Here is a 72,089-nt window from a genome sequence, read left to right on the forward strand (position 1 = left end):
TTTGCCTGACCTGGTCCAACAATCTTGAGACCAGGACCTATTGATTTAAAATTTGTCATCTGTTCTTTCCATCTTTTTTTTTCTTTTTTTTTTGGGGGGGGGGGGCCACTACCAGTGATTGAACTCAGGGCCACTCAACCACTAAGCCACATCCCCATCCCTATTTTGTATTTTATTTAGAGACAGGGTCTCACTGAGTTGATTAATGAACTCAGGATCCTCCTGTCTCAGCCTCCTGAGCTGCAGGGATTATATGCATGCACCACCATGCCCAGCCACATATTTTAAGGGGAAAGAAATCACCAACTTTATAAACTTACCTGGTCAGTGGTATCTTAGAAGATTATAGCAGTGGGATTGCTTGGTAAAATTATTCTCTTTGTAGAAGGAACCTTAGAAATTCTCTTCCTTGGTGGTGTTTTTTTCTTTTTTTACTGTTTGAGGACCTGAGGTTTGTGGCTACATCTTCCACTTTTTACTATGGGGAGGACCCAATTATTTCAGAGGCTAACTTGTAGTACCAACTTTACACTTCTGCTTATGGGAGATAATAGACTTCTAGTGTTCAAGTCACTTTTAGTTAGGTACACAATTATTTGTAGCCAAGCCTTTATCTTCCTGCTCCAATCTGAACTGGTTGCCCTCTAGAATGTTGTTAAGCTGTAATCTTAGGGATTTCCTGCAGTCTCGTTGTAAGATTTCCTTCATCTCTCTAATTTTGGGCCCCTATTTCCTGAATCTTTTGGCCTTTTTAAATTTTTATTTACTCCCTTAATGCTGAAGGAAATCCTTTTGCGGCTTTCTGAGAAAGGGTGACTGAGAGCTAGATTTTTAATTTGTAGTGTCAGAATATGTCATTGTTTTATAGTTGATTGGAGGGGACAAGCACTCAAACACTTAGCAGTTAGAAAAGAGCCAAGAGTCGAAGTTTGCAGTGTAGGTGCTCCCTTAATCTATTTTTAGTTCTCTGCCTTACTCTAGCTCTCTTTTCTCAGGCTCAGTCTTTCTAAATAGATTTATTTGTTTTTCTTCCCATCACAAACACTTAAGTACTACACTGTATTGGCTGTTACTCTTTTCCCTTAGTGACCAGGAATTCCTTATGTGTTCCTTGTTTGTGAGGCCAATCATTTTTTAATATTTTCTCTTGGAACAGGGAGCAGAATAATTTTATTTGTTCTTAATACTTAATTAATCTTATGAATTTATTGTACTTTAAAAATTAAACATTCCTTTAAATATTCACATACTATATGGAATTAGCAAAATAAATTTCCCTGAGCATTTAAGTATTGCAAACCTAAGGATTTCTAAACATTTAATTAAAATTGCAAATCCAATTTATAAAATTCTCTTGGTTTTTAAATTATTATTTTATATGTATGTATATAATTTTTTTAGTTGTGAGTGTACACAATACTTTTATCTATGTGGTGGCGAGGGTCAAACCCAGGGCCTCGCACATGCTACGTGCTGGGTGAGCGCTTAACCACTAAGCCACAACCCCAGCCCCCAGCCCTAGTCCTTTTTGTTTTGAGTTGGGGTCTCAATTGTTGAGGCTGACCTTGAATTTGTGATCCTCCTGCTTCAGCCCCTGGAGTAGCTGGGATGACCCATGTGCACCAATGCATGACTTTTCTGGATGTTTTTGAAAGTATTCATGCTCTCAAGCTATAACTGTTCTAGATCCATTTGATTTTTTTCCCATCACAAACCATGGTATCCTAGGAAGCCTGTTTCCATTATTTTGCGGGGAGGTTGTTAGGGATTGAACCCAGGGCCTCATGCATACTAGGCAAGCACTGAGCATCTCCGGTCCTTCATTTTGAGACAAGGTCCAAGTTGCCAGGTAGGCATCATTGTTGCAATCCTGCGGCCTCTTCCTCCTGAGTCTCTGGAATTACAGGTGTGTAATGTTTCATTTTTTAAAGTATGAGGGTTGAATCCAGGGATACTTTGCCACTGAGCTACATCCCCAGCCCTTTTATATTTTTTGAGACAGGATCTCACTAAATTGCTGAGGCTGGCCTAGAATTTGCAGTGCTACTGAGTCACTGGGATTACAGGTACGCACCACAATTGGCATCTTACCTCCCAACATTGATAGTTCCCAGCATTTAACCAAGTTTGAAAATGATCATACTGAATTTGTTGCTGTAAGAACTAGGAAGATACCTAAATCATAGGCCCCAAACTAAAGGTTTTTGGATGCTCCAAACTCTTGAGCCTAGCAGGGGCTATCTCAGTTAAAGTAGAAATGTTTCATTTCCTCAAGAATTTTCCTGAGTCAGCAGGATCTGACTCTAAGGGGGCATTTCCCATCGGTTATTCCTGTTTTATCCAGATTTATTTCCATGATTGGGGCTAAATATTGGATCATTGTTTGCTTCCCCTCTCTCTACATAATTCTGGACATTTTTATTTGAAAAGCCCCTCCTTTGTACATATAGATCCTTGGCAGAAAGGCAATTAAATCCTGCTTGTTTTCACAATAAGGCCATTCCATGCTGCTTTTCTCTTCAGGTCAATCTCTCTTGACATTTTGTGAGTGGTTTCACAGGGAATGTCCATGAACTGTCTTGCATCAGGTTTCTTCAAGGGATCTAAATAAATACCTGTTTTCTTAGGCAAACTGACATCTTTAATAATTTAAAAAAAAAAATTTAGTTGTAGATAGACATAATACCTTTATTTTTTTACATGGTGCTGAGGATTGAACCCAGTGCCTCACGTGCGAGGCTGTGCTCTACTATCTTGACTAAATACTGTTGTTGATATTCCTGCCCCTCTAGAACCTACCCCAAATTTCTGTTATCACAGAAGGTAGAACATGCTTTTCATGGATAGATATTCTTTTTTTTTTTTTAGATATTTTTTTTTTAGTTTTCGGTGGACACATCTTTATTTTTATGTGGTGCTGAGGATCGAACCCAGTACCCTGCACATGCCAGGAAAACACACTACCACTTGAGCCACATCCCCAGCCCAGATATTGTCTTTTTCTATTGGATATTTGGGAGGTGGAGGTTGGATTAAAGTCCCTTTCATCTTTTGTCATGAGCCTGGCCTAAAAATGGGTTTATTAATCATTTTCTACTTTGAAAGAAGTAGAATGGAAAGGATTAAGACTATGATCTACACAATTCCATTAACTATGACCACGGGTGTTTGCACTTAAGGGTAAGAAAAAAAAGAAATTTCCACATCTCTCTGGCTGCAGCCTTTTTGAATTCTCTTGAAACAATTACCTAGAAGATAAATTCTTCCTACAAATCCTAATATTAAGGCATTTCTTCATTTTTTAAAATTTTTGTTGACCTTTATTGTATTCATTTATTTATATGCAGTGCTAAGAATCAAACCCAGTGCCTCACATACGCAAGGCAAGTGCTCCACCACTGAGCCACAACCCCAGCACCCCCCCTTCCTTTTCTAAAAACCTCACTTGACCTCTTATTTGTTAAATAACAGGTCATTTAGTCTCCTCAAATCTGTGACTTAGTCAACTAAGAATACCTTGCTCTGGTAACTAGGTGGAAGATTTCGACTTAAGATTTCTCATCTGTGATCAACTTTTCCTTTTTAAACGGGACTCTACTTCTGCCCAACTTACATCCTTAAGGACAGCAGAGCACTTGCCTATTGTGTACTAGGCCCTGGGTTCAATCCCCTACAAGACAGTAAGAACATATGCCTCAATGCCTAGTTTAGAGGAGCAGCCCAGTGCCAAGCTTAGTAAAATCCTTTCCCACACGTAGAGGTATACATTCTGCAGCTTCAAGATAGGTTCTGGCTCAGTGTACTTGATGTCTATTTCAAGTTATTAAAAAATAATGAAGTGCTTTGGGATGTAGCTCAATATTGTGCTTGCTTAGCATATCCAAATTCTCCATGCTGGAATGGCACACCCCTTACAAAAGTAAGACTTAGTAGGCTTTGTTCATTTGTGGGCACCCAGCAAGAACTCCTAACTCCCACAAGAAACAACAGACTGCCTATTATGACCAGGTCTCAATACACCCAACATTTCCCCCATTAGGTTTCCTGCCTTCTTTTAAAATTCTTCCAATTACCAATGTAATGATGCAATTCAGTGTGCAAAAAAAGAGCTACATGAAAATACTATTGGTGAAGTGTTTTACACATGCAAGCTGTCCCTCCTCTCCAACTTAATGTAAAAGCTAACACAAATATTAACTTTAAACAAATTTTTATTACACAAAGGTTGTCACATAATTGGATATTTCTCTACTTTGTACACAATTATTCTCCACAGAAAGGCTGCTTCTGAACTTCTCATCTGGTGATAGCAAGCACTAAAATCCTGATTTTAGCAGAATAGTAGTAGAAATGCCTCAATGATTTAAGTTGAAAGCAGTACATTGGTACATGGCTCTTGCACCCAGTATCAGGAATGTACAAATGTCTTTATTCAAAAATACAAAATAAATTATTTGTAGGCATGGACAATGACAGCAGTAAACCATTATATACTGTCAACTGAAACCAGTAACTGATGGTTATAGTGATTTTCTTAAACATCAACCAGCCTTTTCTTCAGTCATTCTCTTCAACTGACTTCTCTGAAGTTATTGGTGAGGAACCCTGCCTTGAGCTTCCTGTCACAGTTCATTAATAATGGTAAAGCACTATTCTGAGAATTAGAACATGCCACCTCCCATACCACCTCCCATTCCACCCATTCCACCCATTGCAGGGTCCTTTTCTTCTTTAGGAATTTCTGTGACTACGACTTCTGCTGTGGTTAACAGAGAAGCAACTCCAGCAGCATCCAATAAGGCAGTTCTTACAACCTAGAAAAAGTGTAATGAAATGTTATTTTTCTCTTAGAAAAATGAGTTATGATAATTAAATTTGTCTCATATTGTGTTGTTAAAAGAATTTTAAAAGATACCTTCATTTTACTTATTTTTTTAATGTGGTACAGAGGATTGAACCCAGTGCTTCACATGTGATAGGCAAGCGCTCCCCCACTGAGCTAAAACTTCAGCCCCTTCTAAAAGAATTTTTAAAAAATATTCTACTAGGGCTGGAGCTGTAGCTCAGTGGTAGAGTGCTTGCCTCACACACGAGGCCCCGGGTTCAATCCTCAGCACCACACAAAGATAAACAAAAATAAAGATATTGTGTCCATCTACAACTAAAAATATTTAACTACTTACCTTTGTTGGATCAATGATTCCTTTTTCTACCATATTCACAAAATCTCCAAGCATAGCATCATAGCCAACTTCTGAGGAACTCTGCAGAATTTTCTCCACTATTAAAGAGCCTTCAACACCTGCATTCTTAGCAATAGTCATTGCAGGAATTTTGAGTGTTCTTTTAATGATTTCTATACCTGCAAAAAAGCAATTTTTAGCAAATTTACTTTCTTTCATTACTATCACTATATTATTCTACTTCAGTTATTCAGAAAACCAAAATCAGGCTTCAAGTAAACTCATTTGAAAGTTTTGTTTCTTTACCAATTTTCTGATCTTCATTAGCTGGAGTTAGTGAGTCCAAGGCTGGAATGCACCGAAGCAGAGCACAGCCCCCACCCAGAACAATGCCTTCTTCAACAGCAGCTCTTGTAGCATTGAGGGCATCTGTAACTCTGTCTTTCTTTTCATTCACTTCGACATCACTTGTCCCACCAACCTAAATGTTAAAAGAATTCCAAGTAGTATGGTCTCTCCCATTCAAGATGTAGACGCCAGATCATTTTTAAAAAGCACCCAGGGCCAGCCATGGTGGTATATACCTATAACCCCAGCTAACTGGAAGGCCCAGGCTAGAGGATCCCAAGTTCAAGGCCAGCCTCTGCAACTGAGATCCTTTCTCACAAAAGAAATGTTTGGGGCAAGAAATCAGAATTTCCACGACCAAGTTAATCCCATAAATATTTATTAAAAAAAAAAAAAAAAAAAAAAAGGCTCAAGAAGCCAAGACACTTTACCCCCTATAATAAATCTTACCTTGAGCACAGCTACTCCATCTGAAAGTTTTGCCAGTCGTTCATTCAGTTTTTCCTTTTCATATTCACTATTTGTCGTTTCTAATTGCTCTGTAATTTCTTGAATACGCTTTTCAATTTGAGCTTTATCACCTTTTCCTTTCAAAAGCATGGCATCATCTTTGGTGACAATGACCTCTCCAACTTTTCCTAAATCATGAGGCTGAACATCTTCAATATTTAGGGTCAAACCCTCCTCACCAAACACCTACAAAAAACATTACAAAGTGAATGCCTATAAGTTACAGTGTCTTCCTTTGTACCAAGTTTATTAATGCAAGTATTTTGACAGGAGAAACATCTTGAAATACCACATAGTTTTTCAAAGCTACTACTAGGTCAGAACAAGATTTGAATAGTCTTTCATTGCATTTCCAACTTCTCACTTGATCATCACAACTGTCATTAGTATTATTTGAGAAAGAAAACACCACCCAGTCTAAATTCCTCAAGTTCTATATCCATTCTATCATATTCCTTCAAAACTGAAAACAGATATAGTCAGTAAACCCATTCTTATGCCAGACTAATTGCAACGAAAGAAAGGGAACCCAATCTAACTCCCACTTTCCAAACATCCAACAGAAACAGATAGTAGACATTTACTCATACATTTCAGACCTGGAAGTATAAATAACATTCAGTAAGTGAACATCACATTTAACTTACTGCACCACCAGTAGCAATAGCCATATCTTTAAGTTGGTTCTTTCTGTTGTCACCAAAACCTGGAGCTTTAACTGCCACAACCTGAAGACCAACTTTCAGCCTGTTAAGAACAATTAACGATAAGATTTAAATAGAATAAAAATACCCAGCTTAGTTCCCCTTAAGTTGCAGTACTATTACTTAGGACTGCTGCCACTGGTTTTTCTTTCTAATATTATAACAAAAGTTAGTTAGTATGAACAAGCAATGTTCTGAATGGATTCCTTTAAAATAAATGTTATATAAAGCTGATGGTGGCATTAAATTTACCTGAAATTTTATCAGGTAAATGAATACTTGGAATACAAAATCAAAGAAATGTCCATCTGAAAGCAGATTGTAGAACAGAAGGAATATTTAGATTTGACTCAGAGCTGGTCTATAGTACTGAGACAGACAGAAATCAGAACAGTAAGCTGTGATGATATGCCATGCCAAGTGAATCAGATATCAACTTCACAGCTATCAGTAAATGATTCAATAAAAACTCTGTAGGCTTTAGGGGAAGTGGATGTAGCTTCATGGTATATAGTACTTGCCTAGCACATGTGAGGCCCTGGGTTCAACACTCAGCACCACAAAAATCAAAACAACTACCAAACAAAACAAAACACCAAGGTAGGTAGGCTTCAAGTTTCACTATCTACAAGGTTTTTCTTGACTTCCCTACTCCCCACACTCTGGAAACCTAAGCTAAGGAAGATACTCCACATTAAGCAAGCTCACATAAAACTTTTCGATCAACTCAAGGTATTTTGTATCTGAAATACACTTGCTAATTAATTTGTACATTTTCACTATAACAAAACTAGGAAAGTATTGGGTTGGATATACCTCAATTCTAAGATTAAAAAATCTTAATGCTTGAGATTATGTTTATAGCATGAACATTACTTGTATTAAATTTTAAAGTGATATTTAAATACAGATTAGTGAAGAACTCACTTTGATCGCTAATTTCTTTCAGATCGTTTATTAATGTTTACACATGACATGAAGTGCCTAACATTGTTTTATTACCCTAGCTACAAACAAGTTAATCAAGCCAGGCATGGTAGCACACTCCTGTAAACCTAAAGATCCAGGAGGCTGAGGCAGGAGGATGGAAAGCTCAAGGCCAGCCTTAGCAACTTAACAAAGCCCTAAGCAACGTAAGACTTTTTTTTAAGAAAAGGGCTGGGGATGTAGCTTGGTGGTTCTGCACCCCTGGGTTCAACCTCCTGTACTGAAAAACATAAGTGAATCAAATGTGGAGACACAAAATTAATATCTCAAACAGAAATATAAATTAATTTTTCCCCTAGAAATATAAACCACATACACTGCCTATTACCTATTCAAAACAAGTGTACTTAGAGCTTCTCCATCAACATCTTCAGCAATTATGACCAATGGTTTACGGTGAGCATTGGCAATTTCAAGAGCAGGTACAATGGACTGGACGCTAGAAATTTTCTTTTCACTCAACAGAACATAAGCATCCTGGAATTCACATTTCTGACCTGCAAAAACAATGTATGTTTTACATCAACATTTCACTACTGAGAATAATTCGACTACAACTTATTTAATGAAAAGTTAAAACAATGCTTCAATACCATTATTAAAAAAGTGGTGAAAAGGTCCATATTTTTTCCTTCTTCGCTTACTATAATATTAACTTTTAAAATATCACAAATCTGGGCTGGGGTTGTGTCTTAGAGGATTTAGCACTTGCCTAGCATGTGTGAGGTACTGGGTTTGATCCTTAGTACCACGTAAAATAAAATAAAGATATTGTGTCCACCTATAACTAACAAATGTTAAGAAAAAATATTACAAATGCTTTCTAGTGGTGTGCTACCAACTAATTAACACCTATACTAGTGAGGTGTATTTTTAAAGTTTTGCTCTTACCTTTTGATGTATTAATAAAGTACGGAGAGATATAACCTCTATCAAACTTCATGCCTTCAATAATTTCTAATTCATCCTCAAGTGTTTTTCCATCCTATCAAAAGTCAAAGAATTAGATATAGGACTTCACAAAACTTGGAATTACAGACCAAATTAATAACAATACAACCCACTGGTCATAACTCATTTAGAAAGAAGTATGCAAATGCCTAGAGCATTCAACCCCAATTCTGCAACAATTTCCCAAAATATATATTTGAATAATTCTTCCAGGGGAAACAGTATTACCTAACTCAGAACAGATTCATTGCAGGAAACCAAAGCTATTAGTTCACACAAAACCCAGTAAGTACTAAACTCCGTAGAGATGAGAACACATTAAGTAAAGTTTCAATTACCAGACACCTCATTCAAGCTATAGTTAAAAATACACAGTTGCCAAGCAGATGCAGTGGCACATGTTAATGGTTCCTGCTACTTGGGAAAAAGGAAGAGTTTAGGGCCCATCTGGGCGATAAAGCAAGACCCTGTCTCAAAACAAAAAACCAAACACTTACCTTTACTGTAATCACACCCTTTCTTCCAACCTTTTTCATTGCATCAGAAATAATGTTGCCAATTTCTTTGTCTCCATTTGCAGAAATGGTAGCAACCTGAAATAATTGTTACTCCTCAAAATTAAATGGTAATGCTATTGTCCTCAATCAATACCCTTGGAGTTTCCTAGTAGCTTCCAAACTGATACTTCTATCCAGAAGAAAGGGGAATTCACTACATAATTTTTTCTTTTCCATACTGGATATTGAACCCGAGACCTCACACGTAACAATATATAAGCAACACCCCAGGCCTTTAAAACTTGGTTTTTTGTTTGTTTGTTTTTAATTTTGACACCAAGTCTTGTTGCTCAGGCTGGTGTGGAACTTTGGAAACCCCTGCCTCAGATCCCCAGTAGCTGGGATTATAGGTGTGTATGTGGTAGATTTAATCAAATATTGATTCTCTGGTTCAGTGCTTTTTAAATTTATTACTTTGAAGACGGAATAAATACACTATCTTTTAAAAAAATATTTATTTCTTAATTGTAGTTGGACACAATACCTTTATTTTTCTTTATTTTTTTTTAGTTGCTGATACTTTTTATTTATTTATATGCGGTGCTGAGAATCGAACCCAATGCCTCACACATGCCAGGCAAGTGTGCTACCTACTGAGTCACAATCCCAGCCCTTCCACAATACTTTTATTTTACTTAATTTTATGTGGTGCTGAGGCTCGAACCCAAAGTGCATGCTAGGCAAACACTGTACTGCTGGGCCACAACCCCAGCCCAAATACATTATCTTAAACAAAAACAGCAAGAAAAAACTGATCTCATTTTTTGTTGGCAAATGAGGTGATATCATAAATTGACATCAAGGGTAGGAGTATAGCTCCATAATAAGAGTGCTTGCCTGTCACATGAAAGACCCTAGATTCAATCCCTAGCATTGCAAGTAAAAGCATAACTGACAAGAATCAAGAACATGTTCATGTGTGTATGAATCCATTTTACAGCCACACAGAATAACCCATAAAGATCTAAATGACAGGGCTAGGGATGTGAATTGGTGGTCTTGCCTAGCATGTGCAAAGGCCCTGGTTTTATCTCAAGCACAAATTATGGCAAGAGAATTTTAAAAACATTTTAGAAGTGCAGGGCATGGTGGCATTAGCAGGCAAACCCAGCAACTGGGGATGCTAAAGAAAGAGGATAACCCAGCCTGGGCAACTCAGGAAGACCTGCCTCAAAACAGAAAATAAAAAGGATTGGAGGATGTAGCTCAGTGTTAAAGCACCCCTGGATTCAATCCCAAGTATGAAAAAAACCAAAACAATAACATACCAACCCATACATATCACTAAAAGCAAACCCTTATCATAACATTACAAAATGTCCTTACCTGAGCAATTTCTTCAGGAGTTGTCACAGGTTTAGACTGCTTCTTGAGTTCAGCAATTACAGCATCAACAGCTAACATCACACCTAGTTCAAAAACATATATTGGTTTCATTACTTCCATGTACAGTAGAAATACTGAGGTGACTATTTACTGGTACTACACACTGAACCAAGGGTTCTTATGCATGCCAGGCAAGCACTCTACCACTGAGCTACACTCCCAGCTCATGACTAATATTTTAATCCCTTAATTAAGCCTGTATACAGCTTTTGTACCAGTGCTTTCCCTAATCACATGGAGTTGGATAATACGCAATGAAGCAGTAACTTAAGATTTACCTAGTAAACCGAGTCTCACAATACCAAAATTATTTTGAAAACCGGACCAAGAAAAGGTCCATGGGTATAATTTCAAGTCTTTCTAATTAAAGTATGTTGCCTGTCTCTAAGGTTTACTCAACACCTCTCACTCCATTGTATGACAGAAAAGAAGTCTTACTTCCAAAAAGTAGTATTTTTAGAAATAGTGAAATAAAGACATTCGTACCTCTCCTGATTTCCACAGGATTAGCACCCTTGCTAATCTTCTCGAAGCCTTCTTTGGCAATAGAGCGTGCCAGTACAGTAGCAGTGGTGGTGCCATCCCCGGCCTCTTCATTTGTATTATTGGCAACATCTTGAACAAGTTTAGCTCCAATATTTTTGTATTTATCCTTTAAATCAATTGACTTTGCAACAGTCACACCATCTTTTGTTACTTTGGGACTTCCCCAACTCTGTTCAATAATTACTGTTCTTCCCTATAATTGCAGAGGGAAAAAAATATGACAAGATCACTTTGGGCAACTATTTAAAATCCTCAATACAAATTGTGTCATTCGTATCAGTCCCACAATATGAACCTCAAGGGCAAGTTCATCCACATTCTTGGTTTACAGACAAAATGACCTCTCCACTTCTCTGCCAAGAGCATTAACTTTGAATGAGGTATTATGGGAGGTAAAAATCCTAGGGACTAAAAGATGTCATAAAATGAACAAGAACACAAGACAAACTATAAAATTCCAGAACATTATTAAAATATTTCACACTTAAGTTTTGGCTAATGCCTGTTTGCTTTAAATTCAACAAAATAATAACCATCATTAAACAGTCTGCTCTTCCAGGTTTACTAAACATTAAACACAGCACGTATAGGACTGGAAGTGTTGGGATCTCAACCAAGCTACTACTTTCTATTCCTGAATGTGAAATGGAATATTTTATAACTGAGCAGATAAAAGAAGCATCACTTGGCTGCATACCACCTTCAAAGGCTTCCTCAAAATATTGCCACTCAGTATTCAATGATATAGAATTTTATATGTGCTTTGGAACAAGTGATGGCATAAACACACTATTATCTATGGGCAATAGTTTTCCAAGTGCAGATGAAAAAAGTTGTGGAGATGGATGGCAGAGATGGTTGCACAATGAAAATGTAATCAATGCTCCTAAAGTATACACATAAAAAGAAAAAAGGGTAAAATTTTAGCTAGGGTGGCACATGCCTGTAATCCCAGCTACTCAGGAGGCTGCACCAGGAAGATCAGGAAGTTGGAGGCCACCTTAGAGAACCTGCCTCAAAATAAAACAAAAATGGATGGGGATGTAATTGCAGGGGTAAAACAACTGCCCAGCATTCAGGAGGCCCTGATCCACAATAAAGTATAAATTTTTTTTAAGCATATTTTACTACAATATAAACACACACTCATTTGAGATATGGTAAGACATAAGCCATACTCTTTCATCCCTCTATACTTAACATTAACTACTGGGAAAAGATCCAAAATTTCAAGTAGGCAAATTGTACCTCTAAGTTTTAAGAATCCACCTTGAGCTATGAGTTACTTCCCGATTACATCACACACTGTACAAAATAAATGGTCGATCTGGCTGAAGCAGTTTAAGTTTTAAGACCACTAGATCTAGATAGACAACTAGATAGACAAAACAAAAAACCGTCCCCAGAAAATACAATAGCTTCAAATTCTTTTAAGTACTGTTCCATAGTTCAGTGAGACTACCTACATTAACAAAACGTTATCCCTTACTTAATAATATTGTAATTAAAATAATAAAGAATACTGATACCTTTGGCCCCATTGTAACAGCTACAGCGTCGGCTAAAAGGTCTACACCTTGAAGCATTAAGGCTCGGGCATCTGCACCAAATTTTACATCTTTGGCATAAGCCCGAGTGAGATGAGGAGCCAGTGCCCTAGACACTGGTCTCATCTGGCGAAGGACTGTGGGTAGTCGAAGCATTTCTGGGGAAGAAAAGGAGATGATCAATAATAGCACTACTCTCGGGTCTCAGCAGAGACATGTCCACCTGTGTTTAAAAAAAAAATAAAATACATGCAACGTTTGATGTGGGCTGACCTCTGATAACCACCACTATGTCAGAGCCATGGAACGCAGGGGCAGCTTCAGAACAGTTACTAACCCTAGCTTAGAAAAGACGCCCCCAGGCCTGACCTACAGCACTAGCACAAAGCATATCCAATTCCTTTCCCGTGGCCACCTACCCCAGTCGCTCCAAACGAGTTAATATTTTACAGCTAAAATGGCCTTGAAAGAAGAACCACTCCAAAAATGTCCCTGCGAAACCCAGGCAGTGGGAGTAGAGAGGAAGGTTACAAATCCGAGTGAGCACGTAAGTATAGGTATACTTGGCGATGCAAAACGCCGCTCAGCAAAAATTGTCTCCAAGTATCCACCCGAGGTTACTGTATCAGAACAAATTACCAAGGCCGCGATGAGGAGGGCACCCGCCCGGCCCACTCCGCAGCCCCACGTGTCTTCCCTTCAGGACGCCCCCAGCAAGGTCAAAAAAGGAGGTACAGTATTTCTGCTACCAGCGGGGCAAAAACCAGTTCCTTCACGGAAGCTACCACTCGCCTTGGCGCCCCGCAATCGGCCTGGAGCGGGTTGCACATGAGCGCCCAAGTAGCTACTACCCCCAGATTCTATCCCGCAGGCATGTCCGCCCTCCTTCCCACGCCTGGACTGGGGCCGCGAACCGTCCGCACGTGATAGGAACCCTCATGGCCGCGCGAGGCCTGGCTCCGCCGGCTAGGCCCGCAGAGCCGTGGAGAAGTACCGGCTGTAGCCCGCCGGCACTCTCAGGGACGTCTGCGTTGGAGGAAGGCCTACTCCGGGGTCGCCAGTCCTAGAACGAAGCGGCGCAAGGCGGCCGCGTACCTGCGGGGCGTCGGCAGGGAGTGCACGCGGCAAGGCAGACCGTCTGCGGCGAGTGAGGGACAGAGTGCAAGGCGCACACGGCAATGAGCCCGAATCCCCTCCCTCCGCCACCCCTTACCCCCCCCACCCGCCCTGCGGCACCGCGCGTGCAGGCGGCTCCCGCCCCCTCCGAGTCGGCGGGCCCGGCCATCAGCATAACTTGCTCGCGAGCCCCGCCCCTCCTACCCGCGCAGGGTCAGGCTAGCGGGCCCAGTCCTCTTGCCCGCTTAGGCTAGTTCCCGGGCCACTCTCAGTTCCAGAACTTTCCGGAAAGCTCCGCGCTCTCTTAGAGTCAAGGGTCAAATCGCGTCATTTCCGGGAGGGGAAACAGGGGTAGATCTTTCACCTGGGCTGGCTGCCTAGAAAAGCCTAGAAAGAGCGCCTCTTTTCTTCCGCCTCCCAGCCCTCGCGTCAGTGGCCTGCGCTGAGTCCTTGGGACGAATCACGGCGCGCGCTGGCGCGGCCGCCCTCTCTCCCGAGGGCGGGGGCGGGGGCGGGGCAGGGTCCATCGCGCGTGCGCGCGGGACGGTCTTTTCACGTGTTCCGAGGGCCGGACTGCGAGTCTCTTTGCGGCGGCGGCACGAGAGCAGAGTCCGAGCTGCGGCGGCGCGAGTCATGGTGAGTCCTGCGTGGCCCGGAAGCCGCCGGATCCTGCTCGGTTAGGATCCAACGGGGAGTCCCTAGCGGCCCTCTTTTGGGCCTGGTAGGTGATATGGTGGGCCACTTGGTGACCGCCCCCACCTGTACCCCGGGGAGGCGAGCCCCGCTCGACCCCTTCCTCCACCGCGAGATTTTTGGACGTACGCGTTCCGCAGGCGTGGTGGGTAGGGGGCGGGAACTTGGACGCGTGCGTGGCTGCCAGCCTGCTTCTGCGGGGCCTTCGTGGGTGTGTGTCTTGGAGAAAGAGCATGGCCTCAAGTAAAAAGATTGACCTTCATCGTTTCCTGAAAATGTCCAGAAAACCTGAGGACGGAAAATATTTGACCTTGGAATAAAACTAAGGTTACCCCTAAAAATAGACTGGTTGCTGATGGCGAGAAGCCACAACGACCCTAAAGGGACATAGGGAATGGGAATTAAACTTGATTTATAAAGCGGAACGTTCAAATTCACCTCCTGTGAATAATATAAATTTTGGTATTAACTTTGAACTCAACATGTTAGATGTAATGCTTATAGTGGTGTGGTCTGTTGAATGTAATTTACATAGTGTTGTTTCAGCTCTTTTAACATTTTTTTTTAAACAGGCTGGACAAGCATTTAGGAAGTTTCTTCCACTTTTTGACCGAGTATTGGTCGAAAGGAGTGCAGCCGAAACTGTAACCAAAGGAGGCATTATGCTTCCAGAAAAATCTCAAGGAAAAGTATTGCAAGCAACAGTAGTAGCTGTGGGATCAGGCTCTAAAGGAAAGGTAAATGGGCCACAGTGTGGAACTAATATTTTTGTGTGCATTGCAAGAAAAAGAAGTAAGAAAATCTTGTGTTATTTTCTAGGTAATCTCTAACCTTATTTTAATGAAAGTGATTGTAAAATAATCACTTTGCTTGTTTTATATGATAGGGATTTCCAGTGTATTGAAATTGTCCTTATTTCCAGTGTTGAAATTGTACTTAGCTTTTTGGTAGGTTCCTTATGATCGTTTTCTTCAAATTCTAAATTTTTGACTAGACAGAAGGTTATGTCTCAAGAAGTCACTGGGTTTTTTAACAATTCACTGAAATTAACTCCAATCATTGACCTTTGTTGGCATACCTGTGAAAGGAACAGTTGACCTTATCCTTGTAAATTTTCTCCAGTTAACTGTGTAGACCTCCAGCTTTTAAAAGTGTCGGACAGTAAATGCTTTTATATATATTTGGGAGTCAAATATGATAACCACATTGTTCCAGTCTCCTCAAACTTAGTTCCACTAAGGAACTGTCCTGGAATTAGGAATAGGAGGACTTTCAAGAAATCCTTTTATTTCACGTGTCCATAGATTATGTTAATATTTAACAATTTTAAAGTTAGGTTTGGTTAGTTAAACTTTGCTTTTCCAGTAAAATTCCTTGGGTTTTTACCCTGAAGTCAGAACCTGAGTTTTAGTTGAAGTATGTTCCTTATTGCAAATTAGGATTTTAAAGTGATGTTTTTGTTGTGAAAAACTGCAATTCTAGTATAAAGTAGCCACCCAGTTACCTTCATTAAGTGAGGGTTGGGATTGTTTCTCAGCGGTAGAGCACTACCTAGCATATGCAAGGTGCTGGGTTCCATCCTCAGCACCACATGAAAAAAAAAAAAAGTATTGTGTCTAACTACAAAAAAATATATATATATTTTTTAAAAAGTTAAGTGAACTGGATGTATTTGCTGATAAACATCTTTATTATCTTAAGGGTGGAGAGATTCAGCCAGTTAGTGTGAAAGTTGGAGATAAAGTTCTTCTCCCAGAGTATGGAGGCACCAAAGTAGTTCTAGATGACAAGGTATGTAAAGTTAATAGTTCTAAAAAGAAGTTAAGTATTTGCTCTTAGCTGTCTTAACTAATAGTTTCTCTATTTGCAGGATTATTTCTTATTTAGAGATGGTGACATTCTTGGAAAGTATGTAGACTGAAACAAATCACTGTTGAAATGGCATCCTATGAAGCTGCCCATTCCACTGAAGTTCTGAGATCTTTCATCATGTAAATAATTTCCATGTGTCTTTTATAATAAACTGATGATAATCTAATAACATCCACTGTCTCAAAATCTTAGTTTCCCCGTACTTGTGTAAACATTTCCAAATAAAATATGTAATGAATGGTTAGTCTTTATTTTATAACTTAAGGTGGTTTAGAGTTCTCCAGCTTATGCTTTTTTCAAGTAATCTAGAAAATTCTGAGAAAGGAGGTTTCTAGATAGATGACTTTTCATGTTGAATTTAACTTTATTACATAGTTGTTTCATCCTGATACAAAGCCATGGATTTATACTTTTAAAAATTCTGGCTTAAATATAACAACCTTGTAGTATAGTCTTTGGTTGATGAATCCATTGTTTGGGTTTTGTTTCTTTTTTTAATGCCTCGTTTCTTAATTTTTGTGTTGAAAAATTTATTTCCTGAATGAATATTTCCAGTTTTCAAAATAACACTACTACTTAATCTATTTGGCAAAAACATGCAAGGCGAGATATAGTCACTAACATAGGCTGAATGCCTTCTGTTTTCCAAGGTAGGAACTTTGTGGTGGTAATAATAAATAACCAAGGACTCTCAGTAGGAAGTATCAAAGCCAGAATTTGGACTTCAAGATGCTATTTAAAACTTTATCCTTTGGCTTTTGCTAGCTACTTCTGAGCATTTAGAACACATTATTTGAATTAATTCTGCTGATCAACACTGGTATTGGGGAACAGGTAGTTCATTACTTACATATTTAGTATACCGTATGTTGATTTAAAAAAAAATTTTTTTGGTGTTGATGGACCTTTATTTATTTATATGCTGTGCTGAGAATTGAACCCAGTGCCTCACACATATGAGACAAGCACTCTACCACTGAGCCACAATCCCAGCCCCCATAAGTTGGATTTAACAGAAAGAAAATGAAACATTTTCACTGAAGGAGATAAACAGCGAGAAATTTAAGATTCCAACCTCCCACCTCTTCAGTCCTTTTCTTCCTCCAGGGAGAAGTCTTTTCTTCTTTTCTGCTGTCCTCAATAAAGCTTCTACTTTCCACTCTTAAAAAAAAAAGATTCCAACCTGTTCTAGAGTTAACTCCTAAGCAACAATCTCAGCTAATGGCTATGTCTTTTGTACCAGGGACTGAACTGAGCCATATCCCCAGCCCTTTTTTTGTGTTTCTTTTTTTTTTATAGAGACAGTTGCTGAGTTGCTTAGGGCCTCATAAGTTGCTAATGCTGGCTTTGAACCCCAAATCCTCCTACCTCAGCCTCCCAAACCTTTGGGATTATAGGCATGTGCCAAAGTAGTATGTGCCATTAATATGTATATACATTTCTGTTTGTGTTGATGTCTGATATACTAAAGTTAGTTTTTCTTTGTTTTGGCCTCTGTCTTGCTGTCCTCATGTCTCAGCCTCCCAAGTTACTTGAGATTACAGGTATCTGCTATACCTGGCTACCAAGTTTTTAATTTTTGTCAAATTTAGAAATATGCTTTTTGTTGGGCATGATAGCTCATGCTATAATCCCTCCATAACTATGGAGGCTAAGGCAGGAGGATCGAAAATTCAAATCCAGCCTCAGCAATTTTGTGAGACCCTATTAAAAAAATATAAAGGGCTGGGAATGTTGCTCAGTGGTTAAGCACCTCTGGGTTCTGTCCCGGTACCAAAAAAAATGCATTTTAGTATTCAAGTTGATCATAAATTTCGTGCTCTGCCTCAGGCTAGATAGTTTTGATTTTTTTTAAGAGAGAATTTTAATATTTATTTTTTAGTTTTCGGCGGACACAACATCTTTCTTTGTGGTGCTGGGGATCGGATCGAACCTGGGCCGCACGCATGCCAGGCGAGTGCGCTACGCTTGAGCCACATCCCCAGCCCAGGCTAGTTTTGAAGCCCAGGTTTACCTTCACAATTATTTCCCTTTTGAGCAAAGGTTGAAAAGCAACATAGTGGTCTGAAACATGCAGTTCCTAAATTTTTAAGACAAAGTTGTTTTCCCTATTTTAATATTATTTATTTATTTAGTCATTCTGCTAGGCAAGCATCACAATAGAATTACTTAAATGTTAATAAATTTATCTCCTGATTTAGTAGGTTTGGATGGGGCTTTCACATTTTATGTGTAACCAGGTAATTTCCAAAGATGAATCCAAGGTTTGAACACTTTGATCTCAAAACTTACTTGTGTGGGTAAGTTGGAGAAATGGGAAAGCCATGGCCTTGAAGTGTCCTAGGTTCTTTGTGACAAGCTGTGCTGTTGCTGCTTTATTTTAAAACTGGCAAAGCAAAGCTTTAGGGAAGGTGAAGGTGAAAGTAGTGCTCTGAAGAATGAGCCAAGGGGGAGAGCGGCTCAAGGCCTTTTTGTGATACATTTTTTTTTTTTCTTACAGTTTATCATTTTGACTTTTTCTGCTTAGTATGTGCAGGAAGTCATTTTGGTATAATTAATAGCCCTTTTGGCTCCTGGGTATTATTTCAAATTCTGAAGCGTCTACTACCTGAAAGTTCTTCCCATAGTTTCAAGTTTTTCTTTTTTCTTATTCATTTACTTATATGTGGTGCTTAGAATCGAACCCAGTGTCTCACACATATAAGGCAAGCACTCCACCACTGAGCCACAACTCCAGCCCCTCAAGTTTTTCGTTTTTACTTTTGGCCTTAAATGGGGAGTGAACTCAGGAGCACTCTACCACTGAGCTATGTTCCCAGCACTTTTAGGTTTTTTTTAATTTTGAACTGGTCTCACTAAATTGCATAGGTTGGCCTCAAACTTGCAATCTAGGCCCAGATTGAATTTTGTTTTGTTTTGTCATGCTGGGGATAGAATCCAGGGCTTTGTGCATGCTAGGCAAGCACTCTACCAACTGAGTTATATCCCCAGCCCTTGTTTTTTAATATTTTGATCTTGGCTGTATCTGGAGATTTTCCTATTAAAAAATAACAGGCAATGTATCAAACCACTTTACTCTTTTACAGATTAAGCCTAGTTCTTTGACCATGTAAAATTTAACTCAAGTTATGCAGAATTTCATCTCATTTAATGCCTTAAGACGTTGACTTGGAAAAACACCAATGGGCATTGTCTGGCTTGTGTGTCACTTCAAAAAGACCAGTTATTTAATAGTATTTTTAAGTTACTTTTTAATCATGTGGGAGGCATTGTAGGCAGTGAGGATTCAAGAACTGTAGGAGAGGCACACAATAAACAAATTAATAGCATGCTTTTCATGTGAAGAAATTGGAAAAGCTGCTTAGGGAATAACATAAGTAAGTACCCTGTTAAGAGGATAATACTGTGACTTGTCTCTTCTGATCATTCTACTTCCCAGAAAGTTAAACTATTACATTATCTGTTGCAACCTTAGTGGCTTTACACAACAGTAAACATTTCACACTATATAAGTAGATCAGAAATTGGGAGCTGGTCGAAGTCTGGGGGTCTAATGAGGCTGCCATTATCTGAAAGCTTCACTTGGGCTAGACAGTTTCAAAATACACTCACGCCAGCAAGTTGATGCTTTTGGCAGAAGCCCTCAATTTCTCACTACACAGACCTCTGATATGTCTGCTTGACTGACTTCACACTTGAAAGCCATGATCATAGGGCAAGAGACTAAGGCAGAAGCCCACTGTCTCATAACATCAAAAGTCACATTCAACAACATCCTATTGGCTTTTCAAATCAGCCCTATTCAATGTGAAAGAATCACAGAAGTGTGTAAATACCAGAAGATGACAATCATTGGAGGCCAACAACTGCAGCCACCAATTTGATTAAATATTTTGGAATATTGCTAAGAGAGAAGTCACAAGAGTTTAGTATCATTTGCAGTCAGTTACCTAAGTTTAAATCCAAAAAAATTAACTGATAAATGTTCAGCAAATTTACTGAAGATGCATAAAATCATAAATGACACTGTTTTGTCCAACTGTGAATGTACATTATTACTATGGTTTTCTGCTGCTTCAACTTTACTCGGCCTGCAATGAAATTTCCTATATCTCATGAAAGTGCTACCCATACTTTAAAGCATATTTCAGCTACTTCTTACATTGTTCACTGGCTAAACTGTGCTTGACCTGACTTCCTTTAAGCCAGGATTGATGCTACAGTCCCATACTTGGCAATGCCCAGTAACAGAAAAAAGGAACCATTTCTTTTGGCATCTCCTTTTGAAAACAAGAAAACTTTTTCCCAAAGTGCTCCATCAGACATCCTTAACATTTCTTTAGGATAAAATGGAGTTAAATGCCTACCCCATACTAATCATTGGCTTAAGCTAATAGGGATTTATCCCTCACTTGGAGATGAGATTTACCTTTCCTTGGTCACAGGAACAAACAGACAAGGAGCAAGATCCAAGTCTGTTTGCAAAGAGACTGCAAAAACGGAAGGGGTAATGAATAGGCAACCAACAGGAGCTGCTATACACTGGAGGCATTCTGTTTTGTAGTATAGTAATCTACATATTGCCCTTAAAGTCTTCGAGGAAAATCATAGCCTCTAAAACATTCATGTTTCTCACCATCTTACTCTGTACTTTGCATATGTTACTTGTTCACTCTTAATAGTCCTGTGCCTCAATGTTTTAGTCAACAACTGCATATAAAACAGTGGTCTTGTAAGATTATATTGCCTAGTGACCTCAGCCATTTTTGTTTATGCAAGTACACTATGATGTTCGGTCAATGACAAAATTGCCTAATGATGCATTTCTCAGAATGTATTTCTGTTAAATAAAGCAGAATTGTACTTTGATTTAAAAATTACCCAAAGTCACCAGGTGTGGGGGCACATCCCTATAATCACAGCTACTTCAGGGGCTGAGACAGAAGAACTGCAAGTTCAAGGCCAGCCTATGCTATTTAATGAGACCCTATCCTAAAATTTTAAAAAATCATCAAGGCAGAAAGAACACTTCTGGATTTAACCTTCAGTATCCCTGTCTCTCACACACATACACACACACACACACACACACACCCTGAAACATACTTCCCAAAATGAATTTCATACTAGAGAAGATATTTTGAAAATTATGATACTTTAGATTTATAAAAATATTTTCTTCAGGAGACTTCTAAAACTGTTTAATATTAATTTTGCTTTTGTAGTCTGTTCAGTAGAGGAAAAGGACTATGTAGAACCTTCATTACAATTTAAGAAACTTTTTTTTTTTTTTTTTGGTACTGGGGATTGAACTCAGGGGCATTCAACCACTGAGCCACATCCCCAGGCTTAACAGGGTCTCAGTGGGTTGCTTAGCACTTTTCTTTTGCTGAGGCTGACTTTGAATTCAAAATCCTCCTCTCTCAGGTATGTGTGTCACTGTATCTGGCTACAAATTAAGAAGCTTTTAATTGATAACCTTGTTTGAAGTCTTAAACTTTTACTTTTTTTGGTGGTACTGGGGATTGAACTCAGGACCTTGTATATGTTAAGCAAGTGCTCTACCACTGAGCTATATCCCCCCAGTCTTTGTTTGAAGTCTTAGTCAAGTGAATAGTCAATAGTCAAGTGAATCTAGATTGATTCTCAGTCCAGGGTCATTTTCTTTGGTTTATATTGCCTTTACCTGAAATATTCTAGTAACTCTTCATTACATCTGTTATTACTGATTAAGTTCTTTTCTTCTTTTTTTTCCTGGTGGTGGTTGGGATCAAATCCAGGGCCTTGCACATGCTTAAGTAAGCACTGAAACACACATGACTAAGCTCATTTTAAATTTTCTTTTCCCCTCACCCCCAACATTTTTCTTGTTTGAAGATCATAATCTGCAGGCTGACAGAGGAATGAAAATGTGAAGGTTGTGAAGTAGAAACATTTCAGCCCTAAAGAACAAGGTTCTTCTGTGAACAAGGTCAGGATTGACATCACCATGCAAATTTATTGGACTTTCCAAAGAGAATGATGAGTATTTTTTTCCTGAGTTTAACATTTATTCATCCATTTTTTTTTTTACTTTGACACAAAATGGGCTGAAACTATTTAGCAAATCTGGAATTAATAGAACATTAAAATGACCCCCCCTTTGACTGTAGGTAACTACCATTTACACTCCGAGAAATTACCACACAATCTGTGGAATTTAAACGTAGTCCTTAGAATGAGGTAGAGTCATCTATAGACCAAGAGACATACCAAGAACTCTGCCTTTTCACAGATCCTTCCTCCATCTCTGGTAGGGAGGTAGTTTTTGAGTGTCATTTGTCCTAGGATGTTCTACATTTAGTGTTAAGAATTGCTGATCTGCACGTCTCCTTTGTTAAACTCTAAATAACATATGGTGAAAGTCTTGGGCTTTTCATGCTTGTACTTCAGTGCCTACCACATAGTGGGCCTTTTTTGTTTTTTTGCAGTACTGAGAATTGACACAGGTCCTCTGCATGCTGGGCAAGTGCTGTAGCCCTGAGCTACATCCCCAGCCCTTAATAAATATTTGTTTTTTTTTTTTTTTTTTTTTTTTTGTGGTGCTGGGGATTGAACCCAGGGCCTTGTGCATGAAAGGTAAGCACTCTACCAACTGAGCTATGTCCCCAGCCCTAATAAATATTTGTTGTATGAGTAATTTTTTTTCTTTGGTGGGGGTTACTTGAGGTTTAACCTAACTGAAACACATCTCCAACTCTTTTTTTTTTTTAATTTTTTTTTTAGTTGTTGATGGACATTTATTTATTTATTTATTTATATGTAGTGCTGAGACTCAAACCCAGTGCCTCATACATGGTAGGCAAGTGCTCAGCCACTTGAGCCCAAATCAAGCCCCCTAGCTCTTTTTATTTTTATTTACTTATTTAATATTATGTTTTAATTGTAGTTGGACACAATATCTTTATTTTTTTATTTTTATGTGGTGCTGAGGATCAACCCAGTGCCCCGCACATGCTAGGCAAGCGCTCTACTGCTGAGCCACAACCCCAGCCCCTCTTTTTATTTTTCATTTTGAGACAGGATGTTGTTGAGCTGCTCAGGGCCTCACTAAATTGCTGAGTGTGAGGATGACCTTAGGCCTGAGCCTAAGCAACTCCATTTAAAAAACCCCAGTTTGAAACCTCCAGTCTCATTAGGCACACCTAACAGAACCCTCCAGTATGGCCTCAGACAAGTTACTTCCTCTCACCCTGATAAACAGAGTGAAGCCTCTGGCAGGCTGTCCTCTCCTGATAAGAGGAAAGGTAAGAAGATCAGGGTGGAGACTACCTGTTTCTGACCCCAGGGTAAATAAGGATTGAAAGGGAGGGGGGGGTCAAAAGCTCCCAAATTTGTTAAATAAAGAGCTAATGAATAGGGATTCAACCAGCCAAAACAAGGATGCAGTCCGCATGATGAGGACCTGGACTAACTGACATCCCATCACTTGACAACGTTTTTCCTGATCCTCTGCATGATCCTCACTGCTCTCAAACTCTACCGCCTCTTCTGGACCCTTGTGACAGCTGCAACTTTTCCGTAGTACCTGACCCCTCTCTTCAACCGGTTATCCACTCCACACCAGGAGAAGCCTGCCTTGGTTCCAGATCTGATCACCACAGTTTGAGTGAGTGTGCATCTGCTGGACATAAAGTCTAAGGTTAAGACCTTTGAATTTAGCACACAGAGGGAATGTCTGTCTTAGCCTGTCATGATTAAGTGAGTTTGCAGTGCTTATAATTAATCTAGAATTGTTTGCTGTGAATTGATTATGTCTATTGCAGTGCCTAACATTAAGGATTGTTGTTTTCTTGATTAAGAACCTATAGAGTGAAACTGTATTAATTTGAGTGAATAAAGCATTGAAAGGGGCAGAAGCACATGGAGATTCTTTATTTCTCCCTCTTGACTGCACATGTCGCAATTTTGCCCCCTTGTGACACTTAAGTTGGCCGTTAACTTGTGATCCTCCTGCCTCAGCTTCTGGAGTCGCAGGGATTACAGGTATGTGCCACCAAGCCTGGCAAATCTTTTAACAGATAGGAGCTAGTGCTAGGCAGAAAAAAAATAAGTCATTACTCTTATTTAAGAGTTACCAGTCTGCCTGGTTTGATGGCACACACTGTAATTCCAGCTATTCAGGAGGCTGAGGAAGGCGATCTCAACTTTGAGGTTAGCCTAGGCAATTTTTTTTTTTTTTTGGTGGTGCTGGGGATTGAACCCAGGGCCTTGTGCCGGTGAGGCAAGCACTCTGCCAATTGAGCTATACCCCCAGCCCTAGCCTAGGCAATTTAACTAGACCCTATCTCAAAACAAAAACCAAAACAAAAATGGTGAGGCTGGGGATGTGGCTCAAGCGGTAGCCCGCTCGCCTGGCAGGCGTGCTGCCTGGGTTCGATCCTCAGCATCACATACAAAGATGTTGTGTCCGCTGGAAAAATAAATAAATAAATATTAAAATTCTCTCTCTCTCTCTCTTAAAAAAACAAAAAACCAAAAATGGTGAATGGGGGCTTGGGATGTAACTCAGTGCTCGCAGGAGGCCCCAGGTTTAACCCCAAATACAGAGAAAAGAAAGTTTTTTTCCTTGAACCCAGGAAGCGCTTTACCACTTAGCTACATCCCCAGTCCTTTTTTAAAAAAACTTTTTGAGACAGGTGTCTCTCTAAATTATTTAGGACCTCAATAAATGCTGAGGCTAGCCTCAAACTTCTGATCCTCCTGCCTCAGCCTCCCCAGTTGCTGGGATGACAGTCCTGTGCCACCGGGCACTGGACCGGATCTTAAGTTTTCTTTTTTTTGGGGGGGCGGTGCTGGGGACAGAACCCAGGGCCTTGTGCATGCAAGGCAAGCACTCTCCAACTGAGCTATATCCCCAGCCCCTAACGGATCTTAAGTTTTCTAAACAGGATTTTTCTTTCTTTGTCTCTTTTTCTTTTCTTCTTCTTTTTTTTTTTTTTAACTTAACTTTAAAACTTGGAATCCTGGAAGAAGTAAAAATCCCACCATCAAGGACTAGTCATTTCCTTCTGCTTCCGACTTCCAAAAACGCTAATTCTAAGTACACCTAACGTAAAATACCAGACATCCACTCTACATTTTATAATGGCCGTCTGCGTCTTCTATCTACGCAAACTTGTCATTGAAAAAGTCCTTGGCTTTGTAGACAGCAGGTGGCAAAATATTTAGTAGTCAAATTTCCAGTCTAATTTCAGATTGGGTCGATTTCATGCAGATTCCTTATTATTTTTCCCAGACTGGTCCGTTTTCTACTTTGCTTCCCTTAGGTGGATTTTGGGGAGAATTAAGTTTCTTTAAATTTTTGCTTGCACATGGGTTTACCAAAACGGTCGCCATTGCGTAAACTCTTCCCTTGTAATATAATTAACAAGAGCCCAAGGGGAGGCACCTAAATGTGATGCAAGCCGCGCACACTGCCACAGGGGTCACCACCCTCGGAGCCCGCCCGCGGTCCTCCCCAAACCGCCCGTAAACCCCAGCCTTCCTGCCACTATTTCTCCAAGTCGACACCGGAACCTCCCTCCCCCTGCCTAGCCCGCCCTACTTCAGACTCCTCCCTGTCTTCCCGTCCTGCCCCGCGCGGACTACGGCTGTTCCGCAGAGTGCCGCCCCTCCCCAGATTCCGGACCGAGAGTGCCTCAGCGCCCCGCCCCCCGCGCAGGCAGTCGTCCCCTACATCCGGGTACCGACTCGAGCCGCCCAGACTCTGGCACTATGGTCATGGCGGAGGGGACGGCAGTTCTGAGGAGGAACAGGCCGGGCACAAAGGCGCAGGTATCATCTCCACACCTTTCTTGCCAGGGAACTCTCGGTACCCAGCGGTGCCGCGCTTGCAAGCTGGCGGCCGCCGAGGGAAGGTTGGGCCCCGGCCGCGGGCTGGCGGGCGGGGGCACTGGTGCCCGGCCTGCTCTTCCGGAGCCTCAGCCCCTCTGTCTGGCTGAGGCGGCAGTGGCCGCCCTCAAGGCCTGCAGAGCTCAAAACTGAGTGGGGGCGTGAGGCGCGCGTGGCGGTGGGGAACAGGGGTGCCTGCCCCGGCCCCGGGCTGTAAGCCTGTCCGGCTACTGCAGGTAATGATCTTGGGGATGAGTTCCAGCTGACTGGCGCCGAAGGGGCGCGGCCAGCCAGGTGGAGACCTTGGGGTTTTCCTAGGGTCAGGGCCGGCGGTGTGGTAGGGGGTGCTAACACAGCCTACCTCCTCCCCGCTTCCATTGCCTACTTGCCTTGTGACGTACCTGCCGGTCTGCTCCCATCCAGCTTGTCTAGCCGGATGCGGGTGGCAATAATTTATCCTCCTCCGGTTGTTTGCCTTTGACCATCACTCCCTCTGCTTCCCTGCAGCTGTTTTCTGGTCCAGCAAGTTTTCAACACCAAGTTGCGACTTGTTAGATATCATTCTTTTTTTAAAAAAAAATATTATTTATTTATTTTAAACTTTCCAGTGTTTTTTAGTTGTAGTTGGACATAATATCTTTATTTATTTACTTTCATGTGGTGCTGAGGATCGAACCCAGTGCCTTGCACATGCTAGGCAAGTGCTCTACCGCTGAGCCACAACCCTAGCCCCCTAGATATCATTCTTTATAAATTTCCTTGTTAATTTCAATGAAGCATAGTCAGGGAATGAACTGATTATAATCTCATCAACTTTTAGTAGAGCACTATTTGGGGTAAGCTAGTGCTTATTTAGGTATTGCTTCTTAGGATTTGCAGAAGATGGGATGCTTCTCTTAAAAAAATTGAATTGGCATTCATACTTGATTACTCTCCCAGCCAAAATGACTTGCCATAAAATAGATGCTCTAAAATCAGAAGAGCATGTTTAAAATGTAATTTTAAGGAAAAGTGATGAGTCAGAAAAGAAAACAGTCATGGAGCTATTATCATGTTTGGGAAAATAGATTTTAATTTCTTGTACAAAATTATGGAAAAGAGACTTTTCAGAGGGAGTTTATATATCTGCACCTCTTTCCAGATCCATTAAAGGTAAGGAAGCTGAAGCCTAGGGAAACAATTTACTGAATTTGCTTAAAGTTACCCGGTTAATTCACTAGTGACTTTAACAAGTTGTTTCTGCTACTGTATTTTAGAATTGTTTTGAAAAGTTTTAGTATATAGTCACTTTGTCAGTTACTTCTACTGGCAGTTTTGCCTTCATACTACTGGAAATTTTGTATGCTTTCTTTTACCATTTCTAAACTTTTTTTTTCCTTCTACAGGCTCTTTTCTCAGATAACTATTTCTTATTCTGTGGCAACATTGTTTCTGATTTTCTGATTTTTAAGTGATCAAGTTTCCTTTTTTTTTTTTTTTGATGGTAGGATAGGAACTGTGGACCTAGTATGGTAAGCAAGAGCTCTGTCATAGAGAGCCCTGGCCAAAAGTCCTTAATTTTGAAAATTTATTTTAAACAAATACTGTAAAATATCTGTTTGCTATGTTGTTATAAGAAAGCTACTTTGCATTTTTCCACATTATCACAAATCAAGGCTAAGTAAAATGTAGGAAGATTAAAAGAAAAAAAGACTTTAGCAGTATTCTTGTTTGTCACATGAATTTTCTTCAGTGAATATCAAAAATGATGTATTTAGAACTATAGTATAAAAAGTAGATGATCTATCTTTCTACTTTTTTTTTTAATTGGTTAGACTGGAATGTAGGCACATAGTTGTTTTTCAATAAATATTAACGATTAGATGAGAAAAATTTCCCCCTTACCAGAGATTGAACCCAGGTTGCTTAATCGCTGAGCCATATCCTCAGCCTTTTTATTTTTTATTTTGAGACAGGGTCTCATTAAGTTGCTGAGTCTGGATTTGAGCTTGTGATCCTCCTGCCTGAGCCCCTGGGATTAAAGGCGTGTACCCGGCAGAGCTAGATTTTTGGTGTCTCATAACATGTCTAAAATATCACAATTATGATAACTGGGGTTTGGCTCAATGGTAGAGTGCTCACCTCGCACGTGAGAGACCCTGGGTTTGATCCTCAGCACCACATAAAAATAAATAAACAAAATAAAGATATTGTGTCCATGTATAACTAAAAAAATGTTTTTAAAAAATGATGCAAAACTTTTTATTCCCAGTGAAATCATTAATATCTTTTCTATATAGTATTACTATGTATACTCATTAATATTTTTAAAACAAAATAATCTACAGTTTTTATTACCATATTGTTTTTTGTTTTTATTTATTTGTTTAGTAGTGATAGGGATTGAACCCAGGACCTTACACATAATGGGAAAGTGCTCTTATCATTGAGCTACATCCCAGCCATAATCATTTTAATTTTTTAAATGAAAGAATAAGAAACATTTTTAAATGTGAGTCATGTAGGAAAAATTTAAAAACTGCTCTTTAATATTTAGATAATGTCTAAGGAAAGCCATCTGGGAACAAGTTCGAAAAGATTATTTTATTTATTGACATTTTTCCTTAATAAATTCAGTTCAATATTTTCTTTCAGATAGTACAACTATGAAAACTTAAACATTGGTGAAATGTTTAAGATAATTAAAAAGATATAACCATCACCTAACCTCAGAATATGATGTTGCTAATGTTTTTCTGTCTTCTACTTCCCCCAACCATCCAGAAATGGTGATTTCTTTATACTTTTAATATATGTGCATTATATCTGTAAATATATCTTGCATTTTCTTAAACTTTTATTCATGTGATATCATACACTGTATATTCTTCCAGTTGTGGGTTTTTTGTTTTGTTTTTGATACCAGGGATTGAACTCAGGGCATTTGACCACTGAGTCACATTTCCAGCCCTGTTTTGTATTTTATTTAGAGACAGGGTCTCGCTGAGTTGCTTAGCACCTCTCCCATGCTGAGATTGTCTTTGAACTGGCTATCCTCTTGTCTCAGCCTCCAGAGCCACTGGGATTACTGGCATGTGCCACCCATTGCACCTGGCCTTTTTTTTTACTCAATGTTTTGAAGACTTGCCTATGATGGTTGATTCAAATTTATTGAACATTGATTCAAATTTATGGAATATTACTACTTTTTCCCCCTTCTCAGTTTTACCCCAGAGACTTTTATTGAAGACCAACTGTGTGTCAGGCATTGCTTACTTACTAAGAATATATAGGTACACTTTGCTGGAAAATCAGTCAAATCTATTAATCACTTAGCAGGGTTCACAGACATTCCCCTATCTATAGATGATTCAGAAATAGTACCAGGTGTTTCACAAAAACATCCCCCTTAGAAGAAGTCATTTGTGGAGCCCGAGTTGTGGCTCAGTGGTAGAACACTTGCCTCGCATGTGTGGAGGCACTGAATTCGATCCCTGGCACCACATAAAAATAAATAAAATAAAGGTACTGTGTCTGTCTACAACTAAAAAAAAGAAGTCATTTGTCCAAATGCTATATAATCCTAGTTACTTGGAGACTGAGGAAGGACAATTCTAAATTCAAGGCCACCTCACCAATTTAATCTTGTCTCAAAATGAAAAAAGGGCTAGGGATGTAGTTCAGTGGTCAAAAGCCCCTGGATTTAATCTCCAGTAGCCTAAACCAGCAAACAAAATAATCGTCTTTTGGATACACACAGCCTTGGGGATCCAACTGGGATCTAACCCAGGACCTAGAACATGCCTAGTGCTCTACCCTTGACCTGGACAGCCAAATGGAGAGCTACTTGTTTTGTTTTGTTGTTGTTTTTTTTTTTTTTTTTTTCTTAAACCAGGTATTGAACCCAGGGATGCTTAACTTTTGAGTTACATCCCAGACCTGCTTATTTTTTTTTATTTTGAGACAGGCTTTTCCTAAATTGTTTGGGGCCTTGCTAAGTTGCTGAGGCTGGCTTTGAACTTGTGAGCCTCCTCCTCAGCCTCTTGAGTTTCTGGGATTATAGATGTGTACCACTATGCCTGGCTGGATGACTACTTTTTGATGGAGTTTGTTTTTATTTAGCAATTTGAAATTATCTGGAATTAGAACAATGATTTATAATATCTTTCTAAAATAACACTTATGGAGCCATAAATAAGCTACTTTAGGTAAGAAACTGATTTAGTTTTTTGATGCCTGGAGACTTTTTTTTTTTTGGTGGTGGTGGTGCTGGGGATTGAACCCAGGGCCTTGTGCATGTGAGGCAGACACTCTACCAACTGAGCTGTATTCCCAGCCCTAGAGACTTTTTTTTAGTGCAACTTTTTTTTAGAGGTGTTTAACTATCATCAACAAAAAAAATGATAGACTCACCTCCCCAATTAAGTTATACATGAAAGGTTAATGGGAACCAGCTTTGAGAGATTTGTGGTTGAAAAAAATGTGATTTGTAGTTTGCTTGTCTGTTTATTTATTTATTTATTTTTCAGATTTTTTAAAAAATATTTATTTTTTTAGTTTTAGGTGGGCACAATATCTTTATTTTGTTTTTTTTTTTTTTAATGTGGTGCTGAGAATCGAACTCGGTGCCTGACACATGCTAGGTGAGCGCACTACCACTTGAGCCATATCCCCAGCCCTGAGTTGTAGTTTAATTTAAAAATAATCTTGATGTTCACCTAAAAACATTGACTAAATTTTTTTTTTGAAAAGAGGAGATATTTCCTTGTTCTTTCTTTTTTTAAAATATGTCTGTAGTTGTTGTTGGACCTTTATTTTATTTATTCATTTATATTTGGTGCTGAGAATTGAACCCAGTGCCGCACACATGCTAGGCAAGTGCTCTACCATTGAATCATAACCCCATCCCCTTTTTTGGGGGGGGTGGATACTGGGGATTGAACTCGGGCACTCAACCACTGAGCTACATCCACAGCCCTATTTTGTATTTTAGTTAGAGACAGGGGTCTCAGTGAATTGCTTAGTGCCTCACCATTGCTGAGGCTGGTTTTGCACTCACAGTCCTTTTGCCTCAACCTCTCCAGCTGCTGGGATTACAGGCATGCTCCACTGTGCCTGGCACTCCAGCCCCTCTTAATTTATTTCTGATAATCACATTATAAAGGCTTTTCTTCCTCTCTAGTGTGAGCTTTGGATTTTTATTCCGAATCAAAATTAATATTAATGCATCCTCTTTATAACTTTGTATATGTTTTAACCTTGAATTTATTTTTATAGGATTTCTATAATTGGCCTGATGAATCATTTGATGAGATGGACAGTACACTTGCTGTTCAGCAGGTAATAAGAGATTCTTTTATAACTCAGCTTAATTATTTTATTACCTCTTTGGCATAGTTAAGTATTTCTATTTTTTTTTAAACAGCATAAACCAGGTTCCACTGAGTTAATGAAATGCCCATTTAAAACTTTAATCAAGCCTCATTTTAAGATGGTATATTAAACTATAGTCAATCTTAAATCCACTTTAATATGTTATTTTATACCAGACTAGAGTACTAAATTTGATTTTATAATGAACTTAACTCAAAATTATTTGAATGATAATTTGAATAACAGATAATTAAACAACATCTGCAGTTTGGGAAAAACAGTAGTACTTAGAGCTAATTATTAAGGATTGCATTAAGGGTTTAATAGAAGAGTGACAAAGAGTGAGGTGTAATAAGAGCTGGGGGTGTAGTTCTTGTGGTAGAGCATGTACAAGGCCCTGGGTTTGATCCCCAGCACTATAAAAGAAAGAAGAAAGAAGGTAAAACAACAAAAATAAAAGCAAGAAATTGGGGTATACTAGTAGATTAGGTATTAGTTAAGCTATAATTTTATTTGCTTTTAACAGTGCTAAGAATTGAACCCAGGCCCTCATGTGTACTAGGCAAGTGCTCTACCACTGAGCTGTATTCCCAAGCCCTAGAAGTGGTTTTTCCATTCCTAAGCCAGAATTTCTATTTGACCACTCTCTGTCATCACTGTAGTATTTATTTTGGGGTTTCATATCAAGCCTAGAGTTCTTTTTTTGGTAGGGGAGGTGTGTGTGTGTGTGAGAGAGGGGTGGGGCGGGGAGGGAGGGAGGGAGATTGAATCCAGGGCCTAGTACATGCTAGGCAAGTGCTCTGTCATGCTACATCTTTAGCCTTTTTATTTTTTTTTATTTTGAGATAAGGTCCAGGCTGATCTCAAATTTGTTATCCTCCTGCCTCAGCCTCCCAGGTAGCTGGGATTATAGGCATGTGCCACTGTACTGAGCTGTTTTTGGTTTTCTTTCTTTCTTTCTTTTTTTAAGAGAGAGAGAGAATTTTAATATTTATTTTTTAGTTATTGGCGGACACAACCACTTTGTTTGTATGTGGTTCTGAGGATCGAACCTGGGCCGCACACATGCCAGGCAAGCGTGCTACCACTTGAGCCACATCCCCAGCCCTTTGGTTTTATTTCTAAACTGAAGATCTCTAAGACAACTGATGAAAGTGGCTACTCTAAACAGAATTTCACTGTAGACAAAACAGTCTCATACCGAAAAAAAAAAAAAATTATATTTAGGACATTCATAGCTAGAGAGAAGTCAATACCTCCCTTCAAAGCTTCAATGGATAGACTACCTCTCATGTTAGGAGTTAATGAGGCCAATGGCTTCAAGTTGAAACCAAGGTTCATGAACTATTCTGAAAATCCTAGGACCCTTAAGAATTATACTTAAGCCAGGTGCAGTGGTGCAAGCCTGTGAAAAGAATCTTTTCTGAGCAGAAGGTCTCAACAGTGGGCTTAAAATATTCTGTGGACTGTGTTATAAACAGATTTTGCTGTCATCTAGGCTTTTCTTTTTTTGAAACAGGATCTCTCTATGTTGCTGAGACTGACCTTAAGCTTGTGAGTCTTCTGCCTTAGCCTTCTGAGTCACAGGGATCGCCAAGAAATACAAAAGAATCAGGGTGTATACTCTATTTTTGATGAATTTTGTTCTCCTTATCACTCCATGGCTTTAATATTTCAAACCATTATTTGTCTTTGACCTCAAGTAAGGTGGTTTAAGTGAGGCCAGTAAACATTAATGAAACACTTTCTCTGTTTCAGGTGATAATACCAAAATGCAAAACAAAACTTAAGTCTTTGTGTTCATGGTCTCACTATTTGTTGGAGACATAAGAAAATAAGTGCTATTTTTTTGTGTGAAATAAATGCTAGTAAAAGTTCTGTAGAAGGAATCGTGGGGTAGGAAAGATAAAAATGAATAGACAGATTGCTAATTCAGATGATACAAAAAACAAATGTGGTCATAAATCAGAAAATTCTGTGTAGACTGGAATTCAGGCATACCTTAGAGAAATTGTAGGTTTGAATTCCAAACCACCACAATAAAGATATTGCAATAAAGCAAGTCACATGATTTTTTCTGTTTCCCAGTGCATATAAAAGTTTACAATTACCCTGTACTGTAATATCTATTAAATGTGCAATAACAGTCTAAAACACTAATAAGTATACCTTAATTTTAAATTATTTTTGAGTTGGAGGCGCATTTATTTATTAATATTTATTTTCTAGTTTTTAAGTGGACACAACATCTTATTTTACATTTATGTTGTGCTCAGGATCCATCTCAGTGCCTCAATCATGCTAGGCAAGCACTCTACCACTGAGCCACAAGCCCCTGGAGGTGTAGATTTAGTATAGCTTGCACTTAGCATTCATGAAGCCCTGGGTTGGAACCCCTGCACTGCAAAAACAAAGCAAAAAAGCAAACAACTTTATTGTTAAAAATTGCAGTCGATCATCAGAGTTCAGTAAGTCATAATCTTTTTTTTTTAAGAATGGAGAATGCTTTATAACTTGCAGCAACTATATTCGATAGCATTTTCCCCCTTTTGGTACTGGGATTGAACCACTGAACCACATTCCCAGCTTTTTTTTATTTTTGAGACAGGCTCTTGCTCAATGGCATAGGGGATCGCTAAATTGCTAAGGCTAGCTCTGAATTTCTTGCCTTAGCCTAATCCCACATGCCTGGGATTACAGGCATGTGATACTGTGCCTGGCTGTTTGATAGCATTTTACCCACACTAGTTTGACTATAAAAATTGAAATCAAGCTGGGTATGGTGGTGCACACCTGTATTTCCAGCTGCTTGGGAGGCTGAGGCAGGAGAATCACAAGTTCAAAGCCAGCCTCACCAATTTAACAAGGCCCTAAGGAACTCAGCAAGACCTTGTCTCAAAATAAGATATGAAAAAGGTCTAGGGGTGCTGGGGTTGTGGCTCAGTGGTAGAGTACTCGCCTAGCATGCATGAGGCACTGGGTTTGATCCTGAGCAGCACATAAAAATAAAAGGTTTTGTGTCCACCTAAAACTAAAAAAAAAAAAAAGTATGTATATATATATATATATATATATATATATATATATATATATATATATATATAATTTTTTTTTTTTTTAAAAAGCTCTTTTTTTAAAAAAAAAAAGTCTGGGATGTGGCTCAGTGGGTAAGCACCTGTGGGTTCAGTCCCCCATACTAAAAACAACAAGAAAAAAAAATTGAAATCAATCTTTTCAAACCCTGCTGCTAAGTTTATATAATATTCTAAACCTGTTGTTGTCATTAACAGTATTTACAGCATCTTCATCGGGTGTTTCTTCTCAAGGAAGCATGTTTTTGCTTTTCCCTAAGAAGCAACTCCATCTGTTAAAGTTTAATCATGAGATTGCAGAGATTCAGTCACATACTAAGGCTTTGTGTCTAATTCTATTGTCTTGCCACTTCTATCATATCTGCAGTTCCTCTGCTGCAGTCTTTAACCTGTAAAAGACATTTGTGAGGGTTGCAATCAACTTCCAAACTCCTGTCAATGTTAACGTATTGACAGCCTCTCACAAATCACAAGTGTTCTTTCTTTTTTAATTTAAATTGTTTTTCAGAATGATACATAAAAACATACAAGTTGTACATGTTAATTGGGGTAATGAGTGTTTTTTTTTGTGGGGGGGATACCAGGGATTGAACTCATAATCACTGAGCCACATCCCTAGCCCTGTTTTGTATTTTATTAGATACAGGGTCTCACTGAGTTGCTTAGCGCCTCATTAAATTGCTGAGGCTGGCTTTGAACTCCTGATCCTCCTGCCTCTGCTTCCCGAGCTGCTGGAATTGTAGGTGTGTGCCACCGTGCCTGGCCATGAGTGTTCTTTATACCATTTAGAATGGTAAATCCCTTCCAGATTGCTGGGATTACAGGTGTGCAGCACCAGGCCTGGCTGCTTGTCAATTTTTAAAACAACTTTCCTTGGGTATAATTAATATGCCATATAAATAACCATTTAAAGTGTACAATTCTGTGGTTCTATTCAGAGTTGAACAGCCTCAACTTAGTTTAATTTTGGATTGTTTTTGTTGACCCTAAAAGAAAACCCCATCCCCAATAGCAGTCAGCTTCATTCTCCTCTCTGCCTTCCTCTTCTCCTCAAACCTTAGCAACTGATAATCTAGTTTGCATCACTAGAGGTTTGCTTAATCTAGATATTTTATATAAATGGAATCATATGATATATTCACAGTCACATTTACATTGTCTATATTTTATATTCATATGAAAACTGTGGTTTTTCAATTTTGATCCCAGTTCTAGTTTTGATGCTCTATCTCCAATGAAGTTGACTTGGAAGGGTTACCTCCTTTTTTGAGTTAACGGATGATTCAAAACTTGATTTTCTTTTTAGTGTATAACCCAAAAGTTGAACCACAACTGCAGTTTTGTATTAAAAAATGGAATACATTTAAAACCAAATTTGTCACGTAGTACAATATTTTAATTAACCATAAGAACTTCTTTGTTTATAGTATATTCAACAGAACATAAGGGCAGATTGCTCCAATATTGACAAAATTCTTGAACCTCCTGAAGGCCAAGATGAAGGTGTGTGGAAATATGAACATTTAAGGTAAGTTCTTATGATACATTAAAAAGCAATTATGCTTCTGGTAAAGATATCCTTCAGTATCTACTAATGATAATAATGAATCAGACCTTGTAAAGATCAAAACGCCACATTCTAAAGCTTTTGTGTCTTAATTGTTAAAAAGGTTCTTCAGCTTTGTTGTTCACTGGTTGTTTCCATGTGGAGTAATGCTACAAAGTCACTTGTTTTGAAAGGTGGCTGCAGACTTGCTTTTGCATGTTTCTATATTTAGGGATTTGGGCTTACTGTCTTTTTACATGGTTTTCCTTAATAGTATCCCTTAACTACAGATGCATTTTTTTCCATTTTCCCACTCATGAATAACTTTAATAGAGGATCACCTCTAGGTCCTAATCTAGGCTTAATATCTGATGAATTACTTAAGAACTGTCCAAACTTCCAGTCTTCCCTTTGGTAAATAAAGATTAATTATATTCCTAAAGTAAGGATTTTTATGCTTTCATTATATCCTTTGAATGAGATTATTGTTGACTAGTGAATAGGTAGAGTTAACATTATTATTTTTTGTTCTGGGGATTGAACCCAAGGGTGTTGTTACCACTGAGCTAAGTTCCCAGCCCTTTTATTTTTTTATTTTTATTTTTGAGACAAGGTCTAGTTGCTTAGGACCTCACTAAGTTGCTGGGGCTAGCCTTGAACTTATGAGCCTCCTTCCTCAGCCTGTTGAGTTGCTGGGATTACAGGCATATGCCACTATGCCCAGTTTAGAGTTAACTTTGGAAGCAGCAACATCCTGAAGTTAGTACTAAAATTGTAAACTTCCCAGTGCAAGTAAGAGCTGGGATGAGTTGACAGATTAAATATAGAGAATACAGTATAAGTTTAACTGCATAATACATTCTCAACTTGTAGACGGGGCTTTTTTTTTTTTTTTTTTTTAATTCTTGATGCTGTCTGTTTGCTAAGATGTATGTCTTGATATGTCCTGTTAAAATGGTTGAGCAATTTTAGAATGATACAACTTCTTTATATGCTTTGCCAGTTTATTAGACAAATCACTTGAATATTTTATTTTAATATATTTATTTTTGTGGGGGTGAGGATCAAACCCAGGGCCTCACACTTTCTTTCTTTCTTTCTTTCTTTTTTTTTTTTTTTAAGATCTCGCTCTATTGTCCAGGCTGATCATGAACTTAAGCTTTCTAAAAGTGAGGTCTTCCCGGGGATAGGGGGATAGAACTCAGTTGGTAGAGTGCCTGCCTCACCTGCACAAAAGCCCTGGGTTCAATCCCCAGCGCGCGCGCGCGCACGCACACACACACACACAAAATCTAAAAAGTAAGGTCCAATTTCAGTGTACAGGGTTTTATTTCAGATCAAAGAAAACATTTTGTTCCCTATTTAACCTATACTGTGAGATATGCATTATATGAAACATAAAAGTTTTATTCTGTTTTTCCTGGTGCTATTATATTTACTTTTGTTATTTTTTTCTATTAACCACTTTTGGAGGGGTGAATTTAATATTGTAGTCATATATGTATTCTTTGGTCTCTTTGTTATATTGTATGTCACTGTAGTTGACCAAGAAGAGTTCCTTAAGTAGCCTTTTTGGGCTTTTTTTTTTTTTTTTCCTACATTCTTGATGTTATTGAACCTGAGGCTATGTACTTGCTGTTATTGGTTAATTAATTATATTATGATGTTAGTTTGAGTTGGATCATGACTTTATTCAAATCTCCCAGTAGCTCATTCTGAATCTTTATGATTAGAAAAAGATACCCCTTTGAATGGTGTATAGTTTTATGCCAGGATGTGTGGCTTGATACCTGAGATGTCAGACTAAATTTCTGTCCTAGCCTGTCTCTTCAGCTCTGCCATTGTATGTATTGCCCTGTATTAGATTAATTTAAAGCCTTGCTGTTAGGTTTGTACTGTTTATCCCAGATTATACCTGCAACACTTCAAAACAGTTAATTTTACTGTAGACTATAAGAAGGTTGGATTAGGTAAGACATTTGCTTATCACCACCACTGTTCGTTACCACTTAATGGGAAACAACTCAAAAACCCATAACCTGTAGCCTACTGATACAGGGAAATAGAAGATGATGGATAATTTAGAAGTAGTGTTATTTTTGCAATCTAATAAGAAATATTAGGCATCTGGAAAGAAAATTATAGACAACTAAAAATTTGATTCTTGTCTTTTTGTTTTCTTCTATTATAGTGTACCTAAAATAAATATGTAAATGAGTGTAGTTTTTCTTTTACCAAATTAGTTCATATATGTCCCCTTTATTCTTATCATTTGGAAATCCCTTTCATCTTCTAATTGTTTAGGTTTTAGCTTTGCATTTGAGGGGAAGCAAAGTTTGTTTTGGTTTATTTGGTTGTTTGGTAGTTTGTATTTGGGATTTAACCCAGGGACACTTTCCCACTGAGCCATATCTCCAGCCCTTTTCAATTTTATTTTATTTTATTTTTTTGAGACAGGGTCTCACTAAGTTGCTGAGGGCTTTGCTAAGTAGCTGAGGCTGACCTCAAACTTGCAGTCCTCCTGCCTCAGTCTCCCGAGTTGTTAGGATTATAGTTCCGCCATGCCTGGTGGAACCAAAGTATTTTAATTTGTTTGCGGGGGAAACAGTTTTGATTTTCAACCTTGATATGGTACACTAAATATTACTAGATAGTATTTTTATAGGGAACACATTCAGTAGCTTGACAACTATAAAATTATTTTTATGACATAGAGGGTTGTCTTACATCAAATGCCTGTCTAAAACTGTCTTGTAATTTCCTACATTCTTCATTTATTAAAAAATATTGAGGGGCTGGGGTTGTGGCTCAGCGGTAGAGCACTCGCCTCTCACATGTGAGACCCTGGGTTCAATTCTCAGCACCACATACAAAAATAAACAAGTAAAATAAAGGTGTTGTGTCCAACTACAACTAAAAAAATTTAAAAAAAAATATTAAGCACTTACTGTATGTCAGTCATTATATAGGCTTTACAATTATTAGTTTGTTTTAGAAGAAAAGAATATTACCAAAAAATTGCCAAAGGCCTGGGGGTACGATTTAATGGTAGAGCACTTGCCTAACATACACAGGGCCCTGGGTTTAATTTCCAGCAGAGGGGGAAAAAATTGGCAAGATCTGTTAAGTAACAAAAGCATTTTAGAAAATTGTATATGATCTGATCCCAAAATATTTAAAAAAAATTTTTTTTGTACTTGTAGATGGACATCATGCCTTTATTTTATTTATTTTTGCATGGGATGCTAAGGATCAAACCCAGTGTCTCACACATGCTAAGTGAGTGCTCTGCCACTGAGCCACAACCCCAGCCCAATCCCAATATATTTTAATCTGTACATAGAAAAATAAATTTGCATTAAAACAGTAGTTAACTTTTGGGAGAAATAGTTGAATTATAGAAAATTTACATCTTCTACATTATAAATTTGGTAATGTTTGACTTTTGTTTATTGTTTTAGTTTTATGGTGCTGGGAATAGAACCCAGAGCCTCATACTGGCTAGACAAGCAAGTGCTCTTCCATTGATGTACACCCCCAACTCTGAAGATTTTAAAGGAGTATATTATTCATAATGAGAATAAAACTTTGAAAATACATATAACACATTTATTCTATCAGAAAAAGTCTAGTATTCTGTGTCTCTTTGTATATGAATATATACATATACTTTTTTAGACAACTGAAATATTACTATAAACAGACATTTACCCTTTGTATGTATATATGTGCCAAAATTTTACTACCCTCCAATTGAAATATTTCAAAAAAATTTGTCATATTATAGTTCCTGTGAACATCTTTGTAATCTGTATCTGCTGCAGTTCTAATTATTTTATTACAATAGATGGATGACCTAGTTTAAAAGTACACAATTTCTAAGACTCTGGTTAAATATTTTCATATTACCTCTTACAAAAATCATATTAATTTCTAGTGTATAAAAGAGCAATCAGCTCTCTGGACTCTGCTGTTGAACCTTTTTGGGTCATTGCTTTTGGGTTTTAATATGTAAATCTTTGGAAGAAATGTGCCATTGTCAGTTCTGGTGGTGGTGATAATAGTGATGAGAAAGGAAAAATGATACTGATGAGATTCTATTTCTACAATTAATTTTCTAAAAATAACTGGAGCCAGGCATAGTGGCATGTGCCTATAGTCCCAGCTACAAGGGAGCTAAGATGGGAGGATTGCTTGAGCCCACAAGTTCAAGATCAGTCTGGGCAACATAGCAAGATCCTGGCTCAAAAAGAAAAAGAAAAAAAAAAAAACCTGTGGAGAATGTGATTTTTCATTTATATATTTGCATTTTCAGGCAATTCTGCCTTGAACTAAATGGACTTGCTGTCAAACTTCAGGTAATATTTTCTGTAAGTTAAAGCTGTAATTAAAAGTTCTGATATATTTCTGTTTTTGTAACTTAATGTGATTACAAAGACTTATCCGACTTTTCTAATAATTTTTCTTGTATTTTACATGGAAATGTAGTAACCCAATGATAATCATTTTCATCATTATTTTACATATTAACAAATACAATTATTTTTAACAGAGTGAATGCCACCCAGATACTTGTACTCAAATGACAGCAACTGAACAATGGATTTTTCTTTGTGCAGCTCATAAAACTCCAAAAGAGGTGAGGATTTATGAAATAGAATAACTAGTAATCATCATAACCTAAATATATTCAAGACATTGGTAGGCAGATTTTTAGGATTTTCAATTTCTGTTTGTTTGCCACTTGGTTTAGAATGTCTTGCCTGCAAGGTTATTACCACAGTGCTGTTTTAGGATTTCTTATGATTAGCATCATTTTTCATACTTCAGCAATTACGTGCAGTAGAACTCACTTTCTGATTAACTGACTTACCACAAAATAATATTTTCACACTAATAGTTGAGATATGCTTGTTTATATTTTTGTTGTCATATTCTTTTTTTAAAACATTTTTTATTGTTGTTGTAGATGGACACGTATCTTTATTTCTATTTGTTTATTTATTTATTTATTTGGTGCCGAGGATTTTGAACCCAGGACCTCACACCTGCTAGGCAAGCGCTCTACTACGGAGCCCTTTTAATTTCTTTTGAGAGGCAGAACCATTGATTACTTATTGATGTCTAGTCTTTTTTTAAAAAAATACTTTTTTTGTTGTTGATGGACCTTTAATTAATTAATTAATATGTGGTACTGAGAATCAAACTCAGTACCTCATACATGCTACGAGAGTGCTCTACCATTTGAACCACAACCCCAGACCTGATGCCTAGTCTTAGTAGAAATGTTACTTTTGAGATTTTTAATATTTATGTTGTTTTTCTTCTCAGTTTTTGTCAGGGTATACCCTGAGTGTGAACAATAGCAATTGTTTATCATTTTTTTTTTTTTTTTTTTTTTTTTTTTTAATTTTTTTAATATTTATTTTCTAGTTTTCGGCGGATACAACATCTTTGTTTGTATGTGGTGCTGAGGATCGAACCCGGGCCGCACGCATGCCAGGCGAGCGCGCTACTGCTTGAGCCACATCCCCAGCCCTGTTTATCATATTTATTTTAAGTCATTCCTTTTTATTATCTGATGCCTAATATGTATTCACTTTTCCTTGTTTTAAAAATGTCCTTTATAGCTGGTTTGTTTACACTATGCATTGTGTTTCCCATGATCTGCATTTTTAAAAAATCTATAGTAATTACTTTTTACTTGACATTTATTAAGGATATTGGTCTGGGCCAGTTCTGTAGAATTATTGATCTTCAAATGCTTATTATATTGAGAGATCTCTAAAGCTAAAGACAAGCGATGTTCAACTTGCAAAATCAGTATTTGGTGTTCTTTTGTTTGAAAAAAGATAAATTCCTATAGGTGCATTGGCTCATGCCTGTAATCCCAGCGGCCCTGGAAGCTGAGGCAGGAGGATCACAGGTTCAAAGCCAGCCTCAGTAAAAGTGAGGCACTAAGCAACTCAGTAAGACCCTGTCTTTAAATAAAATGCAAAATAGGGCTGAGGATGTGGCTCAGTGGTTGAGTGTCCCTGAGTTCAATTCCTGGCACCCCTCCACCCCCCATCCCCCCCAAAAAAAGGGGATAAATTCCCAGAATAAGGAGTATGTGGTACCTGTGTAAGCAAATGGTAATTATTTGGAAGACCAGTTTCATTCAGGATTACATTTTTTGTATTAGTAGAGTGAAGTAACATGAAGATTGTGCATCAGTTTATATCTGGGAAAATCCACATAGCTTTTCATTGATAATTCCCTGAAGTTGGCTAGTTAATGTAGTGATCAATATGATAATTGAAGTTAAGAAACTGTATTATGTCAGTTTTTCATTTCTGTGACCAAACTACCTGACATGAACAACTTAAAGGAAGAAAGATTTGTTTTGGCTAATGGCTTAAGAAGTATAAGTCCATGTTGGGCTGGCTGTAATACTTTGGGCTTCAGGTAAGACAGATCATGGTAAAAGGGCATGGCTGAAGAAAGCTGCTCAGCTCATGACAGCTGGAAAGCAGAAGGGAGAGAGTGGCCAGGAACTATAAATACCCTTTAGGGCATGCCCCCAGAAACCTTCCTCCAACCACGTCCCAGTGCCTACAATTTCTACCACCTCCTAGTATTCTATTCACTTATTAATGGATCAATCACTAATGAAGTCAGAGCCTTCATGAACTAGTCACCTCCTAAAAGCTCCACCTCTAAGCATTGCTGCTTTGGAGACCAAACCTTCAGCACATGAGACTGTAGGGGACATTCTATATCCAAACCATAACAAAAACTAAGTCAAGAAGACCAGGTTCATTTTGCCAAAAGGTAAAGATGCATTTTTCTCACTTTGGGTTAGAGATGTTCTTCTGTTTGTGATACATTATGTCTTAAATATAGTGTCATTCTCACATCTACTGTCTTCCTTATTAATATTAAATGTAAGCTGGGATAATCATTAGCATTAGGACCTATAGTGAAGTCTTAAATTGCAACATTGCTTGCTGAGTTCTAGTTACAATGAATTGGCCAAATGTCGAGGAAGGATGATAGTGCTATTTCCAAGTGATAATTTATAGAATGATGTTAATGTTAAAAATAAAAACAGAAAGCCAGGCATGGTGGCACACACCCATAATCCCAGAGGTTTGGGAGTTTGACAGGAGGATCAAAAATTCAAAGCCAGCCTCAGCAACTTAGCAAGGCCCTAAGCAATTTAACAAGTAAGCACCCCTCGGTTCAAACCCCAGTATAATTTCTGAACTCTTTTGAGGTAATTGTGCATAATCAAGAAACTATAGAAATTGACAGACTAGTAGATAATAAAATTGCCTTTAATTTGATACAGGGTCTCACTAAATTGCTAAGGCTGACTTCAAACTTTTGATTTTCCTACCTTAATTATCCAAGTTGCTGAGATTATAGGTATATACCTCCTGCCCAGGATTTTTTGTTTGTTTTTTGGCACTTGGGATTGAACCCAGGTATGCCTTACCACAGAGCTCCATACCCAGCCTTTTATTTTTTATTTTTCCCATTCAGTGAGTAGGGCCTCCCTAAGTTGTTGAGGCTGGCTTCAAATTTGCAGTCCTCTTGCCTCAGCCTCCTGAGTCTCCTGGATTGCAGGTGTGTACCACCATGCCCAGCCAACCCCACCCCCTTTTAGTTGTTTATATGTTTGCCATGATACCATACTGAGCTGTCTTTAGTAGTTATTGCATTTCTAAATGTCACCTTCAGTTTCAGCACCTGAAAAATAATTCAAATTACTAAATAAAGCTAGAATCATTATTATTCCTTTCTCTAGTTGTTTTCCTTCTGGTCCACTCTTGGCTTATTCCTAATCATCCTTGTCCCTTGATGTTACTTCCTTTCTGTCTTCAGGGAAATTACTTTGTAGTTTTATTTTTCTCTTTAAGTTTACTGACTCTCCATGAGCTGATATATTTAATTGTTTCTGATAAATGTAATAGAATAAGACAGGTTTATTAAAACTTAAAGATACTTAAAATTTTTACATGAAAATTTAAAAGAGGTTCAAGGAGAAAGTGTTTTAGGGAGCTTTTAGATTGGCAAATGGCATCCCAGGGGGATAATGAGGGATGTTTTCCAGGTTGTAGGAAGGCAGTGGTCCCTGGAAATAATTTGTGAAGGGAAGGAGGCTTTGGGACGCTTAGTAATGTATAAACCAGTAGGCTAGGAATTAGTGTATCTGGGATGTTGTTTGGGAGCCCTTTTTCCTAACTATATGATTTGCATAATTATTGACCATTCATTTGACGTTGAATGTATAATCAGGTTAGATTAGTTAAATTAGGGGTGCTTTTCACTTGCTTTTTTGTTTTTGTTTTTGCATTGCTGGGGATCATCCCAGGACCTTTTACAAGCTAGGCAAACGCTTTACCACTGAGTTACATCCCCAGCCATCTTCCCAGTCCTAAACATTGTTTTCTTCTAGGTTTATTGTTTGGAATGAAATTGGGAGACTGATTAGTGTATCTTCTAGAAGCCTGATATTATGGTTCATGTGAATATAAAAGCTTTATTTATTGATGTAACATTGTCTTTTATGATCATTTTGAAATTGTAAAGGACTTTTTTCTTAGAATATACTCAAGTCTTTGGAGTAAGTTACCTAGATAATAAATATACCTGATTTAAGAGATAGAGCTTTTTGCTGATGCATTTTTAAAATCTTTTCTTTTCTAGTGTCCTGCTATAGACTATACTAGACACACACTTGATGGTGCTGCGTGTCTTCTGAATAGCAATAAATATTTTCCCAGCAGGTAAACAAAGCTTTAAACATGATGTTAAATTTTGTGAGTTTACTTTAAAAGATTGATGTTTTAAAACTAAAATTAGGTGATGGTTATTATTTTTTTTAAGCTATGTTTATTTGTTTATGGATTTTTGTGGGCTTCTTGTTTTTTGTTTTTATTTTGGTGGTACTGGCAGTTGAACCCAGGACCTTGTGTGTGCTAGGCAAGACTCTACCTTTGAACTACATCTTTAGTCAAATTACTGTGATATATTTTGGCTTGCTCATATAATTCAAGTTTTAAAATTAGGATTATAGTTAAACAGCAGGACTTGTTTCCCAAACCTCATAGACCAATTCAATCAAGATTAGTTCTGCCTCTGTGCATCATTTCCTAGGTCTCTTCCTATCATGCTTTAGAGTTGAGATATTTACGAGCTTGTTCACTTGAATCTCTGATAGTCATCCTCTACTTATACAGCATGCCTACAGTACAGACTTTCCTAAGTTGGAGCACTTGTTTTTGTAGGATTCTTTTTTCTCTCCTATAGTATTTTTTGTTTGTTTGTTTCCCTATAGATTTTTAAGATCTGGGAAGAAGCCATGTATACATTATATTATTGGTGAGGTTTGTGATTGGTCTTTTATTCTTTTAAGACATTTGTTACTAACTTGGGAGGCTGAGTCAGGAAGAAGCAAGGAAGATTGGCCAGCTTGGGAAACCTGGGGAGACTCTGTCTCAAAAATTTTGAAAAAGGGGATAGGAATATGTAGCTCAGTGGTAGAGTACTTGACTACCATGTGTGAGGCCCTGGATTCAATACTCAGTACTGGGGAGTAGGGGATGGGGAGTCAATTTGTTTCCTGGTGGTTGGACTTGAGATTTTTTTTCCTCCAAAATATTTATATTTGCTCAAGAAGCTCATATAAAATACTTTTTTTTTTTTTTAAAGTGGTGCTGGGGACATAGCTCAGTTGGAAGAGTGCTTGCCTCGCATGCACAAGGCCCTGGATTCAATCCCCAGCACCACAAACAAACAAAAGTGATTTTATTTCAATATCCTGTATATACATATTTTTAAAAAGAATATCAGAAATAGGCATATTTTGATTTTTCAGAAAATCCAGTTCTATAGAATAAGGAATATTCCTCTTTGTTTTAATCTCCTCTACTGGACAGAGTATTAACATAGTAAAATATTGTATTAAGTTTTGAGTTATCAGGGATTCATTTTAACTGTATTGAACTTTATAAGTTTCAGAACTGTAATATTGAATTTAACTTCAGTACTGTGGTTAAGGTGAAAGAGCACTGGCCCGGGAGTGAGTATTGGGAGGGTTACAGGTCTGCTTCTGGCACTTGTTAGTATTGTGTGATTTTAGATTAGTCACTTATTTTTTCTAGATGTAGATTTCTATACTTGTAAATTGAGAAGATTGTATTATATTGTCCTAACATTTTATTGAGCTCTACGAATCCATGATTTTGTTTCTGTTTTTAGGGTTAGCATAAAAGAATCATCTGTAGCAAAACTAGGATCAGTATGCCGTAGAATTTACAGAATATTTTCACATGCTTATTTTCATCACCGGCAGATATTTGATGAGTATGAAGTAAGTATATTTCATTAATTATACTAATAACATTTTTATCAGAATGATAATATGTGTTGATATTCTAGTTTTTTGATTTTGGATAATAAAATAACTTCTTTTCCTTCCTTTCTACAGAATGAAACATTTTTATGTCATCGATTTACTAAATTTGTGATGAAATATAATTTGATGTCGAAGGATAACCTGATTGTACCAATTTTAGAAGAGGAAGTTCAGAATTCAGTTTCTGGGGAAAGTGAAGCATGAAGGGAATCATACAGAAAAATGTACTGATCACATAATTAACGTTAATTATGTACTGTATATATATATATCATTTTAGACACATCAATCATGTATCCACATTATAGCTTCTTTCTTTAGTATAGGTTTTTGTATGCTGTGTGTTGCCTTTTAAAATGGGAAATACTTTTTAAGTTATTCATGAGCTGTATATTCACCAGTGTGGCACTCACAGTTTTTAAATAAGATTAGTATTATCTGTTTATAATGCTTGTTAATAAAAGAATTTACAGTTTGGTAAAATTGCTGCTAAACAATCATTGGATCACAATCCTCATCAAATAAACCTATCTATAAAAATGAGTGAGCTTGAAGTTTCAACAAGCCATTTACTGAAAAGATAGTAATGTTTTCCTTTGATTTTACCCCTGAGTTTAGATATTTTAAACAATTCTGTAGTACATAGTTTCATCTTAACTGTTAACATTTTGAAAATTAGATAAGTGTTTTAAAATTCTGTTTATAGTTTTTGATATACATATGTGATTATTATCCAAATAAAAGAGCAAATGAGGGATTAGTAATACTTAAATAAGTTTACTGTGCTACATAAAGTATGTTCTAGGCCAGTATAGTATAGTTGGAAAGGTTTTACCTTTTCATAATAGCAGATTATTAAATATGTGATGATGATAACAGTAAGGCACTAAATGATGTTCCCACTGGAAACCTGCCCTGTCTCCTCCTTCTCATATCCCTTAATCCTCTCCCCAAACCACTTTGGCTTAGAAGTTTTTTCACCATGATTTAGTTGTGGCTTATTCCTATTTATATTTGTATTAATTGCTTACAGATTATACCTCGTATTAGCAATTATATTACACTACAGGAAAACTGTATTGGCATAGGCTCTTGCTTATCTTTGTTTTGGGAAATTGTTCTTACTACTTATAGCCTTAAGATAGTTTGACGTTTCCTGTTAGTGATATTAATCTTCTAATCCTAGCAGCATTAAATAGAAATGAAGACATCCTATAGTATTTATTTTATGCCCCCTCCCCAAAAATTTATGTTGAATTATTATACAAGTGAGATTATTTGTAGTAATTTACAGGTTCCAATGATGTTTATGCATGGTCATATGTTTTGGGACTTTGTTATAATTCATTGTCTTTAACAAAAATTCAAGTGCAGGTTTAACAATTTTATAATTTGTTGAGTAAGGTTTTTTGTAAAGTGTTGGAGGTCTTATTGCCAAACTGGTTTTAATGACTCACTAAGATAGGATAAAAAAATTGTACGTGTTGTGAAGAAAATACTGAAAGCCATCTCTTGACCAAACTTAAACAAACTTGAGGAACTTTTTTTTTTTTTTTCATTTAAAGGAGTTATTTTGAAGTGAAGATGAAAATGTATTCATCTTAATTTTTTTTTAATTTGAGGAAATAAATTATACTGTATTACAAGGCAAGTATGTACAGAAAAGGGTGAGAAATAGAAGACTGAGAGTATGTTTATATAGTTTATTCTTTTCCAAGCCTGCCTGTCTTTTTGACTTTAAACAGTACTATCCCAGCAGCCACAGTCATTACTGTACCACAAACCACAATTATCTTTCAAGAAGTTTTATGTTCACAGTGAAAGGAATGTATTGACTTTGAAATTATGCATTTATATTAATGTTAGTATAAACCAATGGGAATAGTACTTTTTAAACAAATTTGCTAAATATTGAGAGACTAAACTACTAAGTTAATAAATTATATGTAGCAATGTAGCTGTTCTCTGGATGGTGTCTCACAATGGATTTCTGTTGCTTGAATATTTTCTTAGTGAACATTTGAACTAAGGTAGTGACTGGGATTGGTGATTTGGCTAAATATTTTGAATCTTAGTGTTAACAGGGAAATAAAATACCATTTTTTTCCTAACTCATTCCATCCTCCTCCCTGTACTGTGTGTTTGGAATTGATCTTTAAAAAACAAACTCACTCACTCCAAAAGAAAACCTCAGTTCATAGTCTTGTTTTTGTATTTTGTATTCATGTTGACATCTCACTAATCCTCATTATACTGTGAAATTAATTGACTATACTTGTTAAGACCTTAAATGAAATAATTTCTGGTTTTCTTTAATACTATTTACAGAATTTTGAAAATTCACATGTACATGAGTGGTGTTTTTTTAAAAAAGGATTATTGAACCTGAGCTGGCAAACCATTGATTAATGAAGTGTTATAAGAAGAGGAAAAATGGGGAATTCACCGTTCTGTGTGATAAGGAAGTTAGGCTTTACTTTTTGTTTTAAAAACTATATAAATCCAAAAGTTAAAATTAGATTTTCTTTTCATAAAGACATATAGTCAACTCACTCTCTTTTTCCTGTTAATTCTGAGAAAGTAGCCAACTTCTAATCACTTACATTTCTCTAAGAATTATAAAGTTCCTTTGTCTATATTTTCTTTTCTATGACTTGAGGTGTCAAATTTGCATTTCTAGAAGTATCTCAGGTTTTTTTTGTTTCATTTTTGCAGTGCTGAGGATTTAACCCAGGGATGCTTAACCACTGAGTCATATCCCTAGCTTTTTTTATTTTTGCAGTGAAACAGGATCTCACTAAGTCACTTAGGACCTCACTAAGTTGCGGAGGCTGGCTTTGAATTTGTGATCCTCCTGCCTCAGCCTCCTGAGTCACCAGTCTTATAGGTGTATGCCACCACACCCAGCCTGGTTAAATTCTTAATAACCACATTTTTTACTATCAGAATAAAATTAGAAACCTGTGATTGAGTTGTGGTTATAAACACATTTACTGATTGTGAGAGTCATTGTAGTAGAACTAATTTTTTTCCCATGATATTTTGCCTAATCTCTATATGTTGACAACTTTAATTTTCAGGACTTTCTGTAATTTTATTTCTGCAATTCTGTAATTAATATTCAAGAATACTTCTAGAATGTACTAAAGCTTTTTTCTATAGTTTCTTGCTAAGCAAATGTTTTAGTTAAAAGTAGTTGATTTTTATTTTTTGAACCATCTAATTTTTTTCCATGTTCATTAATTTCTTTAAGGATATTAAATAATAATTTGGAATTTTTTTCCGATAATGACATCAGATGCTTTTGCATCTGGTTTTCTTTTTTAAAATTCTTTTTAGTTATATGTGACAGTAGAAAGTATTTTGGCAAATTATACATACATAGACATGTATTATTCTAATAAGAATCCCCTTGTAACTAATTGTTAATGAAACAGACAATACAGATGTATTTGTACAACACATTTAGCAGTTTGAGATAGTCAAAACATTCACATCTGTTTCCTGAAAAAATAGGCATTATTACTGTCTGGCACACTACAAAACTGGAAAACTACTATGAGTCCACTAGGTGTTAGATGACTCATCCAGCAGGTTGAGGAGCCTCATTCTTTGTGTGATTTCTTTCCTGCCATTGATAATTTTTTGTAATACAGAAAGTTTAATATCAAGTATGTGAAACTAAATTTTCATATTAATCTGACTTTCTAAAAGATAAATATATTAACATTTAGATTTTTTTTTTTAAAGAACAGGATAGAGTATTTTTGTTAGTTTGTTTTTTTAAGAGAGAATTTTTTAGTATTTATTTTTAGTTTTCGGTGGACACAACATCTTTATTTTTATGTGGTGCTGAGGATCGAACCCAGTGCCCCGCGCATGCCAGGCGAGTGCACTACCGCTTGAGTCACATCCCCAGCCCCGACATTTAGAATTTATATCCATGAAGATAGTATATAAAGGGCCTGATCATTGTCAAATTATGACATCAACATTCAAAACTAGTCAGATGTTCACTTTTTAGTGAAATCGGGATTTTATCTGGAGTAGATTTCTATAAGCCTTGGTAAGTGCAATTTATAATTACATAAACAGTGTGTTTACCACTTTGGGAAGACCTCATGAGAGCCATCTGTACCTTGTGTAACAAAACTTTTCCCTTCAAAATTGTAGTTTTGGGGTCTGGGAGTACAGTTCAGTGGTAGAGCATTTGGCTAGCATGCTTGAGGGTCTGGGTTCGATTCCCAGCACCAAAAAAATTATGATTTACATTATAGGTGGTAGGATTATCAGTTTGTATATATGTGTGAGAGAGAAAGAGATGTCAAAGTAAATGTTCATGTTACAATGCATTGTTAAAGAATTTTTCTTTCTTTTGAACCCAGGGGCGCTTAACCACTGAGCCACATCCCCAGGCCCCCTTTTTATGTTTTATTTTGAGAAGAGAGAGCTTCACTAAGTTGCTGTGGCTGGCTTTAAACTCAAGATCCTCCTGCCTCAGCCTTCCGAGTTGCTGAAATTAACAATGTGTGCCACTATGCCTGGCCGTAGAAGAATTTTCTACATCCCTATAAGTATTTGCTTATTTTAAATATTTTTGGTTTTCCTTAGTATCAATGTCTAGAAGAAAGTTGTTTTTAAGAGCTTAAATAGAATTCTATTTTTCCCCAACCTCTCAGAGATAATTTGAAGGGAGCTGATAAAGAACTAAGGGAACCCCATCTAAGGGAATAATGGGTAAAGTTATTATTGCAATAGCAAATGAGGTGATCCTTTATTCACTTCCAGTAATTCAATTGGATCTCTTTGAGGTTAAATCCCTACTTACCTTCTCAAAAGGTACCATTATGTTTTTAAAACTACTGGGGGCTGTAGCTCAGGGATAAAATACTTGCCTAGCATCTGTGAGGCACTGGGTTCGATTTTCAGCACAAAGGTCTCTTGACAACTAAGAAAATGTTTAAAAAAAAAAAACAGGAGGGAGAGAAATTATACTTGATTTTTGATAATACTTAGATCACTTTAAAAATCTTTGTTGCTTTTATGGAAATAAAGATTTAGCTTAAAAAATGGTGGTTTTGGCTTTTTAACATTTTATAAAACAAATGTGTTTCTCGGGTTCTGATGTTGAGATACCATGTCAATGATTATATTTGTTTCCTGTGGCTGCTGTAGTAAATTACCACAAATTTAGTGGCTTAAAACAATACAGATTTATTCTCATTTCTTCAAGTCAGACCTCAAAATCAGTTACACTGGGCTATAATCACATTTCTGGTTCCTTCTGAGGCTCTGAGGGAGAATCCTTTCCTTGTTTTCTTCTAGTTGCTGGTGGCTACTAGCATTCTTGGGCTAATGGCTGCATCATTCTAGTTTCTACATCCATTATCTCCATGCTCTCTTCTGCAGTGGGATCTCCCTCTACCAATGAGCACATTTGTGATCACATCCTTGTGGCCACTTGAATCCAGGTTAGTCTCCCACGCTCAAAAGAATTTTTCTTTCTCTCTTTTTTTTTTTCTTTTTTTGTGGTGCTAGGGATCAAACTCAGGTCTTTATCCATGCTAGGCAATAGCTCTACCATAAGCCTAAGCCATGTCTCCCTCAAAATTCTTAATCACATTTGCAATGTTTCTTTTGCTATCTGAAGTGACATTCACAGGTAACATGGTTATAGGGGCCTTTGTTCAGCCTGCCACAACAGTTCTCTCAAATTCATATTGTTACTCTTAAAAACTTCTCTTTCTATGGACTTAATCTTGACTCTGATAGAGCTATTTTTTATTTCCTACTTGTTATCCACTTCTTCATGCCTCCCCCCGTTTACACACATTCAAGTCTCTAAAAAGGTTGAATTAATTTGAGATCACTTCCTACAAATTACCATTTACTTCACCCTCCTCATAGTTCTTGGTAAGATTTATTTTTAAAATTTATTGTGGTAACAACACTTTTAGGGTCTCCTCCTTCTTTCTGTGTTCTGATAAAAAAACACAGCATTAATCGTTTTGTGACCTACCAGATTTTTCCCAGCAGGCTTGAGCCCAAACCAGGCCCTTGAGCATTCCTAGGCACTGATAAAGATGTTTAGGTTGTTCCCCAAAACTAAAGGAAACTGGCCCTGGTCCTGAGACAAGATTCCTTAAATACTGGAATGAATTCTGTACCCTGTCTTCCGTGCTGCAAACATACCTAAGTAAGACACCTCTTTCTTGCCTCTGTTGAGAGGATTACCTGCAGCACTCTTAAATTTCCCTAATAGTTTGAACTGTTCACCCTGGCATTTAGGGCTACTTTCTTTGGAATCTGAACTGGCCCCATCTCAGTATGGTTAGGGGCATTCCATTTTGGGAATTTCCATGCATCAGATTTTAGGACAACTCCAGCTTTGTTGATGGGAAGAAATATTTGAGATTTACCAATTTACAAGTTTTAAGTATATAGTATTGTTGACTGCAAGTACAATGTCAGATAGCAGATTTATAGAACTTATCTCACTTGACTGCAACTTTTGATTAGTGACTCCTCGTTCACCCTTCCTATGCTCCTGATAGCCACCATTCCACTCTTGGATTCAATACATCTTTCTATTTTTTAGATGCCTCATATAAGTGAAATTATGCAGTATGTGTCTTTAATTATTTCATGTAGTGTAAGATCTTCAAGCTTAATTCATTTTCTTTTTTAAAACACTATATTGTATGTATTATCACATTTTTTTGTTCATCTGTCAATGGACATTTAAGTTGTTTGTATACCTTGGCTATCGTAATAAACCAAAGAATGCTAATGTCTTTTCAACATTTGGATTACAGTTCTTTTGCATATATGCTCAGAAGTAGCATATGCATTTGTACTCTTGCACTCTGCCCCAACCCGAGTTTTAGATTCAAGTTTTAGATTATTTCCTAAAATAAAGCCAAATCTGGGGGCTGGAGGTCTAGGGGTAAGCACTAGTCTAGCATGCTCAAGACCCTAGGTTTGACCCTGAGTACCTCTAAAAAATAGAAATATAAAGCAAATCATATTGATTTTGGTGATAGGAAGTCACTATACTGTCCCCAAATAGATAAATCTCCTCAATGTATATGCCAAACAACACTGCACAAACCTGATAATGAAACTGTTATTATCCCTTCTGGATGCTCTGGAGACTATAGACTAGCTGGTAAGGAGCATTCCCCACCCCCTGCCTCGGAAATGGAGATTGAACCCAGGACCTCACACGTGATAGGCAAGCACTCTATGCACTGAACTACATCCCCAACCTGGAACACACTTCTTTTTTTTTTCAGAGGAATATTTTTTTTCTTTTTTTTTTTTGTATTATTAGTTGTTCAAAACATTACAAAGCTCTTAACATATCATATTTCATACATTTGATTCAAGCAGATTATGAACTCCCATTTTTACCCCGTATACATATTGCAGATTCACATCGGTTACACATCCACTGTTTTACATACTGCCATACTAGTGTCGTATTCTGCTGCCCTTCCTATCCTCTACTATCCCCCCTCCCCTCCCCTCCCCTATCCTCCTATCCTCTCTCTACCCCATCTACTGTAATTCATTTCTCTCTCTTGTTTTTTTTCCCCTTTCCCCTTACTTCCTCTTATATGTAATTTTGTATAACAATGAGGGTCTCCTTCCTTTACCATGCAATTTCCCTTCTCTCTCTCTTTCCCTCCCCGCTCTCGACCCTGTTTAATTGTCATCTTCTCATGGTCTTCCTCCCTATTCTGTTCTTAGTTGCTCTCCTTATATCAAAGATGACATTTGGCATTTGGTTTTTAGGGATTGGCTAGCTTCACTTAGCATAATCTGCTCTAGTGCCATCCATTTCCCTGCAAATTCCATGATTTTGTCATTTTTTAGTGCAGAGTAACACTCCATTGTGTATAAATGCCACATTTTTTTTTATCCATCTATTGAAGGGCATCTAGGTTGGTTCCACAGTCTACCTATTGTGAATTGTGCTGCTATGAACATCGATGTAGCAGTATCCCTATAGTACACTCTTTTAAGGTCTTCAGGGAATAGTCCAAGAAGGGCAATAGCTGGGTCAAATGGTGCTTCCATTCCCAGCTTTCCCAGGAATCTCCATACTGCTTTCCAAATTGGCTGCACCAATTTGCAGTCGCACCAGCAATGTACAAGTGTACCTTTTCCCCACATCCTCGCCAGCACTTGTTGTTTGACTTCATAATGGCTGCCAATCTTACTGGAGTGAGATGGTATCTTAGGGTGGTTTTGATTTGCATTTCTCTTGACTGCTAGAAATGGTGAGCATTTTTTCATGTACCTTTGATTGATTGTATGTCCTCCTCTGAGAAGTGTCTGTTCAGGTCCTTGGCCCATTTGTTGATTGGGTTATTATCTTATTGTTTAATTTTTTGAGTTCTTTGTATACTCTGGATATTAGGGCTCTATCTGAAGTGTGAGGAGTAAAAATTTGTTCCCATGATGTAGGTTCCCTATTTATCTCTCTTATTGTTTCTCTTGCTGAGAAAAAATTTTTTTTAGTTTAAGTAAGTCCCATTTGTTGATTCTTGTTATTAACTCTTGTGCTATGGGTGTCCTATTAAGGAATTTGGAGCCCGACCCCACAATATGTAGATCGGAGCCAACTTTTTCTTCTATCAGATGCAGAGTCTCTGATTTGATATCAAGCTCCTTGATCCATTTTGAGTTAACTTTTGTGCATGACGAGAGAAGGGGATTCAGTTTCATTTTGTTGCATATGGATTTCCAGTTTTCCCAGCACCATTTGTTGAAGATGCTATCCTTCCTCCATTGCATGCTTTTAGCCCCTTTATCAAATATAAGATAGTTGTAACTTTGTGGATTAGTCTCTGTGTCCTCTATTCTGTACCATTGGTCCACCCGCCTGTTTTGGTACCAGTACCATGCTGTTTTTGTTACTATTGCTCTGTAGTATAGTTTGAAATCTGGTATCGCTATGCCACCTGATTCACACTTTCTGCTTAGAGTTGCTTTTGCTATTCTGGGTCTTTTATTTTTCCATATGAATTTCATGATTGCTTTATGTATTTCTACAAGAAATGCCATTGGGATTTTGATTGGCATTGCATTAAACCTATAGAGAACTTTTGGTAATATCGCCATTTTGATGATGTTAGTTCTGCCTATCCATGAACAGGGTATATTTTTCCATCTTCTAAGATCTTCTTCTATTTCTCTCTTTAGGGTTCTGTAGTTTTCATTGTATAAGTCTTTCACCTCTTTTGTTAGGTTGATTCCCAAGTATTTTTTTTTTTTTTTGAGGATATTGTGAATGGGGTGTTTTTCCTCATTTCCATTTCAGAAGTTTTGTCGCTGATATACAGAAATGCCTTTGATTTATGCGTGTTGATTTTATATCCTGCCACTTTGCTGAATTCATTTATTAGTTCTAGTAGTTTCTTTGTAGACCCTTTTGGGTCTTCTAGGTATAGAATCATGTCTTCCGCAAATAGTGATAATTTAAGTTCTTCTTTTCCTATTTTTATGCCTTTAATTTCTTTTGTCTGTCTAATTGCTCTGGCCAGTGTTTCGAGAACTATATTGAATAGAAGTGGTGATAGAGGGCATCCCTGTCTTGTTCCAGATTTTAGAGGGAATGCCTTCAATTTTTCTCCATTCAGAATGATGCTAGCCTGAGGCTTAGCATAGATAGCTTTTACAATGTTGAGGTAAGTTCCTGTTATCCCTAGTTTTTCTAATGTTTTGAACATAAAGGGATGCTGTACTTTGTCGAATGCTTTTTCTGCGTCTATCGAGATGATCATATGGTTCTTGTCTTTAAGTCTATTGATGTAGTGAATAGCATTTATTGATTTCCGTATATTGAACCATCCTTGCATCCCAGGGATGAATCCTACTTGATCATGGTGCACAATTTTTTTGATGTGTTTTTGTATCCGATTCGCCAGAATTTTATTGAGGATTTTTGCATCTAGGTTCATTAGAGATATTGGTCTGTAGTTTTCTTTCTTTGAGGTGTCTTTGTCTGGTTTTGGAATCAGGGTGATGTTGCCTCATAGAATGAATTTGGAAGAGCTCCCTCTTTTTCTATTTCCTGAAATAACTTGAAAAGTATTTGTATTAATTCTTCTTTAAAGGTTTTGTAAAACTCCGCTGTATACCCATCTGGTCCTGGGCTTTTCTTGGTTGGTAGTCTTTTGATTGCTTCTTCTATTTCATCCATTGATATTGGTCTGTTCAAATTGTGTATATCCTCATGACTCAGTCTGGGCAAATCATATGACTTAAGAAATTTATCCATGTCTTCACTATCTTCTATTTTATTGGAATATAGGGTTTCAAAATAATTTCTAATTGTCTTCTGTATTTCTGTAGCATCTGTTGTGATATTGCCTTTTTCGTCCCATATGTTAGTAATTTGAGTTCTCTCTCTTCTCTTTGTTAGCATGGCTAAGGGTCTGTCGATCTTATTTATTTTTTCGAAGAACCAACTTTTAGTTTTGTCAATTTTTTCAATAGTTTCTTTTGTTTCAATTTCATTGATTTCCCCTCTGATTTTAATTATTTCTTGCCTTCTGCTACATTTACTGTTGTTTTGCTCTTCCTTTTCTAGGGCTTTGAGATGAAGTGTGAGCTCATTTATTTGTTGTTTTTTTTTTCTTTTTTTTTGAGGAATGACCTCCAGGCGATGAATTTCCCTCTTAAAATTGCTTTCATTGTGTCCCATAGATTCCGATATGTTGTGTCTGTATTTTCATTTATCTCTAAGAATTTTTTGATTTCCTCCTTTATGTCTTCTGTAACCCATTGATCATTCAGTAACACATTGTTCCTTTTCCATGTGATGTAGGATTTTTCCTTCCTTTTTTATCATTGATTTCCAGTTTCATTCCATTATGATCAGATAAAATTCATGGTATTATCTCCACCCCTTTATATTTACTGAGGGTTGCCCTATGGCCTAGTATATGGTCTATTTTTGAGAAGGATCCATGTGCTACTGAGAAAAAAGTATGTCCACTTGATGATGGTTGATATATTCTATTTATGTCAGTTAAATCTAGGTTATTGATTGTGATATTGAGTTCTATAGTTTCTTTATTCAACTTTTGTTTGGAGGATCTGTCCAATGGTGAGAGAGGTGTGTTGAAGTCACCCATAATTATTGTGTTGTGGTCTATTTGATTCTTGAACTTGAGGAGAGTTTGTTTTATGAACGTTGCAGCACCCTTATTTGGTGCATAAATATTGATAATTGTTATGTCTTGTTGGTGAATGGTTCCTTTTAACAGTATATAATGTCCTTCCTTATCCCTTTTGATTAATTTAGTTTTGAAGTCGATTTTATTCGATATGAGGATGGCCACCTCTGCTTGCTTACGAGGACCGTGTGCGTGGTATATTTTTCCCCAACCTTTCACCTTCAGCCTGTGTATGTCTTTTCCAATCAGATGTGTCTCCTGGAGGCAGCATATTGTTGGATTTGTTTTTTTAATCCATGTTACCAGCCTATGTCGCTTTATTGGAGAGTTTAAGCCATTAACGTTTAGAGTTACTATTGATATATGGTTTGTACTTCCAGCCATGTTTGATTATTTATCTTTTTTTTTTTTTTAATTTGGTTTGTTTCTCCATGATTAGCTATCCCCTCGCCCTCTGGCTTTACTGAGGTACTTCCCACTGTTGGTTTTGGTTATTGTTTTTAATTTCTTCCTCGTGTAGTGTTTTGCTCAAGATGCTTTGCAATGCTGGTTTTCTGGCTGAAAATTCTTTTAACTTTTGTTTATCATGAAAGATTTTTATTTCATTGTCGTACCTGAAGCTTAATTTTGCTGGATACAAAATTCTTGGTTGGCATCCATTGTCTTTCAGTGTTTGAAATACGTTGTTCCAGGATCTTCTTGCTTTCAGCGTCTGTGATGAAAAATTCGTTGTTAACCTTATTGGTTTACCCCTGAATGTAATCTGCCTCCTTTTTCTTTTAGCTTTTAATATTTTCTCTTTGTTCTGTATATTGGATATCTTCATAACAATGTGTCTTGGCGTTGGTCTACTGTGATTTTGTATGCTCGGTGTCCTGTATGCATCTACAATTTGTACATCCATTTCCTTTTTTATTTCTGGAAAGTTTTCTATAATTATTTCATTCAGCAGGTTGCTCATTCCCTTGGTTTGAACCTCTATACCTTCCTCTATCCCGATGACTCTTAAGTTTGGTTTTTTTATGTTATCCCATATCTCTTGGATGTTTTTCTCGTGATTTTTTACCAGCCTTTCTGAGTTGGCTAGACTCTTTTCAAGATGATATATTTTGTCTTCATTATCTGACGTTCTGGCTTCTACTTGCTCCACTCTGTTAGTGATACTCTCAATTGAGTTTTTAATTTGGTTTATAGTTTCCTTCATTTCTAGAATTATTGTTTGATTTTTTTATAAACTCTATCTCCTGATAAAGATGCTTATTTGCTTCTTTTATCTGTTTATGTAAATCATTTTCAATGTGTTCTTTCATTGTTTGAATTTGCTGTCTCATATCCTCTTTAAGATTCCATTCCATCTGTCTAAGGTATTCCTTGACTTCTTTATTTGACCATTTTTCTGATGCCTCTAGGTCCTCCTGAATATTTAGGCTGTCCTGCATTGTTTGTACTCCTTTTCTTCCTTGCTTTTTTATGCTGCTCATGTTACTTCTTGTTCTGTTTGACTGCTGAGTTACTGTTTACTCCTGTAAATTTATTTGATGCTTGGGAGGAAAGGTATTAGAAGGGAAGGGAAGAAGTCACTAAAGAGAATGAGAGTAAACAGGTAGAATTCAAGGAAGGGGGGATAAGGAAACTGAAAAGAAATGAAAAGACAAAAGAAAAAATAGAAAATAAAAAAAGAAAAAAAATTTAAAAAATAATCAAAAAATAAAAAATAAAAAAATAACAAAAAATATTTAAAAAAATAAAAAAAATTAAAGAAATAAAAAATGAAAATGAAAAAAAAACAAATAAAAAAAATTTAATAAATGCAGTCTTAGAGTTTGATTAACTTCTCTTCCAGTAGGTGGAGCTGTGCCCACCGGTCCAAGCTTCTCCTCTTAATACGCGGCAACCAATCACTGTGCAGCGGCTCCTCCTCCCAGACTGGGTGGGTCTCCCATCCTGAGTCCCTGGGGCCTTTTCTTGGTCTAGTCACTTCCCCACTTTTCCTCAAGCCAGGCCCCGCTCACCGGTGTTGCTCACCACAATACTGGCTACACGCCAGGTCTGCTGCTCCCGGGTGCCCTATTTTCTTGAACGACTGGGCACACTCTCCCTGTTTGCCATTCCCTCAGACCCTAAGTTTGTGGAGGTTGGGGCTGAGAACCGTCAGCATATTTTGCTTGCCCTCCGGTAGCCACGCCCCCGGTAGCTGGTGCAAGAGACCTCAGTTGTCAGCACTGGTGGGAGCGGTAGCCGGGGGTCCCATGCCGCGGGTACCATGCCACTCCTGATTCCCTCCGTCTGACTATCACGGAAGAGCTGGGAGGGGCCCTTAAGGTTTCCCCGCTGTGTGGAGAGGGAAGGCTAGGGGGTTACACACCTGTCGCCGCCGGTTTCAATGAAGTTATCTCCTCCACCGCATTCTGGTGATGTCAGTTCTTTGCCATCTTGGTACCCCATGCAAATGGTGACAGTTCATTCCCTTTGCCGGGTGACCGATGCAATGGGTGGGTCCTGACTGGCTCTCTCAAGCCCCGCTCAATCCTGTGGCCACTGCCTATGAAGGCTCGGTTGGTATTAACCTTCGCAGGTTCAGAAGGGCCAACCAGTTGTTTCAGCAGGATCGTTTAGCGCTGAGTCACAGCGGTTTGTCTGCAAGACACAGGCGAACGGGAGCTTGAATTCTGGAACACACTTCTTGAGAAGAAAAACTAGGCAACCATGTCCTCTATGCTACCCATATCCACCATAGGCATGTTTGTAAACAAGGCCTTCTTACTTTGTAAGCATTCAAAACACTACAGACTTGCTGGTTCTTATCTCATTTCCTTAAATTCCATCAAACCAAAATATAAAGGGTTTATCCTCAACTAAATGCCATGGCTGAAAGTCCTCACAAACAGTATTATGGTCTCATTATGAAACAGCTTCAATCCCATCAAGGTGTGGAGCTCAAGATCTCAAAAAGCTCTGCCAACTTTAGCAACAAAGCCATTTAAGAGCAGAGGGTTAGCTGAGGAGCAAGTCCTCCTCCATACTGTTCCTATGCAGCCTCCTTTAACACTGGGAGGAGCAGAGGGTATACTCCAAACTCGTTCCTTCTGCGAACTTCTTTGGCTACAATTACTGTTTACTTATTTGAAGGACGTGTACCTTCTACCTCATCTGATATTCCTAGTGACTTCCAGAATGAATAGCATATTAGATGCTGCCGCAGTCTGGCAGGGCACAAATCACAAGCCACTCAAGCAGGAACAAACTTTATTTCCAAACTCCTGCCAATGACACGCGCACGCAGCCTTCTCTCCGACACACCACACACCAATCAGAAATCCTTCCTCCAGAAATCCCTCCTCTGGCACTTCCCTAACAAAGGAGAACTCCCCAGGAATCCCCAGGAGAACTCCAAAGTAGCAGGCTGATGTGGACAGCAGGGATCTAATATACAATTGAATACACAGCTTAACATAACCATCATCATCTCAATGGCTTGCTGGCTTGTGGTCACCTCTCAACCACTCCATTCTGGCAAAAATGCCATGCGTCATCCCAACTTGGCTGTGGCCCTCAACAAGATGCTTTTAAAACCCAAGATGCAGCCCTTCCCATTTCCAATCTCAGATCCCAAAGATAAAGCCCAGGAATCTCTCAATTTTAATTTTGTTTTTTGATACATAATAGAGGTTTGAAAAACATTTTTCCACCCCATTTTTTTCTATCTCTTTTACTTTGTCTTTCACACACTGATATGCAAGGCCTGTCAACCACAGAATGATTGATTCTGTGCTTCAACTAAAAGGTCATATAAATAAATCCATGTCCCCCTCCAAACAAACTGAGAAAAGATATAGTCTTTTTTTTTTTTTTGGTCCTGGGGATTGAACTCAGGGGCACTGGACCACTGAGCTGCATCCCCAGCCCTATTTTGTATTTTATTTAGAGATACGGTCTCACTAAGTTGCTTAGCACCTCGACTGGCCATTGCTGAGGCTGGCCTTGAACTCGAGATTTTCCTATCTCAGCCTCTGGAGCTTCTAGGATTACAGCCGTGTGCCACCATGCCCTGCAAGATATGGTCTTTTCAACAAATGAGTCAACAAAATTGGATATTCATATATATCCCTCTCCCTTTCTGTTTTTTTTTAAATATTTTAAAAAATATATCAATAGACCTTTATTTTATTTATTTATATAAATATATTTTATTTATTTGTTCATTCGTTCATTTGTTCATTTACATGGTAATTCTGTGTGGGTTTTAAGGAGCTTTCATACTGATTTTCCACAGCTGCTGCACCATTTTGCATTCTCACCAACAGTATACATGATCCCATTTTCTTCATCAATACTTCACCAACACTTGTTTCATTGATAACAGCTGTCCTGACAGGTATGAGATGACACCTTAATGTATTTTTGATTTGGTCTTCCCTGATGACTAGACATCAAACATTTTTTCATATACCTGTTAATAATTTATATGTCTTTTTTGGAGAAATGTCTATTCAAGTCCTCGGCCCATTTTTAAATTGGGTCACTTTTTTGTTGTTTTTTTTTTTTTACTATTGAGATTTAGGAGTTCATTGTATGTTTTGGAGATTCAACAGATGCAGGTTTACAAATTTTTTCTTCCATTTTTTAGGTTGTCTTTTCACCCTGCTGATAGTTTCCTTTGCTGTGCAGAAGTTTTGAAGTTTATTTGTGTTTGTTGTCTGTGCTTTTGGTGACCTATGTATGAAATCATTGCCAAAATTAATGCCATGAAGTTTTCCCCTTTGTTTTCTTCTTCTACATTACTATTTTGGATCTTACATTTAAGCCTTTAATCCATTCTGAGTTGATTTTTTGTATATGGTATAATAATCCAGTTTCATTCACTTGATAGTGGCAGAGTTGGGGCTGCAAATCCCTGAAAGGCATGGGTGTGAACACAGAGAGACAGAAGGAGAAAAATTGTTGGGTGTTGTGGCGCATGCGATGATCCTTCTTGGTGACTCAGTAGGCTGAGGCAGGAGGATTGCAAGTTCCAGGCAACTTAGCAAGACCTTGTCTCAAACAATAAAATGGGCTGGGATGTAACTCACTTGTAGAGTGACCCTGGATTCAATCCCCTGTACAAAAATAATAATAATAAAAAAATTTTTACCCAATGGGTCCCGAGAAATCAGCATCTTCCCCTCATGACTTCTCAGTAATGTAAAGATGCACCATTAAGTATTTCAATTTTAAAAAAGCAAGTTGTAGGGGCTGGGGATGTGGCTCAAGCGGTAGCGCGCTCGCCTGGCATGCGTGCGGCCCGGGTTCGATCCTCACCACCACATGCAAACAAGAATGCTGTGTCCGTGGAGAACTAAAAAAAATAAATATTAAAAATTTAAAAAAAAAAAAAAAAAAAGCAAGTTGTATTTTAGCCAGATCCTACAACCCAACAGGAAATGATGGGATTCTCTAGTTGGACCCAAAAGTGCTTCTTAAGGCCAAATTTAACATTGCCATCATTGTCTAGTCTCTGGGAATAGGTGATAATTTGGAAGTTGTATGAAATCTTTTCATGTACTAGAGTATTTGGTACAGCAGCAAGCTTCCAAAACCCCTGATTTCCTTCCAGGGCATATCTTGATCATATTGTGATTTTAACTGTTTATAAAATAGACCCTTCTCCTACTTACAATTCTAAATAAAAATAGGCCAGTCATCAACTGCTAAAATCCCATCTGCCTTCAGTTAATACATAAGTAAACCAGAAGCTTCACGATGTCCCCATTCTTCCACAGGGCTTCCTATTCAGACAGCACTAACTTGATCATTTCTTAAGTTGGACCCAGATGTGCTGCTTCAAATCAGTGTGTGCAGTTGTTATCACTTGGCCGTTGCATTCTCTGTTTATGTATCAAGTGATTTAATATAAAATCTGAAATTCCAAATCATTGCCCTGCAAAAATTCAGTCTAGATAATCTATTTCCAATTGGGTGAATTAATAAATCAAGAAATTGTAAACTGAGTTTAGGAAAGCCCACCTGTAATTCCATTTTTTTTTTAAAGCAGAGGTGAGGATAAATTAAGAAAAAGTGCATCTTTTTAGGGTTTGTTTTTTTTTTTATTTTTTGTAATACTGGGAAATGAACCCAGGAGTGCTTTACCACTGAGCTATATCTGTAGTTCATTTTCTCTTTTGTTGAGACAGCATCTTGCTAAGTTGCTGAGGCTGAACTTGAAGTTGATATCCTGCAGTGATTACAGGTGTGTGCCATTGCACTTGGCTATTTTTCAATTGGTAAATTTGGACTATCTTACAGTTTATAGTTTTTTAACTCTACATTTTAGTGTGGTACTTTATGAAATTGTGTCTGTAAATTTATAAAATTTTGGTGAATAACAGATAAATTGTATTTTACAATATAATATTGGCTATATTAATGTCTTATCATGCCTAATTGGAGGTGCTAAGGCCTTGGAAACAACCTCTATTAAAACACGGCTTTTGAGCCAGGTGTTGTGGCACATGCCTATAGTCCCAGTACTTAGCAGACTGAGATGGGAGGATTGCCGGAGTCCAGGAGTTTGAGGCCAGCTTGGGCATAGCAAGAGCCCACCTCAAACAACAAAAAAGCCATCCTTTGCTGGGTGTGATGATGCACACCTGTAATACCAGCAAGTCAGGGGGCTGAAGCTAGAGGATCACAAGTTCAAGACCAGCCTCATCAATTTAGCAAGACTCTCTTTCAAAATAAAAAAGGGCTGGGGATGTTGCTCAATGGTTAAGCACCCCTGTGTTCAATTACTGGCAGAAGCTTTTTCTAAGTTGTATTCACAGCCTGTTTAGCAATCAATGAAGATTTTCCTTTAGAATTGTGTTTACATATGGTTATTTTGAGTATCTGAATATAGTTAAATGTGTTAATACAACAGGATTTAAAATACCTTGCAATGATTTGGGGGGAATTAGAAGAGAGACCTACTCCTTGTTATTTTAATTATGTACCAGTTCCCAAATATAACTACCAAGGCAAAAACCCAGCCGTCCAGAGGAAAGCTCAGATTTAGCAAGGTAACACCAAAAAGGATGTGACCATACTGATTGGAAAGGCCACAGTCTGTGAAGTAGGGTGCTAAGTATCAGAAGGAGGGACCTTTCTGGCTATCCAATCTCTATATATAAGGCATTATCTCTTCTGACAATCCTCAGGCTCCACTGATCTGCAAGTGAAGATTCACAGGCCCTGAAATACACTTGTTCTCATTACAAGTCACAGAAATGAAAAAGATTACTCAGGTAGAATCAGAATGAAGCATGAAAAAGGACCAAGATGGATGGTTAATATAGTAGTGAAGGTGAAAGGGGGCCAAATGGGGAGCAGCCAGTAGTACAAATTTCTCTTGAAGCAAGGTCCTTTCTACCTACAGGGGAAGAACTCATCCTTGTGAGTTCTCTATTACCTGCTCTTTTCCCTTGCCTATACCTGCTGACAAGGAGCCATCTGGTGTTGTGCACCATCTGAGATCATCTCTCACATCAATGTGACCAAAAGACCTGACAAGAACATCTTAGAGATGGAAAAGTTTATTTGGAGCTCACAGTATCAGAGATCTCAGTCCCTAGAGGGCCAATTCCATTGCTTTGGGCTGAAGGTGAGACCGTACAACATGCGGGGGTGGGGGGGGAGGTTGTTTCAGCTGAGAGAAACTGCTCAGGTGGGTTTAGGAAGAAAAGAGAAGGCTCCAGGTACAAAAATATAACCCCCCAAGGCATGCACCTAGTGACTTACTTCCCCTAGCCACACTCTACTTGCCTACAATGACCACCCATTTAATCCATGATTCATTCATTGATAAGGTCACACCTCTCATAATCTAATCATTTACCTCATATCCAAACCATAACAGCTCCTGTGTCACATAGTCTTTGTTAAATACATTTGTAAGGAGCTGGGCCTGTGGCTCAGTGGTAGAGCACTTGACTAGCATTTGTGAGGCACTGGGTTGGATTCTCAGTACCACATATAAATAAATAAAAGTCCATCAAAAACTAAGAAAAAAAAATTTTTTTGTGAGGATTTCCCCACTTTTTTTTGTTACTGGGGATTGAACCCAGGAGTGTTTAACCACTGAGCCACATCCCAGCCCTTTTTATTTTTTAATTTTGAGACAGAGTCTCACTGAGTTATGTAGGGTTTCACTAAGTTGCTGAATAGCCCTCAGCAAACCTGGTTGGGGTAGTTGTGACCAAGTTTTGTTTGATAAGGTAAGGTTGTGGCACCCTGATCACAAGAGACATTGACGACATGGCTGGAAACAGTTTCCTTAATTAGCCCTGATTGGGGGAGGTCCTGACATACCGGGCCCTATTTCCTAAAGCTTTTCTGCTTTGATCAAGTTCCCATGATTTCAGGTAATAGTTCCCTTAAAGGATTATAATATTCTACAGCTTGAGGAAGATTGGACCTCCCAGCTTCCTTTGTCCAGATGCTTGCCTATTCTGATAAGTTTCCCTGTTTTCAGTTTTCTGACTCATGGATTTTTCTTGTTTTTTTTTAAACATTTATTTTTTTACGTATCTTTAGTTTTAGGCAGGCACATTATTTTGTTTTTATGTGGTGCTGAGGATCGAACCCAGTGCCTCATGCATGCTAGGCGAGCACTCTACCACTGAGCCACAACCCCAGCCCCTCATGGATTTTTCTTAATGCATGTGTCTGACATGTTGCTTGTAAGTTACTGCCTTTCATTGTATTTTCCTCTAGCCACCTGTTCATAGCTGACTAACCTGTTTAACAGTTCACACAAACTTGGGTCTGTTCACAGTAGCTCTTCACATGGAGAAGTGGGAAGCAAGGGAGAAACAAATACAATGTCAGGCTGGAACTGTATTGTCAACTGGCAGTTCTGAAACCAAAGAAAAGAATGAATTTCAAGAAGAAAACTCTAGAGACACATTGGTTTACTAGAAGAACAAATTCAAAAAAACAAGAGATGGTTAAAGAACTAATGTTTGCAGAACAAATATTGAAATTATAAAACCCATTTTTGAGTGTGGTATTATCAAGGAAGGAAAGGTGTCTCTGAAGAAGAGCCCAAGGAGTTCTCCGAGAGAAACAGGAACTGGACTCAGGACCAGCAGGGTTCTTGGCATAAGTGATGGAAAAGAATTTCTGCATGAGCCAGTCAGAGGCACAGATGGAGGTTTATTTAGGAGAGGTTTACTTAGGAAAGCAAGGAATAAGCCTTCAAGGGAGAATGCAGGCTATTTCTGGAGTGAGTGACATAATTTGGGGATTCTCAGTACTTCTTTTAAAGGCAACTTGGTGAGAGGTGGGTATGGAAAGGTATGTAGGAATGACATCTGTCCCGTGATCTCAAGATGGGTCTAGTGGTCTGGTCAGTCTTGGGATCTTTAGGCTGATGTGGTCTTCATTTCTGATCAATAGGTTGCTCAAGAAAGTCCCCTATACTGTTAGTTTCTCAAAATATTATCTTTTTACTTAATTTTTTTTTGGTGGGGGTAGCTTAACAATGCTTAGGTAGGTTTATAGATTTTCTAGGAATTTGGGAATGAAATAGGCCTGGGAAGGAGACTAATTTAAGGAGCAACAGATATGGAAAAGTACACAGAACTTTTCAATTAAAATCTTATTTCCTTGTCCTTCCTTTGTCTCATTTCAACCCATTTCTTATTCTTTCTATCCTACCTCTTTATAAGCATTAAATTGGGTCTCCAAATCATTTGCAGTGATACTCATTTATAATCGCAGCTGCTTGGGAGGCTGAGGCAGGAGGATCCCAATTTCAAAGCCAACCTCAGCAATTTAGCAAGGCCCTAAGAAACTCAACAAGATCCTGTCTCCAAATAAAATACTAAAAAGGGCTGGGGATGTGACTCAGTGGTTAAGCACTCCTGAAATTAAAAAAAAAAAAAAAAAAAAATTATGGCTCCAGACTGAAAGAAAAAGCAAATGTAAACAAAATATCCAGATTTGTTATGTTTAAGTTTTATAGTAATTGATGAAATAATAAAGCATGCTATTTTCTGAAATAAAAAATTATTTTGCTGACCAATCTCTTACAATAATGTGAGTGGTCCTCTTTTTGAAACTTTAACATGTGGAAAACAACTCTGTCCCTAAGGATTAGCATGCCCATTAAGAATGAGGCATGTGGCATTTCATAGTTTTTTGTATAACCAACAACAATAACAAAAATTCTTTCATTAGAAAGCCAGGACTACAGATTTCCCACTTGCCCTTTTGGGCGGTTCTTGGCCACTTCTCCTAAGGACTGTAACACTGCAGTGACTAGCTAGGGCACAATGAGCCCTCATTGAAACTTATCTGATTGCTTCAAACTTAACCTTCCATGTAAGTCTTCTAATTCCCCTAGCAGTTTTATTTAAAAATTTTGGCATTGATAAGAAAATATGGATACCTATTCTTCTTTTGCTTCATTGACTTTTTTTTTCTTTTGCTTCAGTGCATCTTGACCAATCTTACTCTTCCTACTGTACTTTTTGTTTGTTTGTTTGTTTTTGATTTTGGGGGGGCTGGAGATTGAACCAGTGCCCCACGCATACTAAACAGGCTTTCTGCCCTTGAGCTCCATCCCCCAACCCTCTTGGGAACTTCTTTTGTAACAATTGAGTTAATGTTTTGCAGGGAAATGACCCAATAGGTGAAGAAAGTACATAAATAAATCTCGTATTACTAGAGCTTATTTTCCTTCGAAGCTGCTGTCTACATATGGCAACCATAACCACCACCGAATGTGGCAAATGCTGGTTTTGTGCAATCCTGAGTATACTTCTATCAAATATATACTTACCCCCATTTTACACATAAAGAAAGTGAATTTCAATAAGATTAAGCAACTTGTCCAAGTTCACACAGCTCAAAGAAAGTGGATACATCAAAGACAAGAACCCTGGTTTCCCGGTAACTCTGAAGACTGCTCCTAGGTGGGGATCTCCTTTCTCATTTGTTCCTATGGCTATTTTTCCTACTAAATGTGGGCTTCCCTTCATTCTTTTTCTTTTACTGCTAGGGAATGACCTGTCACATTGCCCTTGAAATTCTTCCCAACCTGTCACCTGTGTTGGGACTCTAGGATTTTCTAAAAAGTTTAAAGAACTTAGTTCAAAAATTGTACAGCATTTTAAACATGCTGGGAGAATTATGAATAGTGTAAGCATGATCTTTAATGTGGTGGAGAAGACATGTTCCATATAGCTGTGATGTCAGGGATCAGTCCCAAAAGAAACCCAGGAGAAGGATCTTCCAAATTGTGAGTTTGCCTATTCAAAGCAGACTTGATGGAAGCCCATGATTTGTAGTAGACACAGGTCATGTTTTCTGGCCAACTGTTTGGGGAATCTCAAGTCTGATGAGTTCTGCCTCAGAACTCAGAACACCTCTCTTCCAACACAGTGTGTGTGGAATTCCCAAGTCAGGGCATAGGCTCACTCACTCCTGGGATTCGGACCCACAGTGAGTCACAAGGGGAAGAAAGCTGCACCAAGTATAACTATTTCTCTGGCAAGGATGACAGCGAACATCTGTGTTTTGAGGGCTATCAGATCCTGCAAAAACTCGAAGCTGGAAAGTTGGATTTTCTGGCAGCAGTGCCAGGGCAGACCCCAGGTTTTGTGTCTTGTGTAGGTTTGCACGTTATTCTGAAAGCCTGCATTGAGCTAGCTTCTCTGGCCTTTCCAACAATTCTGTGAACTCCCCAATAAATACTTTTTAATGAAGACACAATTTACACACAGTAAAATGTGCCTATCAATGGATTTGACCATTTATAATCTGTATTACTTTATTATTAAATAAAGATGTAGGACATTTTTAAAAATGTTTTTTATTTTTAATCAACATAGTAATTGTACATATTTGTGGGGCACACTGTGATATTTCAATGCATGTAATGATCAGATCAGGGTAACTGATTTTTCTATCAGACACATATCATTTCTTTGTGTGGGAGCATTCAAATTCTCTCTTGCTTTTTTTTAGTGGTACTTGGGATTGAACCTAGGGTGTTCCACACTTGGAATCCTCCAATCCTAGCCTCCAAGCATCTGGGATTCCAGGTGTGACTGTTCCTGGCTTCTACTTGCTATTTTTAATAGTTCAATTCATTTTTGTCAATCATACTCTTCCCACTGTACTATAGAACTTAGGAAATTATTTTTCCATCTGTTCAGCTGTACCCTTGTTCCCATTAATCATTCTATCTCCATCTTAACCTCCCACACCCTTCCTGGGATATGGAACATTTCCATCATGTCAGAAAGGGTTTCTTTTTTTCTTTAAGAGAGAGAGAATTTTTTTAAATATTTATTTTGTAGTTTTTGGTGGGCAGAACATCGTTATTTTATTTTTATGTGGTGCTGAGTATCGAACCCAGCACCCCGCTCATACCAGGCAAGTGCGTTACGCTTGAGCCACATCCCCAGCCCAGAAAGGGTTTCTTTTGGTCAACTAATTCCCCCACCCGACTCCAACAGACAGCTGGTTGTTGGGGATGCAAATCAAGTCAAGATGGTGTCTGGCAGTTTGCCTGGAGGAGTGGTTTGTGAAGCAACGCCAGCGAGCCATTAAGTTGGTGGAGATTCCTTACTGGATGATGCTAATTGAGTCAAGCTGTGTGTAATCAGTTAGGTATATATACCTCTGCTGTTTTGCAATAAGGCCACTCCTGCTACCTTGGGTGCCCGCTACTTTGAGTTCTTGCTCAGTTCCCGCTGAGTTCACTCGCAATAAAGTAGTTCCCGCTTCAACCTTCACAAGTTGCTTGTCACCTCCTGGTTATTTGCCCAGCCGGACTGCGGCAGCTGGTCTTCTGACTTTCATCACCATATAGATTTGCCTTCTCAGACTCGTGCATACATATGTCTTTTAACCAAATGTGGGGAGTTTTTAGCCATTAGTTCTTTGAGTGCTTTTTCAGTTTCATTCTCTTTTTCCAACCCTCCCATGAGAACTCTATGACATGGATTTTTAAAACTTATTTTAAAAATTAATTTGTTGTCTATATTCTGTTTTTCAGATTGGATAATTTCTATTACTCTGTCTTACAGTGCATAGATTTCTTTCAGCCTCTCCATTCTGCTGTTGAAACCATCCAGTGAACTTTTTATTTTGGTTTTTGTATTTTTCATTTCTAAAATTTCCATTTGGTTCTTCTTTATGTTTCTTCTCTATATTTCTTCCGAGGCTATTTTTTTTTGTTTGTTTCATAATTGCTTGTTGAACTTTTTTCTTTTTATGACAGCTGCTTTAAAATAAATCTTTTGAAGAAGATGATTCTAACATCTCTGTCATTTCAGTGTTGACATCTCTCTGTTCTTTTCACTTAATTTAGCATCTTCCTGGTATGATGAGTAGTTTGCTGTGGATAGCTGGGCATTTTCTTGTGAGATTTTGGATCTTATGCCTCTGTGTTTGTTGGCTTTTTCAGACACCACTCTAGCAGAATGGGGTGAGGCCTAGTTATTGCAGGTGGAGGCTGAAGATCAGGTTCCCACTTTTCTCTGTTCAGCAGACACCAAAGTGGGGTGGTTCTTCACTACTGCTGTGAGTGCCAGCTTATGTGTCTCCATTGACACCTCAGTGGGAGTGGCATTGAAGTGAAAATCCACCTAGCTTCCTCTGCCTCCACCTCAGTGAGATGAAAGTTTACCTCATTACTACCCAGAGGGGTAAAAGTCCAAGCTCTGGGGATTGAACTCAGGGGCACATAACCACTGAGCCACATCCCCATTTTGTATTTTATTTAGAGACAGAGTCTCACTGAGTTGCTTAGCACCTCGCTGTTGCTGAAGCTGGCTTTGAACTCATGATCCTCCTTTCTCAGCCTCCCAAGCCACTGGGATTACAGGCATGTGCCAGCATGCCCAGCTACCCATTCCAAGTTTTCTGAAGAATCTATACTGCTTTCCAGAGTGGTCACACCAATTTGCAGTCCCACCAGTGATGTATGAGTGTGCCTTTTCCCCCACATCACCAACATTTATTGTTGCTTGTATTCTTGACATTGCCATTCTGACTGGAGTGAGATGGAATAGTTTTGATTTGCATTTCTCTAATTGCTAGAGATGTTGAACATTTTTAAATATATTTTTTTATCATTCATCTTTCTTCTGCCTGTTCAGTTCCTTAGCCCATTTATTGAGTGGTTATTTGTTTGTTTTGGTGTTAAATTTTTTGAGTTCTTTGTATATTCTGGAGATTAATGCTCTGTCTGAGGTGCTGATGGTA

At 38.0% G+C, this 72,089-nt stretch overlaps 2 protein-coding genes across 7 annotated transcripts; one reads left to right on the forward strand and one right to left on the reverse strand.

The window, feature by feature from the left end:
- Positions 1-4,193: 4,193 nt before the first annotated feature.
- Positions 4,194-14,177, reverse strand: Hspd1 (heat shock protein family D (Hsp60) member 1). Of its 2 annotated transcripts, none has more exons than XM_046447309.2 (12): positions 14,040-14,177; positions 12,702-12,877; positions 11,113-11,365; positions 10,567-10,649; positions 9,181-9,276; positions 8,624-8,717; positions 8,061-8,229; positions 6,689-6,788; positions 5,982-6,227; positions 5,490-5,664; positions 5,184-5,362; positions 4,194-4,814 (listed from the first exon to the last, which is right to left on the reverse strand). In XM_046447309.2, exons 2-12 carry the CDS (start codon positions 12,873-12,875, stop codon positions 4,662-4,664), a joined length of 1,722 nt encoding a protein of 573 aa, XP_046303265.1. In that variant the 5' UTR covers positions 12,876-12,877; positions 14,040-14,177; the 3' UTR covers positions 4,194-4,661. The 2 variants fall into 2 exon arrangements, with proteins under 2 accessions (XP_046303265.1, XP_046303266.1); XM_046447310.1 differs by lacking the exon at positions 14,040-14,177 and adding an exon at positions 13,815-13,922.
- Positions 14,178-14,327: 150 nt separating this feature from the next.
- Positions 14,328-48,783, forward strand: Hspe1 (heat shock protein family E (Hsp10) member 1). Of its 5 annotated transcripts, XM_046447313.2 has the most exons (9): positions 14,328-14,471; positions 15,101-15,265; positions 31,530-31,592; positions 36,145-36,245; positions 40,579-40,621; positions 40,816-40,902; positions 44,958-45,037; positions 46,512-46,623; positions 46,741-48,783. In XM_046447313.2, the coding sequence occupies exons 1-9, from the start codon at positions 14,469-14,471 to the stop codon at positions 46,870-46,872; spliced, it is 786 nt and encodes a 261-aa protein (XP_046303269.1). In that variant the 5' UTR covers positions 14,328-14,468; the 3' UTR covers positions 46,873-48,783. The 5 variants fall into 5 exon arrangements, with proteins under 5 accessions (XP_046303269.1, XP_058436334.1, XP_046303268.1 ...); XM_046447312.2 differs by lacking the exons at positions 14,328-14,471; positions 15,101-15,265 and adding an exon at positions 26,055-26,216; XM_046447311.2 differs by lacking the exons at positions 14,328-14,471; positions 15,101-15,265 and adding an exon at positions 26,056-26,216 and having other exon boundaries at positions 40,579-40,633.
- Positions 48,784-72,089: the final 23,306 nt, after the last annotated feature.

Source organism: Marmota monax, unplaced genomic scaffold (assembly GCF_021218885.2).
Source record: "Marmota monax isolate L192 unplaced genomic scaffold, Marmota_monax_Labrador192_F-V1.1 WCK01_AAM20220418_F8-fsc00007, whole genome shotgun sequence".
In the NCBI taxonomy this organism is placed as follows: domain Eukaryota; kingdom Metazoa; phylum Chordata; class Mammalia; order Rodentia; family Sciuridae; genus Marmota; species Marmota monax.

Bases quoted from the DNA above. Each gene is read 5' to 3' on its own strand.
- Hspd1 (XM_046447309.2), bottom strand. From the start codon at position 12,875: ATGCTTCGACTACCCACAGTCCTTCGCCAGATGAGACCAGTGTCTAGG. The intron at 11,366-12,701 runs GTATCAGTATTC...CTGCAATTATAG, and splicing joins CTGTTACAATGGGGCCAAAG to GGAAGAACAGTAATTATTGA. The intron at 10,650-11,112 runs GTACGAATGTCT...TTTTTGAACTAG, and splicing joins TCCTGTGGAAATCAGGAGAG to GTGTGATGTTAGCTGTTGAT.
- Hspe1 (XM_046447313.2), top strand. The intron at 40,622-40,815 runs GTAATATTTTCT...TATTTTTAACAG, and splicing joins GACTTGCTGTCAAACTTCAG to AGTGAATGCCACCCAGATAC. The intron at 40,903-44,957 runs GTGAGGATTTAT...TTTCTTTTCTAG, and splicing joins CTCATAAAACTCCAAAAGAG to TGTCCTGCTATAGACTATAC.